The 53,110-nt window shown below is 54.0% G+C and overlaps 1 protein-coding gene across 4 annotated transcripts; it reads left to right on the top strand.

Annotated features, from left to right (window-relative positions):
- The first annotated feature begins 12,813 nt into the window (after positions 1–12,813).
- Positions 12,814–50,629, top strand: ACOX3 (acyl-CoA oxidase 3, pristanoyl). Of its 4 annotated transcripts, none has more exons than XM_032855723.1 (18): positions 12,814–12,930; positions 17,894–18,051; positions 18,358–18,591; positions 19,667–19,741; positions 20,136–20,225; positions 22,919–23,062; positions 26,323–26,411; positions 29,051–29,147; positions 30,761–30,943; positions 32,648–32,770; positions 34,286–34,406; positions 36,636–36,758; positions 36,926–37,039; positions 40,485–40,600; positions 44,158–44,332; positions 45,832–45,899; positions 47,878–47,964; positions 50,398–50,517. In XM_032855723.1, exons 2-18 carry the CDS (start codon positions 17,908–17,910, stop codon positions 50,515–50,517), a joined length of 2,103 nt encoding a protein of 700 aa, XP_032711614.1. In that variant the 5' UTR covers positions 12,814–12,930; positions 17,894–17,907. The 4 variants fall into 4 exon arrangements, with proteins under 4 accessions (XP_032711614.1, XP_032711623.1, XP_032711632.1 ...); XM_032855732.1 differs by lacking the exon at positions 12,814–12,930 and adding an exon at positions 17,593–17,755; XM_032855741.1 differs by lacking the exon at positions 12,814–12,930 and having other exon boundaries at positions 17,908–18,051; positions 50,398–50,629.
- Positions 50,630–53,110: the final 2,481 nt, after the last annotated feature.

Raw genomic sequence — 53,110 nt, 5'->3', positions numbered from 1 at the left:
AAGAGTCGGCCGAGGTCCGGGCAGCGCGGGCCTGTGGTCCGCGTGCGTCGGGTGGCCGCTGTCGCCGGCGTGTCCCCTGGAGGCCCGGGGCGGGTGGAAGGGCGGGCCCTGCCAGGCTGAGTCTGCAGGAACTGTGCCATGCCCAAAACTCCGGGAGCCTTTATTGGTGCCCTGGCCCCACTGCTGGGGCTCCTCTCACCGCCTCCAACAGTCTCTGCGGAGTGCAGGAGAAGCGCGTGATCTCCGGGAGAGCAGAGCGTGTCTCTGGTCTGTGCAGTCAGAGCAGCCTGCACGAGTGCGGGAGCCCCAGACACACCTGTTGACGCCGTCGCTGGGTCTTGGGCCGCGTGGCTCTTGTTTATGCTGTCTGCAGGGTCCGCCTTAGAAAAGGAAGAGCCAGTTACTTTGCTAGCAAAACTAGTTTATTCAGGAATCGCAGAGAAATCGCGAGCTATGGTGAGCCATAGACAGGTCTGAAGAGACGGAGGAAAGGTCAGCTTCTCTTAGGTTTTAGGAGAAAACTGGGGATGGAGAAGACCTGGAGTTCGAGGTTGGGCAGTTTCTCCTTGCGGCAAGCGTGCTTCATGCCCTGTTGCTGGGGTGGGGAGGGACCTTCCTTCTTTGTCTTAAATGGAGATGGAATTCCGTGTGAAAAATGTCCTCTCTTGTCCCAAATAATTCTTTCTGCTGGTGATGCCAGCTGTAGTGAGTGGTACTTATGTGAGTGCTCCCTCTTTAAGGATTCCCAACTCTTATTTATTTATTTATTTATTTGAGAGAGAGAGAGAGAGAGAGAGGGGATGAGCAGGAGGGGCAGAGGGAAAGAATCTCAAGCAGACTCCAGGTGGAGTATGGAGCCCCATACAGGGCTCAGTCTCACATCCCTGACATGACCTGAGCTGAAATCAAGAATTGGATAAAACAGACAGAACCACTCAGGCACTCCCCCCAACATACACTTTAAATGAGGCTGTTTCTCTTCCTCTTTCCTGAGGGCTGCTATGACGAATCCCCACACAGTGAGGGGCTTGGAACAACAGAAATTCATTCTCTTATGGTTCTGGAGGCCCCAAGAGGGAACACTTCTTGCCTCTTTGGTTTCTGATGGTTGCCGGCAATTGTTAGCATCACTGGACTGTAGCCACATAACTTGCCTCCATGGTTACACACTTTCTCCGAGTCTTCTACAAAGCCCCTATTTCCAAATAAGGCCACAGGTATAGTGGGTTGGGACTTGGACCTGTTTTTTTTTAAGGGGGGGATAGAATTCAACCCCCAACTCCGTCCAAAGGGGACTGGTTAGAGCAACCAAAAGACAAGTAATGACAAACTCGCCAGTTGCTAATATGTGGGGGTGTACCTGAGCCAAGTGTGGAGAATGCAGAGCTGAATGCAGGCACTTGAGCAAACTTCAGGCCAATGGCAGAGGCAAACATCTAAGACATGGTTTTGAAACATGAAAAGTGCAACACTCAACACAGGGTTGCGGGTCCAGAGGCCTCGGGGTTCAGAGGTTACAAAAAGAGGGAAGTTTCTCAGGCTCAGTGTTCTATGTGTCCAGACCCTCTGGGGGGTGCGGAGGCTTTAGCTTGTCCTGACATTGGCTGATGGGTCCCTGCTGCCCTGCTGTGTGTCACAGGAGCCCAGGAGAGAGAGAGGATGCAGCAGAAACCTGGAGACCTAGGGCTCTGGGGTGAGAGGTCATGAAGCCAGAAGACAGTGTTTAGAGGGGGTGGAAAATTCCAGTTGGCAGTGAGCGGGAATCCTTGTGTAAGAGTTTATCGGCTCCTTGCTGGAACAAGAACAGATTTCACCCACCTCTTGGCTCGTACCTCCAAAGTCTGGATTACTCATCACCAAGGCCCTAGCCTTAGTTTTTGGCACAGAGGAGCTACCTAGTTAATTACTGAGTGTAAAGATCTGCGAGCAAAGGGAGCGTGGAGTGGGCGAGGAAGGAAGGATGGGGATAGAGACAAATGGCCAGAGCCAGGCAGGAAACTTGAGTAATGACAATGTGTTCAAATCATTGCACTTACCAGTGACGGCCAATAGAGCAAAGGGCTAAAGATGAGCAAGGCCAAATGGGGTGGAGTGGAGAGATGTCAAAATGATCAAGAATGGGTGGATGGGGACTGCTGCAGAGGACTGCCAGTTCATTGTCAGTGATGTCACCGCAAGAGCTCTTGGCCTCCCCTGCTGTTTGTAACCTGCTCCACTGCCTCTCCTGGAAGTCTTACCAGGAAGTATCTCACAAAACCTGCAGAAAACCAAGCTCCCCTTCTTTTCCCCCTAAATTGCTCCCCCCTCTGCCGGTCTCAGAGGCATCTCTATCCACCCAGATCCCAGCAGGACAACCCAAACTTGAGTGTGACCCCTTCCTCTCTTCCTACCTCACCGCCATCCAAGAAGTTTCAGAGACCACCAGTCCTACCCAGAGATGTCTAAAGCACACTCCTTGTCAGAGTTGGGTCAAGCAGTGTCCTAAGGCCAGAGGGGAAACTGAGTGTGGGGTGCTGGGGGGCTGGCAGAGACCAGAAGGTGGGTTGTGTAGGAAAGCTGGGGACAGAGCTGGGAACAGTAGTCCTGAACCCAGTCATCTGTGCAGGGATACGGTGGAGAGATGAAGCAATAAGACCGAAGCTGGCTATGAGCCAGCCCCGAGCAGCCTGAAGGGTTGCACTGACCTGCAAAGCAGAGGACTGGGTAGAGAGAGAGAGCGGGGAGCCTCTTCTTCGTGTGTGCCCACCACCCCATGAGATACAGAACCAACAGTACAAAGTCATCCCCCATCCCTGCACCAGCTGCCTGCCACAGACCTTCCCACCTGTCCCCTGCACCAGTTTCTCCCTTCACCTGTTTCTCCATCTTTACTTCTAGCCTGCCCGCCAGTGCCTGCTCCCCACCTCTGCACTGGACTGCAGTGATTTCCAAGTGGAAAGATGTTTATCTGATATCAATAAAACATGTGAACCCAAATCATTTTCTAGTAGTCATTATTTTGGAAGAAACTGATCTAAAGGTGTGAATTATTACTCTATAATTCATTCATTTTATAAAAGATTTTCAAAAGTATATCCATTTGAAAAACAGTGGCGTGTACTTCTATTAGACCACTAATTTTTATAAAGATTTATTTATTTGAGAGATAGAGAGAGAGAGAATGAGCAAGAGGGGAGAGGCAGAGAAAAATCTCAAACAGATTCCACACTGAGCATGGAGCTAGACATGGGGCTCGATCTCATGACCCTGAAATCACAACCTGAGCCAAAACCAAGAGTCAGTTGCTCAACTGACTGTGCCACCCAGGCGCCCCTTATTAGACCATTATTATCCATTTGATTTTCAGGCCCTCCTGGGTGCTCCTGTGGACTCAGGGACCCCTTGTAATGATGCAGACCTGTGGCTGGAAACAGTGCCTGGTGGAGAATTAATTCTGTTGGCTTAGCATGGTAGATTCAGAGTCCCAGCCGGTCATCCAGACTTTCCCTTCTGCTTCTGCAACAGGAAGAACCCCCTGATACTGAGTCTGGGAACACAGGGGAAGGTCCTACAGGACCAGCCAAGAGGTCCCTTGGCTTCGCACAGGACAGAAATCAAAGGCAAGCCAGAGAAAGTGAAAACAGTTTACTGAATAGCGTAAGTGACAGAGACGAGCGGATGAAGTGTCTGGGAGACTCAGAAAGGAAATGAGAATGAGCCTCTTCCTCACTTCGGGTTAGGGGTTTATATTGGAAAAGGGTTCAGGGTACTGTCCCCCCCAGGAATCCAGGGTAGCGTCAGTCAAAGGAGAGTGTTGGGTGAATGACAAATGTAATTCTGGGGGCGCCTGCGTGGCTCAGTGGGTTAAAGCCTCTGCCTTCAGCTCAGGTCATGATCCCTGGGTCCTGGGATCGAGCCCCGCATCAGGCTCTCTGCTTGGCAGATAGCCTGCTTCCCCCTCTCTCTCTCTGCCTGCTTCTCTGCCTACTTGTGATCTCTGTCTGTCAAATGAATAAATAAAATCTTTTTTAAAAATGTAATTCTGTACATAACCAAAGATGGGAATACTGAAGCCAGCATCGGCGGAGGCTTGCTTGGAGATAATGTCCTGGAACAAGTTTGGGACCCAGCTCTTCTTAGATGTTATCAGGTGTTGGGGACCTAGGACAAAACTCAGAGAATGATTCACTTTCTTGCTTCCCCCCATGAAGTGGGAACGTAGCTTTGTTGGCTCATTCAGAAGCAAAATGCGGAACATGAGTAAGCGGGACCCAGGACCCAGCAGAGGAACTGCGGAGAGGGAACCTTTCTGAAATGGAGTCCCGTCAGTTCCCCTACCTCAGTGCTCCCTATGCTGAGTCCGTTTTCAATGAGAATCACAAGTGCAACAACGTGCAGCCGTGGAACAAAGGAGAAGGTATTTCAGAGTGGAATGGGAACAGAGAGAGACTTCCCAAATATCAGCTGAGCGTTGCCACACAGTTCTACCACAGGTGTTGGGGGAGCAAAAGGCAAGCCGGGGGCAAACCCCAAGCTAACACCCCCAAAGCCCCCCCGGGTGGGAGATGTGTGACATTCCTCAAGCACTTCTGGCTGCTGGAGAACAAAGGAAGGGGAAAAACCCAAACAGTTGACTGATACAGATCACAGTCCCACCGGACACACATCTCCCTGAGTTTGGAATTGTCTCAATGATTTATAAGAAAAAAAGCAATCTTATCCATAGCAGGCCTCCAGAAACCATGGAATCAATTTCCTGGGACCCTAATATCACCCTCCTTCCATAGGATAAGAAATCTTATATAATCACCCACTGCACACAACCCCAGTGCAGCTCTTTCTGCACATGGGTCCTGTCCCCAAGCTTTAATAAAAACACCTTTTTTTCCATCAAAAACATCTTAAGAATTCTTTCTTGACCATTTTCTCCAAACCCCAACTGGCCCAAATTATTTGCCCCACAATGTGGGGCTTCGAGTCCTTTCATCGGGACTCTGAGCCATGGTGCAAATTTGGTGAGTGCTTCCTCTCTTCTTCCTTTGCTCTCATTCCAGAGGCTTTTCAGAGAGTATGGTCTTATTGGAACACTTTCATGCCCATTGGTTAGGCTCCAATCCTCTAGCTAGAGGCTGGTCTACAGGGTTGCCTTTTGCTGGAAGTTGGTACCCTGGCCAGGATGGTAATAAGACCTAGAAACTCGGTGCCCCCTTTTCATTCCTGTCCTTACACAAAGCTGTCTGTCTTGGGCACAGGAGAGCACCTAAGTCCCAATCTTGACTCCCATGTGAGGTCTCCTCCTCCTTGGTCTAACACGATCCCTTTCACATCTCTGGTCTACTTGCTTCTGACCGTGGGACCTCCACAGGGAGCCAGCTGAAACCAGTACCCAGTGAAATTAAAATCCAGCCCAGGACTGAGAAGCTGACATGTAAGTTGACTATATGTGTTGGAATGTTACTTAGACCATGATGGATTTCTGTCTTTACTGTCTTCTGTCAATGTCCTCTACTAACTACTTAAATTACAAAATTGGATAATTTCCCCCTTGGAAAACCTTTCTAGGGTTCTCCAATGGTTAACAACTGCAGGTTCTTCAAGGCAAGGTAAAATAGGGCATGGCCTTCAACACAAGGCATGGAGTCTTGGTCCATGCCCTGGCACCCACTTTGCAGTCTAGAAAACGATGAGGAAGCAGGAGGTTGCTTGCCTTCCTCCTACATGGCCTTTGAGGGCAGGCGGTGATCATAGCCATTCCATCTGAGGGATGCTTCTGGTCACTTTGACACCAGGAATATCTGACATATCTTTTGTGGGATGCCACCTGGGAGTTGGGGGAGGATTTCTTGGCTAATGGACCTTCTCTCTTCTTCAGTTCCCTGGACTCTCCATTGGAATGCTTTTTAATGCACTGGAATGATTTCAGGTTGCAAAATTTAAGAAAGGACTGATCTCCTGTAACACTGCATGGCCTCAGTAGGATCTGTCCCCTAGATCTCTCCTGCAGGAAGGGAACAGGGCAGATGGATGGAGGTACCCTAGATCCAGGGCTTCAGGGTCCTAACTCGGGACCCCGACCTAAGCGCCTCCTGCAGAACATGTTTGCTCACTTAACCAGGCCAGTAAACTCTCTCCTGAAAGATTAAGTGATAATTATTAAAATGGGCTTCCTCCTGACAGAACCTGGGATGGAGGAAACAGGACCTCCCTAAGGAAGGGGAAGCTCACCCTCTCACTCTGCGTCCTCCTAACAGATGTGGGGGTTTTCCATTCATCCAACTCCTGGGTTAATGTCTAGACTAACTGGAGCCACATAGAATGAGTTTGCAAGTTTTCCTTCCATTTCTATTTTTTTAAAACAGCTTCAGTAGAGTACATATTAATTCTTCTTTAAATGATTGGTAGAATTCCCCTGGGAAGCCATCTGGCCCTGGACTCTTGTTTCTTGGAGAGGTTTTCGATTAGTGTTCCAATTTCCTCGCGGTTTTTGGTCTGTTCAAATTGCCTGCCTCTTCCTGTTTCAGTCTTGGGAATTTATAAGTTTCCAGGGATATATCCATTTCTTCCAGATTGCCTAATATGTTGACATATAGTTGCTGGTGATATGTTCTCACAATTGTCTCTATTTCCTCGGTATTGGTTGCGATCTCTGCCCTTTCATTCACAATTGTTTTAATTTGGGTCCTTTCTCTTTTCTTTTGGGTCAGTATGGCCAGAGGTTTATCGATCTTATTAATTCTTTCAAAGAACCAGCTTCTACTTTTGTTGATCTGTTCTATTATTCTTCCGGTTTTTGTTTCATTGATTCCGGCTCTGATCTTTATTATTTCTCTTCTCCTGCTTGGTTTAGGCTTTATTTGCTGTTCTTTCTCCAGGTCCTTCAAGTGTAAGGCTAGCTTGTGTATTGGGGACTTTTCTAATTTTTTGAGAGAGACTTGTATGGCTATGTATTTCTAAGAACCGCCTTTGCAGTATCCCAAAAGTTTTGAACCAATGTGTTTTCACACTCATTAGTTTGCATGAATTGTTTAACTTCTTTAATTTCCTGGCTGACCCATTCTTTCTTTAGCAGGATGTTCTTTAACCTCCAAGTGTTTGAGTTCCTTCCAAATTTCTTCCTGTGATTGAGTTCCAGTTTCAAAGCATTGTGGTCTGAAAATATGTAGGGAATAATCTCAGTCTTTTGGTATCAGTTGAGACCTGATTTGTGACCCAGTATGTGGTCTATTCTAGAGAAAGTTCCATGTGAGCCCAAGAAGAATGAATATTGGGTTACCACCTTACACCAGCTAGACTGGCTAAAATTAACAAGACAGGACACAACAGATGTTGGTGAGATGTGGAGAGACAGGAACCCTCCTACACTGCTGGTGGGAATGCAAGCTGGTACAGCCACTCTGGAAAGCAGTATGGAGGTTCCTCAATACATTAGAAATAGAGCTACCCTAGGACCCGGCAATTGCACTACTGGTTATTTATCCCAAAGATACAAATGTAGGGAGAAGAAGGGGTATATACACCCCAGTGTTCATAGAAGCAATATCCACAATAGCTGAACTGTGGAAGGAACCAAGATGTCCTTCAATGGGTGAATGGATAAAGAAGATGTGGTTCATATATACAATGGAATATTACTCAGCCATTAGGAAGAATGAATACCTACCATTTTCATCGACATGGATGGAACTGGAGGGGATTATGCTGAATGAAATAAGCTAAGCAGAGAAAGACAGTTACAATATGGTGTCACTCATTTGTGGAACATAAGGAATAGTGCAGAGGACCACATGGGAAGGAAGGGAAAACAGAAAGCGAAGAAATCAGAGAAGGAGACAAGTCATGAGAGACTCTGGACTCTGGGAAACAAACTGAGGGTTGTAGAAAGGACAGGGGTGAAGGGACGGGGTAAATGGATGAAAAGCATTAAGGAGAACATGTGATGAGCACTGGGTGTTTTATGCAACTGATGAATCATTGAACACCACATCAAAAACAACTGATGTACTGGGGCACCTGGGCAGCTCAGTGGGTTAAGCCTCTGCCTTTGGCTCAGGTCATGATCTCAGGGTCCTGGATTCGAGTCCCACATTGGGCTCTCTGCTCAGCGCGGAGCCTGCTTCCCCCTCTCTCTCTGCCTGCTTCTCTGCCTACTTGTGATCCCTCTCTCTCTGTCAAATAATAATAAAAAAAATCTTGAAAAAAAACTGATGTACTGTATGTTGGCTAATTGGACTCAATATAAAAATAACTGAAGGGGCGCCTGGGTGGCTCTGTCTGAGCTCAGAATGAGGAAACCTCTTCCTCTGCCTCAGGCAGCACCTCACCTTTCCTGCTCCCCCACAACCCAGTGTTCCTCCTGTTGTGACACAACCTTGAGTGTGGCGTACATACCTGTTTCCTAACCATCTGGTGCTTCTGGCACCATTGGCCTCTCCTCCTGACCTCACTGTCCAGAAGGGAAAAGTAACCACTTGGACCTAACACTGTCCACTTCAGATTTCCCCTCTGTTGCACCAGGTACCACTTGACAATGGGGAAGAAATTTATGGACTTTTCAGTGGATCTGGGTCAAACAGAATATAAACTAACTTGTATGTGAACTAACTTGTAGTTTGTTGGTTTTTTTGTTTTTGTTTTTTTTTTTTTGAAGATTTTATTTATTTGACAGAGAGAGAGATCACAAGTAGAGAGAGAGAGAGAGAGAGAGAGAGAGGAGGAGGAGGCAGGCTCCCTGCCTAGCAGAGAGCCTAATGTGGGACTTGATCCCAGAACCCTGAGATCAGGACCTGAGCTGAAGGCAGAAGCTTAACCCACTGAGCCACCCAGGCAGCCCCTAGTTTGTTGGTTTAATTAAGATAGACATTTCTTTAGAGTTATCAGCATTAAATAAGAAACTTCATCAAGATTTGCTGACAGTCCAATAAGCTCGTGGTATCTCTGCAGCAATTTGTTAGAAAAAGATGACTTAAAGGGGCACCTGGGTGGCTCAGTGGGTTAAGCCTCTGCCTTCAGCTCAGGTCATGATCCCAGGGTCCTGGGATCGAGCCCCGCAATGGGCTTTCTGCTCAGTGGGGAGCCTGCTTCCTCCTCCTCTCTCTCTCTGCCTGCCTCTCTGCCTACCTGTGAACTCTGTCTGTTAAATAAATAAATAAAAATCTTTTAAAAAATGACTTAAAATGATGGTTAATTTCATCTGTCTCAAGATGTTCACGGGTCATTGTTAAGATAGCTCTCAATGTCTTTGGTAACCTGAAACTTTAAAGTGTTGCTTGGATGGTAAATGAGATTGAAATTGTTGCATATCTACATCTCTTCTACATAGGATGGAGTGCTAAAGCATTGATTACTGAGTGTAGGTTTGTGCTTTTGACTGCTTATTGCAGAAAAACTAAGGATATTTGGGTCCAGTGGTAAATATGCTTTGTGCTTTCTTTAAAGATTGCACTATGAAAAAAAACATGTTTTAAATTATAAATTATAAAATATATTTATGTTTATACATTTCAGATCTAAATAATTATGGCATAACAGAGAGTTCACAATTGATTTCACTTAGTTTTCGTGGGAGACTAAGGCTTCTAAGAGTAAAAATTCAGCTAAATGTAATGAAGACTGATTTTTAAAGAAGGACATAGGTCAAAATAGGAGTAAATAAAAATGTTGGAGAAGGCTTATGAAGGAAAATCTTTGGAATTTTATGTGCTGTCAGGACTAAGACTGAAATGAATGGATTTTTAAAAAAAATTTTTAAAGATTTTATTTATTTATTTGACAGAGAGAGATCACAAGTAGGCAGAGAGGCAGGCAGAGAGAGGGGGAAGCAGGCTCCCTGCTGAGCAGAGAGCCTGATGTGGGGCTCAATCCTAGGACCCTGAGAGGCTTAACCCACTGAGCCACCCAGGAGCCCCTGAAATGAATGGATTTTAAAAGCACACTGGTATAAGACTGAAATTCTGCTTTTCTCTCTCTTTAAAAAGACCTCTTTTTTTTTCTGTCTGCCCAGAAAACCAAGTTTTCTATATTTTGTCTTTATCTGGTCTTTAATTATTCAATTAAAATGCTTCAACATTAAAGGAGCTGAATTTTGCTAACAACCATATAACCCAGCATACTTGCCTTTGAAGTCTCTCGTTGCCACCTCGGTTAAATAATTAAATTTAAGTTTTATAATGATCTGTAATCCTATTTAGTCATGTGCTTTGTAACTTTCTGAGGGTTTTAACAAACTTGCCCCATTCCCTGCCATAACAGTTGATCCTTTCTGCTCAAGGAGACTCCCATATGTTATCAACTCCAGATACAGCTGCCTCAGCCTTTCCTAACTCCTATTCATTCCTCAACTGAGCAATCTCAAACCATAGGTAGGGACACATCTCCCATCTCCACCCCCATCCAGCAGGATGCTGCTCCAGAAGATGACACCGACCCCCCAGCAATCTTAAAGATTTAAGGGTCAAATTTGTTCAGGGGCAAAAATGATGAGGGAAACAAAGGTGAGAGAAATGTAGCTTAAATTAAATATTACAGCTTTTAGCCCACGGACTCTTGAAACCTATAGAGCTTGGCCTTTCCCAAGGAACTCAGGGCTGCCTTAGTGCCCTAATGTTTATGTTTTATTAAAGACTAAAAGTAACCTGACCTTAGCAATGGCTATCCCCTCAAGGTCCTGAAAGCCTTGCTCCCCAATTCCTTATGCTATCCCTAACACACACTAATTAAAAAAGTATATAATGAGCCACTTCTCACGACCCCAGTGCAGCTCTTTCTACCCACAGGTCCTGTCCCATGCTTTAATAAAAACACCTTTTTGCACCAAAGACCCTTCAAAAATTCTTTCTTAGCTGTTTGCTCACAAATCCAAAACTTCCAGATTTCATCAAGAGGCATCTTAAACTTCATGCATCCCAAAAACTAAACTTGTCTTCCTGTGACCACAGTGTCAATCTCTCAGATCCCTTTAAATGGAAACCTTCTGACTTGGTCTTCCTTGATCTTCTTGTGGTAAATTGTCAGATCCAGTTGCTTCTGATGTGATCTGATGCAATGTGGGGTCTGGAAGTGAGTGGTCCAGAAAGAATTCTTGAGATGTTTTGGGTTTAAAAAAAAAGTGGCTTTATCAAAGCACAGGAACAGGACCCACAGGCAAACGAGGTGCCCTGGGGGAGTGAGGGATAATTGTTTATACAGCTTTGGGTTAGGAGGGGCAGACATAAAGCAAGTTTCCAACAGGATTTTCACATTTTTTAAAAAAATATTTTATTTTTTCAATGTTCCAAGATTGATTGTTTATGCACCACACCCAGTGCCCCATTCATTACGTGCCCTCCATAATACCCACCACCAGGCTCACCCAAACTTCCCACCCCCTTGCTCCCGCTCCCCCGCAAAACCCTCAGTTTGTTTCTCAGAGTCCACAGTCTCTCATGGTCTATCTCCCTCTCTGATTTCCCCCAACTCACTTCTCTTCTCCATCTCCCCATGTCCTCCGTGTTATTCCTTATGCTCCACAAGTAAGTGAAACCATATGATAATTGACTCTCTCTGCTTGACTTATTTCACTCAGCATAATCTCCTCCAGTCCCGTCCATGTTGCTACGAAAGTTGCGTATTCATCCTTTCTGATGGAGGCATAATATTCTATTGTATGTATGGACCGTATCTTCTCTTTCCATTCCTCTGTTGAAGGGCATCTTGGTTCTTTCCACAGTTTTGCGATTGTGGCCATTGCTGCTATGAACATTGGGGTACACACCGCTCTTCTTTTCACTACATTTGTATCTTTGGGGTAAATACCCAGTAGCGCAATTGCAGGGTCATAGGGTAGCTCTGTTTTTAATCTCTTAAGGAATCTCCAGTGTTTTCCAAAGTGGCTGCACAAACATGCAAGTTGGTGCAAGATTTTCACATGTTAAAGAAGAATGTCAGGGGCACCTAGGTGGCACATTTGGTAAGCATCTGCCTTTGGCTCAAGTCATGACCCCAGGGTCTTGGGATAGAGGTTTCCCCCTCCCCTTGCTCAGCGGGGAGCCTACTTCTCCCTCTGCCTGCGCACCCCCTGCTTGTGTTCTCTCCTTCTCTGACAAATAAATAAAATCTTAAAAAATAAGTAAATAAAAATGGAAGACGACGACGACGACGACGACTGCGGGGTCCTGGAGGCCGGGCTCTGGTCTAGCTAAGGCTGTTTATCCCTCATACGGTGGGTCCACCGGAGAGAGGTGGACCCTGCCTGCCTGGAGTGTCTGCAACTGGCGGCGGGAGGCCGCGGACGTTAATCTCCGTCTCCTCTGATGTCCGCGCGATTCGGGGGAAGGGGCCGGCTCAGTCTGGAGCCTCCACACAGCCCGAGACAGAGCTGAGGAGCAGGGGTTTAGGTTTGCGGGTCTGGAGCCCCCACACAGCCCGAGACAGGGCTGGGGAGCTGTGTTTAGGTTTGCAACTGCCCTTGGAAATAGCAGCGCGGCAGCGGGCAGCTGGTCCAGTCCGGGCTGGACTGCGGGGTCGAAGACTGCCGGGGGAGAGGGCCAGGGAGCAGCCGCCCCCGAGCCTGGGAGGGACTGGGTAGTAGCACCGCTCGCAAATATCGCTGAGCACGCGGTGCAGCCGCTCCGACCCACGGTTCTGATGCCCTGGCTCCGGAGGGGGCCCAGGAATCAGCATACCCAGCAAACACCCCAAGACCCGCACACAGAGTGCATAAGGAGACCCACCCGCCCACAAGGTGGGCTCTCCCCAAGCTCGCCTCGCGTCTCTCAGGCAACGGGCCGGCGGCGCGCTGTGATGACGTCGGGGGGCGGACGGTGGCCGGGAGGCGTGCGGCGCTGTCAGCCTGCCTATCCCGGCGGCTCTCGCCTTCGGACGTCTGCCACGCCCCAGAGGACATTCGTCGGGCGCCTGCTGTGTGCGCTGGACGGTGTGGGGACCCAGCGACCAGGAGGGACGGCGAAATTCAAGGTCGGGGCCGTGGGGCCGGGGGTCCAGGCGGCGCGCGCGGCGCAGGGGCGGAGGGCCTAGCGGGAGGGGAGGGCGTGGGGGGGATGGCTTGTGCAAAGGCCCGGTGGCACACGGGTTCCCCGCCAGAGCTTCTGGGGGCGAGACTGCTGGCGCCTGGACCGGGCAGATCAACTGGAGAGACAGTCTCAGGAGGTCAGACATAGTCCCCCAAGGTCGCCACAGAGCTGTCACCTAAAGGGAGAATGATCAGTCTGCATTTTAGTCATCTCTCTGCTGCTGAGAGGAAAACTAACTAAAGGCGGCTGTCGCTATTGTAATGATGTCTTGCGGCGAGACTGCTCCAGGGCCCCCGGGAACTGCAGCAGACTAGACACTAGACACTAGACTAGCATGACCGTGGAGTCATCCTAACACACAGAGGGGTGAAGTGACCGGCTAAGTGCTCCCAAGTCAGAAGTGCTAATGTTGGTGTCTCACGCCAGGCATTCTGGCTTCAGACTCCTTGGTCACCACGGCGAGACCATCATGCAGCTATGTGGGTGACCTCAGGTGGCATGGAGTCCTAGGGGTCTCCCTGGCTGCTTAGGATCTTGGGATTTGAGGTTGGGTGTGCTAACAGCTGTGGATCTCGGGCAACTTCTTCCATCTAACAAGCTTCCATTCACTCACCTGCTGAAAACACTTGGGGTTGTGAGCACCACTGAGATCATGTAGCTGCTTAACATTCACCTACAGTCAGGGATTGCTCAATGATTGGACAGTCTTGTCATCGGTTTAATAGTTGCGGAGGGAAGAAAGGATTCAGTAGGTGTTAGCTGCAGTTGGGGGCTTGGTAACCAACCAGTTCTGGGGGCAGAGAAGGGAATTCCAGCATGGCACTCAGGCTTATTGCTCCAGTAATCCAGGGCTGCGGAGCCCTGGGTTGGACCATTCAGAGCTCGAGGGCTTCCAGATTGTGTGTGTGTGTGTGTGTGTGTGTGTGTGGCGGCGGGGTGGGCGGGGGGTGTTTCCCAGGAAACTGCTGACTGACCCTGCAGGTCTGCAGGGTCCTGTCTGGGAGCCCTTGACGCATCGGGGACAATGTCAGCAGGTGATGAAGAGTGAGTGTGGCCGAGACTGAGAGTCTGCAAGGAGCTCGAGGGGAGCAGGAAGGGACACCCGGTGTGGTGTCCTGGACCTCAGGGAGGGAGCATGATGGGTGACCGGGATGCATCGAGGGCACGGAAGTCCAGAAAGATAAGAGTTTCCCATGGACTTCATAGCTGGAATTTTTGGAGCACTTGAATTCTGCCAGGAGTGTGGCTTACCTTTAGAAAAGTCTTGTTTGGGTTGAGACATAACACATTATACAATCCATCCCCAGCTGTCCAGTGTGGTGCGACCACCACTGCTTTTTATTTCCAGAATGCCTTCATTACTCCAGAAGAAATCTTGGCCCCATGAGGAGTCATTCCCCAGCTACTGGAAGCCGCCAGTCTGCTTTCTCTGTGTATTTGCCCACACTGAACGTTTTGTTAAAGCAGGCTCATGCAATATGTGATCTTTGGTGTGTGACTTCTGTCACTTTACCGAACACTGTCAAGGTTCATCCAGTGATATTTTATCGTATGGATAAACTACACTTTGTTTATGCATTCGTCAGTTGTTGGACATAAGGGTTGTTTCCGCTTTGGGGGAGTTATAAATAAATAATGCCATGACGAACATTCGTGCACAAAGTTTTGTGTGGCTATTTCTTTCCATTTTTCTCGGGTGTGTACCTGTGAGTGGAGTTGCCGGGTCATGTGGTGGCTGTGTAGCTGAGCTTTTGAAGAACCATCAGACTTTCCCAAAATGGTTGTGCCCTTCTGCGTTGGCACCAGCAAGGAACGAGGGTATGAGGGTTCCACTGTCTGCACGTTCTCTCTCTGCACTTTCTCATCAATGTACGTTACTGGCTGTCAGTTTTATCCTGGACATCATAAGGGAGGTGAGGTGGTGTCCCATCATGGTTTCAGTTTGCCCTCCCGGATGGCTAATGACACTGAGCATCTCTTCACGTGCTCCTTGGCCATCTGCCTATCCTTGGAGAAACCTCTATTTGAGGCCTTTAAATTGGGCTATTTGGCTTTGCTATTAAGATTCTTCATATAGTCTGGGAGCAAGTTCCTTATCAATACATGATTTGCAAAACCTTCCTTTCTCTGGGTTGCCTTTTCACTCAGTCATGGGTGCTCTTTGCAGCAAAAGTTTTTGATTTTGATGAAGTTTAATCAATCTACTTTTATTGCTTGTGCTTGTGATGCCATGTCCAGGAAGGTGTGATCTCACCAAAGGTAGTGAAGGTTTACTCCTACCTTACCTTCTTTGAGGTTTTAGTGTTAGATCCTACATCGAGGTCTGTGTCCCTTCTGAGTTAAGTGCTCTGTGTGTGTGTGTGTGTGTGTGTGTGTGTAAGGAGTAGGCCCTTATTCCTTTGCACGTGGACATTGGGGACCCCCAACACCAGTTGAGAAAACTGCTCCTTCCTCAGGACGTTGTCCGGGCACTCTGGCCAAAGGCAGCTGACCCTACATATTAGGGTTTGCTGCTGGACTCTCAGCTCTCCCATCAGTTTGCATACATCTGTCTTCACGTGGTGCCCTATTGGTCCCTTTGTGTCAGGTTTGGACATCAGGCAGAATGGATTCTCCAACTTTGTTCTTTTCAAGGAGGTTTTGATGATTCTGGGTTCCTTACATTTCCAGTATATTTTAGGATCAGCTCTTTAATTCCTGCTGGGGGAAAAAAAGCCAGCTGGGATTTTGATGGGGACCACATTGGCTCTGTAGATGAGTTGGCGAATGTCAGTATTTTAACAGTGTTGAGTCCTTCTGACTCGTGAACAAGGGGTGTCTCTCCATTTATTGAGGCCTTAGGTTTCTTTAAAAAATGCTTTGTAGTTTTCAGAGTATAAGTTTTGCATTTCTTTCAGTGAATCTGTTTCTCCGTATTTTATTATTTTTGATGCTGCCATAAATTGAATTTTTTCTTCATTTCGTTTTTGAGTTCTTTGTGGTGAGTGTATAGAAATTGAGTTGAGTTTTGCGTATTGATTTTGTACCCTGTAAATTGGCTGAGCTAACTGATTTTAGTCGTTTTTTTAGTGGGTTCCTTGGGATTTTCTGTATACATGATCGTATCATCTGTAGACAAGAGATGGGTTTCTAATCCGGATGCCTTTGATTTCATTTTCCTGCACGACAGCACTGGCTGCAGCATCCAGTAGTGTGTTGATGGGAAGAGGCAAAGTGGACACCTTTGTCTTGTTGCTGGTATTCGGAGAAGGGCACTCAGTCTTATTGACATGTGGTAAGAGCTGTGGGCATTTTATAGACACCCTTTTTCAGGTGGAGGGCATACCCTCCTGATTGTTCAGAATTTGTGCCATGAAAGGCCATAGGATTTTGTCAAACGCTTTTTTTCTGCATCCTTTGACACGATCATACATTTTTGTCCTTATCATGTTGGCATGGCATATTACATTGACTTTCTTTCTTTTCTATTCTTTTGGGGGTTTTTTTTGTTGTTTAGAGAGAAAGAGAGAAATGGGGAGGGGCAGAGGGAGAGATAGAGGACTGCCCAGTGAGATTCTGCACTCAGCCGGGTCCTGACGCGGGGCTCAGTCTCACAACCCAAGATCCTGAGCTGAAATCAAGAGTCTGACACTCAACTGACCGCACCAGCCACATGCCCTCTGATTGACTTTGTCCTGTTGAGCTGCGTGTAGTTTCCTGGCGGCATAGGTCCTTGTCCTGGTGTGCAATCTTTCTCCGGTGGGGCTGGATTCAGTCTGTAGGACTTACCGAGGAGCTGTGCCCCTGTGTTCGTAAGGGACATTGGTCTGTCGCCCTCCTTTCCTGAGATGTCTTTGGTTTGGGGTTCCAGGTGCCACTGGCTTTATGGGGTACCTTATGGCAGTGTTCCCTGTGCTTTGTGGATAACTGGTATGTTTCTTTAACTGTTTGGTGGAATTCTTAGTGGAAGCCCCGTGGCTCGTCTTTGTGGGCAATTTGTTGGTTCTCCTCCAGTGTCCATGTCCTCTGTACATCTGCTCAGATTTCCTGCCCCCTTGCACTCGCCTGTGGGGGAGTGCGTCCCCTCTGTGCCTTTCCCCTCTCGTGCAGACACACACAAGTTCTTTTGTCCAGTGCTCGTCCAAGCCCCCATTGCTTCTCAGCAGTACTGAGCAGCCATACTCGGAGCCCTGTGTCCGAGACTGTTTCCACACTCAGCAGAAACAGACCCAGGTTCCCGGAGGTGTTAAAGATTTGGCTGGGCAGGCAGAGGATGGTCCGTGCTTGGGACCCAACTCTGCTGCTCTTCCTCTAGGTCTGGGTTCACCAGCCCTTCCTGTCCTGGGCCTTGATGAGCCAGGGCACTGTGGAAAAGGAGCCAGTCCTCTCAGAAAATTCCAGAATGAGTCTTTGGTCAAGAGGGCTGGGTTGCAGGGTACCTGCTTTGTTGGTGGGAAGCCAGATGTCTGTTTGGGAAGAGAGTTCAGGACAAAAGTCTGTGTTCAAAGGCTCTCCAGCAGATAGCCCACATCCAGTCCAGATGGGCGGGAAGGGGACCTTTGGTCCTGTCCTATGTGGCCAGAGTAGACCAGTCAGCAGTGGGCAGACTCTAGAGGGAGGGTTCCTGGGTCATGAGGTGTGGCTGGGCCTTGAGGGACGGATCTGGTGGCCCTGAGAGGGTGAGGTGTCCTTGGGCCAGGCTGTAGCCCACGGAGCCTCTGGTCTCAGCTGCCCGGGGTTGCCTACTGCGACTGCTTCCTCACCCTGTCTTCGGGGAAGGTAGACGTGAGGTTTGTATGGTCATTCTCTCTTGCTGGCCCTTTGGGAGTCCGTTTGCTCCTCTCCTCCTTGCTGCATGGCATGCCCGCACTGTGGCTCCGGTGGGTGACCTGGCCAGCTCACCGGCTCAGGTTGTCTGTCTCCTGCAGGCTGATACCCGAAGATGGCGCCCGCATCAGAAGGTGGCGCTGAAGCCTTGCTGCCAGATCTCCCCAAGGGGCCCCTGCAGGCCTACCGCTCCCGCGCCTCCTTCTGCTGGAAGGAGCTGGCGCTGTTCCTGGAAGGCGAGGACGTGCTGCGTCTGAAGGTAAGGCAAGCTGTCAGAGGGCCGACCCGAGCCCTGCGGCTGTGCTGGGTGTCTGCTTCATGGGCGCAGGCCGTCTGGTCCCTCTGGGCGAGCCTCACTGCCACCCAGGAAGGACCACAGCCTGGTTCACCTTCTGAGGCCTTGGGTCCCTGTGCTCATGATCAGAACAACTTCCATCTGTCCCTGGGGTTCTGGGCTAGACCATGTCCCGGGGGGCTGGTGGCCTTGAGAAGAGCCATAGTCAGAGCGTGGTAAGGGCCGGCCTTTGCCTCTAAGTGGGGCACTCCCCGTCTCCTGCATTTCCAGAAGACCATCTTCTCGACTTTGGAGAATGACCCACTCTTTGCTCATTCCCATGGGGAAGAACTGTGCCTGGAGAAGTGCCGGGAGCTGAGCTTCCTCCGTTGCCAGCGCCTCCTGGAACTCAGCTTCCTCTCCATGCAAGACATGGTGGCGAGCCCCTTGTTGGTCCAGACGCTCGTCGCCTGTCTGGGCATGTATGACTGGTCCCTGGGCATCAAGTTCTTGCTGCACATGCTGGTGAGTGGGTGGTGAGGAGAGCAGAGGATTGCACCTTCCCTGCCTCACACGGAGCGGAGGAAACCCCACCCCCGCACTGCACTGCCCCAGACCCAGATGAGGTTGAGGCACGGAGAGAGAAGGTCCTCATTCATGTGAATGACACATGGCCCGTGGGACGTGGACAGCACCCGTGGGCTGTGCTGCTGGCCAGCATTTGCTGCCTTGTAGATGGCGATGCGAGCATTTGGGGAAGTGTTTCTTTTAAGAGAGTTCTAAATAATAATATAGGAAACAAAAATGGAGATGAGAACATGTGGGCACGATGATTTAGGAAGTCCTGCTGTTCTCAGCCGTCTGTGCAAATTGGCGAGAATTTGCATAGTCCTTGGCGAGAATGCCGTGCTACCTAAAGCTTCATAAGAAGAGGAGATTTGGGGGACACCTGGGTGGCTTAGTGGATTAAAACCTCTGCTTTCAGCTCAGGTCATGATCCCAGGGTCCTGGGATCAAGCCCCGAATCAGGCTCTCCACTCAGCAGGGAGCCTGCTTCTCCCTCTCTCTCTGCCTGCCTGTCTGCCTACTTGTGATCTCTCTCTCTCTCTCTCTCTCTCTGTCAAATAAATAAATAAATAATCTTAAAAAAAAAAAAGAAGAGGAGGTTTGGGGCTTTTTTTGCTTTATGCCAACATCCCCCCCAAAGAAAACCCCCACAAAAAGCAAAACAGGCAGGGAAGGGGAGGCAGGTCAGAGGAGATCCTGGGGCTCCCACTGCCAGAGCACGGTAGAGGTGACGATGTGTCCCCAGCCTTAGACATACGGCCCCCTGTGGGGCTCTGAAGGGAAGCTGGGCTCTCCCGCCTGTCCTGTACCCTCGTCCGTCCCCTCCCCCTCCGCTCCTGTCTCCCTGTCAGTCCATCCCTCGGGATTTCCCTTGGGCGTCTTAGGTGCTCCTGCTTAACTTAAACGTGAACTGCTTGGGCCAGGGACTCAGGTCTAACCTCGGCCGTGGGCATTACAGTGCTTGCCTCCCCCAATGCCCCAGAGCAGGACATCTTAACTTGCATCTGTTTGCGTGACCATTTTGTACTTCCAGACTTTTGGATCAGCGATTTACAACTCTGGTTCTAAAAGACATTTAAAATACCTTCCAAAGATCTTCAACATGGAGGTGAGTTGAGAGCCCCAGTGAGGCATGAGCCCGTATTCTTCTCCCTGTGCACCCCCAAGCACAGGAAGTGGGTCCCCAGAGGCCGCATATTCCCTGGCACCCGGTGGGTTTAGCATGGGGCTCTCAAAATGAAGCGTTCTGTTTTCTTCCGCTCCCGGGAGCAGTTCCTGGATCTGCATTGCCCGGGCGAGTAGCCCACTGTCCCCGCAGGCTGGGGCCATGGTGTTCCGCATGTCCCCGTGACCCCATAAGACCCCAGCTGGTTGGGTTGGGGGTGGGGACTTGGGGCTTTGGACTCTAGTTTAGTCCTTCCAGAAGGATGGTGGTGGGACCCCTCCAGGAGCGCGCAGAAAGAACCTTTCTTGCCTTAACCCGTTTCCTGCTTTGATATTAGATTTTCGGCTGCTTTGCAGTGACTGAGCTCAGTCACGGCAGTAATGCCAAGGCCGTCCGAACAACAGCTCACTATGACCCCACAACCGAGGTAGGTATCATATTCCCGTCAGTCTCACAGCCTCAAGCCTGTGTAACATGGGGTCCCTACACTCCGAGATCTGTCTTTGTGCATGTGTGCTTCTCACGTGCACCCTGAGATCGTCCCCCTGCCAAGTGGCAGCTTGGGACATGGGGGGCTCATCTCTTTGTTCCCCAGGCAGCCTCGGTGTTGGGTTTGCAAATCTTCAAGCTGCCCACGCTTTCTAAAATGAACAGTGCAAACAAGGTTCTTCGTGACCCTCGTCCCTTTCTAGCTGCCCCGTCCCAGGCTCCACTGGCCAGGGGCCTGCCCTATCCACTCCTGCCCCCACATCTGGCTCCTTGGGCCGTGTGGCCAGTGAGCACCGTCAGCTGCTACCTGGTGCCTTCCTCCGGTGCATCCGTTGTTCTCAGCATTGGGCCCTCACAGGCTGTGTCCTTGCTGTCGGGGAGCAGATGCTCTAGGCTCTAGTCGGGGGAGACAGATGTCAGCTAATGGAGTCATGATTTATCAGGTGGTCAGCACTACGGACGGAAGGGAGGGCAGGAAGAGGATGGGGTGCATGGGTCAGGCATCTTCCTCTCTCCGTGACCTCCATACCCTGCTACTCCCATCGCTGGGGTCAGTCTCCTCCGCTTCTCTGAGGACCGTGCCCTCTGCCGCCCTTCCCACACCTGGTCCCGTGTTTCAGGAACCCTCCGCCTTCCCCGAGTTGGGAATGCAGTTTGGAAGAGTCTGTATAAAGGAAAGTAAAGCCCTGTGCTCGTGTATTTGTTCTTCACTCATTCATTCTTCAGCAACGTGGGCCAGGTGCACGCTGCACAGAGCCACAGATCTGAGGGGAGCCCCTGGCAGGCAGAGCAGGGCTGAGGGAGAGGTGGTCCTGGCCTGGCGTGGATGGCCCTCCATGGCAGAGTCGGGCAGAGAGAGAGCTGCTCGGCCACGGCCCCCTTTGCCTTTCCAGCCATCAGATACCTTTCTCTGAACCCGGGTTCTCCTTGGCCTGGCCTGGTCCCTTCACTCTGCACTCTGGCGCTGTGGGCTCTTCTTGCTAAGTGGGGAGGCGGGGTGAAGCCCAGGGGTCTGCGGGGCGGGCTGGTTCTGACCCACTGCCTGTTGGCATCCGCACCTAAGTGACCAGCAGAGCATGATGTCAGAGCAGGGGAGATCGGGAGCCCGGGGCCCTTTGTGGGCTGCTGGTCAGGTGCCCACGTCAATGACAGGTGTTTTTTGAGTACCTAGTATGTGCCAGGCCCGGCTTTAAGAGATGGGGCACCTAGCAGTGAGCATGACAGATCAGTCCCTGCTCTGGGGGTTCACCAATGCTGGAGGGGAGACAGGGACAGCAGCAAGGAGAGCTGTGAGTGCCCGGGGACTGTGGAGACTCCAAAGGGATGGGGTAGTGTGCTGTGCGCAGGGAGGACATCTGCAGAGGTGACGGGCTGGGACTGAGGGAAGACTGTGGGCAGACGTGGGTGGACAGAGTGGCGGTGCCGTGGCCCTGAGGGAGCCCCCATCCCTCCCGCGGAGGACAGGTGGCGGGTGGAGGTGTCCCTGCCGTCCCGAGCAGTGGCCAGCTGAGGGACAGTGATGGATGGTGGCACTATGGAGAGGGGAGCTGTAGGCAGGACTGGCAGGCCTACCCCTGTCCCCACTTTTCTTGAGTGGGGTCTCGGCATCTGGAAGGGGGTCACCAGTGCCCTCGGAGTTGATAACCCCGTATACACGGCTGGGCCAAGCAAGGACTTTCCCTGTGCGCTTGTGTCAGCTGCCCACCCACAGGGAGAGGGAGACCTGCCCACCGTGGCCAGTCCAACGCTGGCTCTGCCCAGCTAGCCCAGGGCTCCCAGCCTGCCTCTGAGCCCTGGGCTAGCTCCCATCCTGCCCCCAGCCCATCTCACTCCCAGCCTGGCCCCCCACATGGCCTGTCTCCTGTCTCACTGAGTGTCCGGCAAGCCTCCCAGCTCCTGCCTTGATCTGTGGGCTCATTCACTCTGATGTTTCAAGGGTCTGCCTTGTGCTCCTGGACACATGGCCCTCGTGGAGCTCATGGGTAGGGGACACCGTGGAAGGGGAAATGATAGTGCCCATTAGGGGTGAGGAAGGAGCACAGCAGAGGAGGGCCTCCGTTTCAAGGCTGTGGCTAGGGAAGGCGCCCTGAGGGAGTGAGGCATGGTGCTAAGCACCGCTGGGGCACTGGCCGGCTGCCAGAATAGTGGGCATATAAGTTATTGTCTGACGCGACTCCTCATTTTCCACAGACGTGTCTTCATTAAATTATGGGACCCAGAGATACGCTGTGTTTAAAAACAGAGCTCCCTTGGGGTACCTGGGTTGCTCAGTCAGCTAAGTGTCTTCCTTTGGCTCAAGTCATCATCTCAGGGTCCTGGGATCGAGCCCCACATCAGGCTCCCTGCTCAGCTGGGAGTCTGCTTCTCCCTCTGCCTGCTGCTCCTCCTGCTTGTGCTCTCTCTCTCCCCCCGCCCAACAAAAAAATAAACAAAATCTTAAAAAAAAAAAAAAAAGGTAAAACAGGGCTCCCTGCTCCAGAAAGGAGCTAAAATGTTCAGTTGCTTCTACTCTTAGGACTTTTGAACAGAGAATGTTGAGTCCGTTGGAAAGGGAAAGAAGTTCTGCGTGTGCTTCAGTTGTTCATTATAACTTTGGTTACAACTTTATGATTATTACTTTTTTTGGTGCAGGAATTCATCATACACACCCCCGACTTTGAAGCTGCCAAATTCTGGGTTGGCAACATGGGCAAGACGGCGACACACGCCGTGGTGTTCGCTCAGCTGTACACGCCAGGGGGCCAGTGCCACGGCCTGCATTCCTTCGTGGTGCAGGTGAGTGGATTCTGGTGGGGCGGCTCTGGCCACAGACGCGCAACAAGTCTGAAGGCACCTTCGTTGCTGTTGGGTGCCGGGGTGCTCCTGGCTTCCAGTGAGCACAGCCCAAGGGGATGGAGAACCCCCCCCCCCGCGTGCATGGGACAGCCCATCCGCCCCCAAGAGGGCATTATCCAGCCCCCAGTGTCAAGGGTGCTGGGGTCCTTCCACCTGGTCTAGACCCGAGATCACCATGGGAGAGTCTTTCCATCCCTCTGGTGGCCACATTCCTGTGTTTTCAGCTGCTCGTCACAAACCTGGGCTTCCCAGCCCCACCATCCTGTGGTTCTGACCCAATGGGTGTGAGGTGGGCTCCAGTGCTTCTGGGAAGTCCGACTTGGGGGCCTTGATGTAGCCTGTTCCCGAGTCACAAGTGGGAAGCTACGGCCAGGGGCTGCCCGGGACCAATGGCCCACGCTTGCTCCCGAACCCCCTCCCCAGCCCCTGGCAACTGCTGATCTCTCTGCCTCTGTGGGTTTGCCTGCGGGACGTTGCATGTGGATGGGCACTACAGCATGAGCTTTCCTGTCTGGCTACCTGTACGTAGTACGGTTCTGAAGTCCCCCCATACCGTCGCAGTGCCGGGATTGCCGCACCTCTGAAGGCTGAGCCATCGTCGTGTGGACTGGGCCACAGTGTGTGTATCCACTTGCCTCCTGAGGCACGTTCGGGTGGTTTTCACCTTTTGGCTGTCGTGAACAGTGCTGTGTGCGCTCACGAGTGGGTGTCCGTTTGAACCCCTGCTTCTCTACTTCGGGGTAGAGACACCCGGGAGGGGACTTGCTGAGTCCTACGGCGATGCTGTGCTTAACTCCCTGAGGCGTCTCCATACTGCTTTCCACAGTCCCCACCAATCCGTACTCCTGTCCGCGCCGCCGTGTGAGGCTCCCAGCTCTTCAGACTCTCCAGAGGCGTGTTTTCCTTTGTGTTAAATAAGTGTGCTGCTGGGCACGGGTTCGTGTTTGCTGGGCTCTTGATTGCATTTTCGTAATGACCATGATATTGGGCTTCTCTTTGTGTGTCAGCTGGCCGCTCGTGTATTCTCTTTGGACAAATGTCCGTTCAAGTCCTTCGCCCTGTGGAGCTGGCTCCAGCAGTGAGGTGGCCACCATCCCTCTGGAGGCTGGGACAGCCACTGAGCCTGGTCAGGGAGCGGGCTGGGCTTCACCAGGTTGGTCCTAGCCTGGTTAGCAGGGCAGAAATGAGGGACGCCATCAGTCACCCATTGCAACCTGGCCCGTTGCCACCAGGTCCTTGCTTGTCTTCCCACGCTGCTTGCTACAGGCTGTGGCTCACGATCCTCCCATCACGTGACCGGGCCGTCGTCCCTCAGTGCCTCTCCATCTGGCTCTGAATTGGGTGGTTTGTCTTCTTATTGTTGAGTCCCGTGGGCTGGAGACTCAACCCTCATCTGATAGACGATTTTCTCTCATTCCACCCATTGTCTTTCTATTTTCTTGTTTGTGTCCTTTGAGGCACCAAAGGTTTTAAATTCAGTGAAGTCTCGTTGCTCCCTGTCCCCCTTGTTGTTTGTATCCCTATTCTCAACTCACATTTGAGCCATTGAAGCCCAGGTGTCTCTTCTCATGACCTCAGGCTGTCACACGCTGCTTCGGTGAGTACAGGTGTGTCCCTGAAGGGATCTTCTGATGGAGACTGGGCTAATGTTCACTCTGTTGAGGGTTTCCGGCCCTTTAGGCAAGAGAACAGGGGTGTTTCACTCTCCGGCGGGACTGTGTCGCCCCTCCATCCAGCAGGGCGTTTCCATGTGCCTAGTGTGCACCAAGCGAGGGCTCGTGGGTGGCGAGCATCCCCGTCCCTATCAAGGAGGGGAGCATGAAAGGAGGACTCACCAAGCCAGTCAGAGATGCGGTGCCTGCTGCGGGCCATGGCCGGTCTGGTGAGGGGCTGAGGTTTCTCACGGGTTCGGTCTCACGTCAGTCAGGTTGGCGGAGCTCAGAAATTATACGCAGACACGGCTGCTCCTGTTTGCAGCTGGCATGACGTTGACTTGCCCTGCTCGTTGGTCTGCTCCCTTTCCTCGACTGGGAGGTTGGTTGGGATTGGGGGCAACTGCATGGTCATGCATTTCCATGGGAATCTGGACTTGCACCCGCTCTATTTTTGTCTGCGATTCCTTGAAAAGTACCCACCTGTTTTCTTCCACGTTCACCTCCTTTCCAACTTCTTTTCATTTCAAAATGTTATGAAAAGTTAGCATCCTAATCTTCACCGGGATTTAGTGAAAGCTGAGAAAGGGGGAAAGAGCATTTACGTTTGGATATCAGCCCTTGTTCTCGCCTGAGATATCCCTCTCGTGACATTCAGTGGGATCCGATGGTCGCTCCCCCGGAATAAATGAAAGCAAGCCATTCTGCAAATAGCTAAACTCGGAAGAGTGTGAACTCACGGTTTCCTTGAAGCAGAGTTTCTTGCCCTGTGCTGTGGACCTCTGGGCTGTGTGAGCCTCTCGCGGGGCCAAGCTGTGTAAGGTGGGTGTGCTCCACCCGCTATGTGCCCAGGATGCCCTCCAGGACGGACAGCCAGAGGGCCTAAGATAGGACACGCGGCCCCGGCAGCGAGGGGCAGTGCGGGCTCCCACCTGGTTGGGAGTCACTAGCATACTGGTGGTCTCGGGTGCAGCCCCAGGTCCCTGGCTTAGGGCCCCCATGGTGTGGTGAGGAACCACCTGCTAGCCACACCTGCATTTCTGGGAAGGTAGATCCATGGAACCTAGCTTTGGCGGCAGAGATCTACAGGACCGATCTCAGGCTGTATCTCCTCTGGCTCGCATGCTGGCCGCCCAGCACTGCTGCGGTGACAAAAGACCACAGAGCCGGAGGCCAGACATCTGACCTCAGTGTGGGCAGCTCCCCACCCCCAGGCTCCAGGGGACAGTCCACTCATGCCTCATCCTGCTACTGGTGGCTGCCGAGTCACTGGGCCTGTGGCCGTATCGTCTGTCTCTTCCAGGACACGTCATTGGATTTGGGGCCTGCCTGGGTCATCTGGGCGGACCTCATCTCCAGATCCTTTGCTTAATTACAGTTGTGAAAGCCCTAGCCCCAAATAAGGTCACGTTTTTGAAGGACATGGTTTCTGCCCACGGATACAGCAAGGGAGCCTGGGGCTCAGTCACTGGGGGTTTTTAACACGTTCGTTTTCATTTCTGTGAGGTCCTAATGGTTGCCCTTGGTTGTTTTCTGTGTGTTGTGCAGATTCGGGACCCCAAGACTCTTCTTCCCATGCCGGGGGTGATGGTTGGCGACATGGGGAAGAAGCTGGGGCTGAACGGTGTGGACAACGGGTGAGTGTGCGCCCTGACCTCTATGGTCACTGTATTCCCTGTGGGGTCGCTGCCCGAGGCTTCTCGCTGAGGACATCGATCCCCGCTGATGTCGGCCTATGAGCCAGGTCCCTCAGTGCTGTCCCCGGCTCTCCTAGACTCTTGTGGGGGAGAGGACACACAGTGGGATGCACACCTCACCTGCCCCTTGAGAGCTGTGCCACACACATGCCACGTCACACATCCCATGTCACACAGACCTGTGTTACACACAACCTGTCACACACCCCGTGTCTCACACACACACACATCCTGACACACACACCCGTGTAACACACCCTACATCACACATACGGTACCATGTCACACACACTTATGTGACACACACCCTGTGTCACACGTACCCTCTGTCTCACATACATTGTTTCACACATGCCATGTCATACAAACACATCATGTCACATACTGTCTCCCACATCCATGTCACACATACACACCGTGTCACATGCGTCTTGTCACACACACCCTGTGTCGTGCCCACGCCCCCTGGCTGGGCCGCCACCTGTTTCTGGAACAGCTTTTGTGGTCTGCACCTCAAAAGAGGTGCATGCAGTTTTGCTTTTAGTTAGACTCGAGTGATTCTTTTCATGAGTATCAACACGCCTGGCCTTGTTCTATCTCCTTGTAGCAGGAACAGATGAACATTTTCCATTCCTTAGAAAGGGTGCTTAGAGTTTCCAGAGTCGGGCCTGCAGAAGCATTCCTCAGCCTCCAAGCGATAAGTTGGAACAGTCCAGGGTGCCGGCACCCAGTCTCTTCTTGAACAGGGGACATCTGTGAGCTCTGCCTGGGGGACCCCACTGTGGCCAGGCCAAGCGCCCCACGGAGGCCCAGGAGCAGTGGCCGCTCGTCAGCAGGGTCTCGATGCTCTGTAGGCCTGCGGAAGAGCCGGTCCATAGCTGACCTTCATTTCATACCTGGGCGGGCGGCCTGCAGGGGTCGGCCTCTTGCCTGGATGCTGGTGGGGGCCTGGCAGCCAGCCGAGCTTTCCTCCCCTGAAGATTCTCTCGGGGCTTTCCAGGGAGTTTGGGAGGTGCTGCGCCAGCCCGCCCTGTGCCCTGCCCCAGGTCTGTGCTCCTCCCTGGGGGTCCTGGACAGGTGCACCGCACCTCTCCTCCAAGGTTGGCCTGGCCCCAGGATGTGGTGGGGAGATCAGTGGTACCCAGGGGACAGTGTCTTGCTTGCTGTCCACATACTGCATGGCCCTCAGTAGGCATCTTCCAGGAGTCACACCCGACAGCCATTATTAAAGGATATAAAGGGTAAGACCCACAGAAACTGCCAAGGAGGAGGTGGCCTGGTGAGAGTGTGGACAGTGGGCCGTGGCTTCCCTGTGGTGGCGCAAGGATCCACCCATACCTGCTGCAGGCAGGGTGAGAGGATAATCATGATGGACCTCTGGAGGAGCTGGTGGTGCCCTGAGGGCTGCCAGCACAGGGGTCACAGGAGAGCTGGGCTTGTTTAAGGGTCACAGCAGGTGCCATGTGGCTGGAGGCTGGGGAGTGGGGGGTGGCTGGCAGGGGCGAAGGGACTTGTGCAGTTGTCGCCGTTCTGATCAGTGGTCTGGAAGGGCCTGTGCTGCTGTGCGCACCACGGGCTGAACAGGTGGGTCTACAGAGAGCCTGGGGGTGACTGTCACTGTGAACCTGACCAGAGCGGTGGAGGCTGAGTGAACATGGACGGTGAGGACGGGTAGGTCAGGACCCTGCTTGGGCAGAGCTCACACCCGGCTTTGATGGGTGCTCAGCCCTGTCTTGGGAGTAACCGCCGTTTGAGCAGGAGCTGGCGTGAGCCAAGAGGGGCTGCTCCCCTCTTGGGCTTGGTGACACCGTGCTTTCAGCCGTGGCCTCCCATGGGCCAGAAGCACATTCGGATGACCCTGGAAGTGATCTTGGCCATCAGACAAGTCATGTGGGAACTGTCAGTATTTCTAAGATGGTTTGGAGCTGTGGTTCAGTTTATGTGGCATCCGTTTCTCTGTGTGGTAGTCTTGTCCTGCAGACGACCGTGAAATGGGTTTTCCCAGCCCAACACCCCTAACAAACTCCTTTGATTACTAACACACAGGGGTATATGACGGTGTGTGAGTGAGCCTCTCATCTTAGTTTTTCAAAAGAAACGAGTTTATGTGCCTTCGAGCCCCGATGTGATAACACAGTTCTTTTGTTGGACATGCGAGTTTTCAGACCTTAGTTTGCTGTTTTTCACATTGTCTTGTGGATCCTGGTATGAGACTGAAGGCTGAGAACCAGATTCTGGTCTTTAAATAAATCAGTTCCCCCCTTTTCTGTTGACTCCCCAGCTTCGTCCCAGCAGCCTGAGGCCCCTGGCCCCGTGGTTACTGGTACATGGTCATTTGCTTCCACACAGGACCCTGCCACAAACATGCCACATTGTTTTCCCAAACCTACTTTTTAGATAGAAAAACGTTTTGAAATTTCCTGTCTCTCGTGTTTCCTCCCTTTTTTTCTGGGGTGGGGGGGATTGTGGCCCTTTTAACTTTCCTTTGCTTTTATTTGACTGGGTTTCTGGAGGGAGAGGAGAGGAGCCCCAGGGCCAGAGCCCCGTTTAACCAGAGGTCCTACTGTCTTTCCACACAGATTTGCCATGTTCCACAAAGTTCGAATTCCTCGCCAAGACCTCCTGAACCGGACTGGAGACGTCACCCCCGAGGGTACCTACGTCACCCCCTTTAAGGTATAGGGATCCACACAGGACTCTGCCTGGGCTTGCACAGAGACCCGCCACCCGTGCTAGGTTGGCCGGGGGAGAACCCCTGTTGGTTCAGGCTCCAGTGCCACCAACAAGGAAGGTGGCACTTGGGTCGGATGCACCCCCAAGGGTCCTGGGCATGACAGATAGTGACCGACAACTACCCATGGATGTCCACTCCTCTGCCCAACCCCCAGCTCTCCAGGGTTAGTTAGGGAGGATGTCCCCTGCTGTTGCTGTTTCCCTGAAGGGCTTAAGCACATAGGTCGCATGGTGGACCATTCCAAATGGGGGTGACCATGTTCTCTTGAGTCTGGGGCTCACCACATCCCCAAATTCTTTGAAGGGTAGACCCGCGATGGCCACAGCCCACATTGGAACAGGCGGTCACCTCCCAGTTCTGAGCTCGCAGTCAGGGTGGCCACACCCCCAGCAACACGTGAGCCTCAGAGGCCTGGGTCTGACGATATGCACTGTCCAACCAGAGCCGGAACTGCAGGGTGGGAAGCAAGCATGATGGGGACACTAGGGGTGAGGAGAGAAGTTGGCAATATGGAACCAAGTCTCTTCCCAATGGGATGTAGCATCGGCTGTTCATTAGAAGCTGGTAGGAAGACGAGGGCGCAGAAGGCACACGCTGGAGGGGACGAGCATAGCGGGGGTTGGGCTGGAGGCTGGAGAGCCCGAGTGAGGAGTGCCCAGGGGACAGGAAAGGCCGAGGTGAAGTGAGAGGAGGGGAAGGCAGCAGCAGAGATGGGGAGCGTCTCACGAAGGGAGGAAATACCCGATGGGGTCCGTGGAGCACGCTGCAGAGAAATGGAAACATTTCACAGAGAAACTTCTGAGACCTTCCAGAGAGGGGTTGCGGCTCAGACTCTCCTGGGGCGGGGGGCTCCCTGAGCCTTCCGATTTCCCCACTGATGCTGCCACAAACCCTTGTGCCCTTGTGGGGATGTCCCACCTGTTCTCTGCATTTGCCGGCATTTGCCAGGGCATGTAACTTGGGAAGAAAACCCCAGATAATAAAAGAAATGAAGGCAGGAGAGGCAGCAAGAGGTGAGGGAGGTCGGGATGGCTGGGTGAGTTCAGGCTGGTGGCGCCCAGGCCACCGCTGCTGCAGAAAATCATGCCCGGGGCTCTGAGGCCGGCAGCCAGAGTCACCCAGGTGCATGCGAGGCCGCCGTCCATCGTAAAAGAACACAGACCTTGACCATCACCGCCCTCAGCAAGGTTGTCCTCCCTGGGAGGGAGGCATTCCAGAGGAATGGGGGTCACGGGAATAGGACGTTGGCACCAGCGGCAGCCCCTCAGACTGGGGCCCGGAGTGGACTCGTGCAGCTCGGTCCCCTCCATCCAGAGCCCATGCCTCTGTAGCAGAGCCTGCCCCCCGGGGGCTCCTGCCATCGCCGTCCATGACCCAGGGCCCGTAGCGCAGCAGCCCTGGCCTGGAGTTCTGGGTTGGGGGTGCACCGGGGCCGGTCCAGGCAGGCAAGCTCTGTGGCCACTGCGGGAGTGACCTGGCTTCACGGCCCCGTGAGTCTGTCCCTGAGGCCTCCAGGCCACCCGGCGGGCCCTCACCACGTGCCTTCCTCCCGCAGGATGACAAACAGCGCTTCGGGGCGTCCCTGGGCACCTTGTCCTTCGGCCGGGTTGCCATCGTGGGCATGTCCATCGTGAACTTAAAGCTGGCTGTCTCCATCGCGCTCCGTTTCTCAGCCACCCGCTGTCAGTTTGGGCCCACGGACGGGGAGGAAGTCCCGGTGCTCGAGTATCAGATGCAGGTACGGGTTTGGCACATCTGGGGCTGCACTCCCAGGTCACTCGCAACATTCCCGGGACGGGACCCTCGTGGGAATAATCAGCCACAGCAGCTGGGCCTCCAGGCTATTCATAGTGATGTTACTCAGGGGAGCAGGAGGGGCCCTTGTCCTACCCGTTGTCAGGGGACAGGCCCCCTGGGATAGCCAAGGGGGGACCTGGTCGGGAACACCAAAAAGCGGCTTGGCTCCTGGCAGAGGGAGATAAATTGTATCCCGGGGGTGCTCGGGGTGCTGGTGGGTTACCAGCGTTTCACCCCACGCCCGGCCCTCACACTGCCTGAGCTCTGAGACACCCTGACACTTTCTTCCACATATGCTGGGCCTTCTCACTCCTTTACATGCTTGGCCTTCAAATTTCTTCACACATCTGGGCCTTCACAGTAACTCCTATCCTCAGCCTCATGACTTCCTCACGTGCCTTCCTCACACACCCGGGCTCTACCCCTTCCTCGTACACCTAGGCTCCAGGACGCCCAGCCTTCACCCCTCCTCACATGTTTGGCTTTCCCCCAGTGGGCTGGGGTTGCCATTCCCTTGAGGGGGTTCCTGTCTGAGTTCAGCAGCAAGTCTGACCTAGTCTTGGGCCAAGTTCTGTGTAAGCACAGGTGCATTCGATTGAGAGCTGGAGGGAATCGTAATAGAGTCCCAGCTTCTTCTAACATTTCTTACCATGGCTGTGAGCCTGTTTTAATAATAAATAAAAAAGGAGAAGTAGAATATCGGGGTCATGACTGGGCACACGTCATCCCCTCCAGCACGGGTCCCATGGCCTCTGTGAGCTCAGTGCCCCTGACTGCCTGGATGTTGAGGGTGGTCAGCGGTCGAAGAGCCTGCTTGAGCCACAGGCTTGGGCTCCTGACCCCGCTCCCCACTACTGTCTGTGTGCCCTCGGGCAGGGTACTTAACCTCTCTGTGTCCTGAGTTCTGGCTCTCTTATTAATAAATTAGAGCTGCTCACACCTCCTTCTGGGCTGCTTGTGAGGATTAAATATGTTAGTCCGTGGGAAGCAGCTGGCGGGGTGTCTGGGTCTCGGCACTCAGTAAGGAATAGACGGTGGCCAAGTCGATGGTGGTGGTGACAGCTTCCCAGGTCCTTTCCTGCTTTTTCCTCTATCCCCCTTCCATCCATGCAACGGTGTGCGTGCAACAGATCCCCCTCCCTGCCTTGGGGGAACTTCTAGCTCCCTATGAGCCTCAGTTTCCCCATCTGGCTGGAGAGGGATTGCTTGATCCTTGGTAGGTCCACAAAGCTTGAACTATCAGCACAGGGGGCTGGTTTCCTTAGCTGCAGGTGGGCTGAGAGTCCCTGCTCCACTCCAGTCACCGTGTGCTGAAACGGGGAGCACGGCGCCCAGGGTTCACACCTGTGGGCAACACTGTGGGCAGGTAGGGAGGGACCGGCTGGGTTGGAAGCACATCAGCCAGTGTGGGGGGTGGCCTTCCCGGTAAGCGTGGCTGCAGCTGCAGGGTCCTGTTCCCGACCTGTTGCCCCTGGTCTCTCCTCTCGGCCTCATCACCATTGCCCATCAGGAAGGGTGCAGGAAGGGGGCTCCCTGCAAGGATGTGTGATATGTTAACACGGGGTTGGTTCTCTGCAGGGGTGTGGGAGGGGGGCTCCCTGCGAGGACGTGTGACGTGTTAACACGAGTGTCTTGTTGATTGTAGCAATGGCGCTTGCTTCCCTATCTGGCTGCCATCTACGCCTTGGACCACTTCTCGAAATCGCTCTTCCTGGACCTGGCAGAGCTGCAGCAAGGCCTCTCGGGGACCGACCACAGCGCCAGGCAGGTGAGCTCCCGTGCTCTTTTCTCCGTGGGCTTTACTGTTCCTAACGCTCACCAAGGCCAAACAGCACAGCCCTCAGCCTATCTTTCAAAACAACATCTGTCCATCCATGGCGGCCCTCTGGGGTTCTGAGATGCCCCCCGAGTTGTGGCCGCCCGCCTGGGCCTCCCAGAATCCTCGCCGTGATCTGGACAATTGGGGCACTATCCGTGTTACCGGGTCGGCAAGGATGTGCCGACCTGACTCCACTCCGGGCCTGCGGGTCCCGCTGTCCTTCTCCTTTGGGGAACGCGATGACTTTACTGAATTCTCGTTACCGGCCCCTCAGTGGGTTCTGAACCTGCCGTAAACAACCCTGTCAAGGCCTGAATCCAGCTGACGGGATTCGAACTGACCACCAAGGATTTGTGCCGCAAGTGAGCGTCCACGGGGCTCAGCCTCGACATAGTCATCCTTGGCAGATCTCTGTGTAAACAGTTTGCGGCTGCCTTTCCGTGGCCCCTCAGTTGCCTCCTGGGCGTGAGCAAAATGAGAATCACGAGGAACGCGTTTGAAAACAGACTTGAAATCCTGCAGATCGGTGTTACGTACAATACCCTAAAAAGCCTGGATTGGATTAGTACGTTTTGGAATATTCAGCATAAACACCCAGGAAGTCAGGGGGTGCCAGGGGGTGTGGAGACAGCCAGTAGGCTGCGCTGCTTGGCAACGCACGGGTCCTCGGGAATCAGAGATTAAATATGTTTTTCCCCAGCATGAGTCACCGGGACCTTTGCCAGCTGACACTGGACTCGTTCTCCTGTTAGTAACGTTATAAAGCGTAAGCATGCTTTATTCTCTCTGAAACTCTGCGGTTTCACGGAGGCGCGCCAGGACCTAAAAGTGGCCCTTATTTCATGTTGGAAATACTGGTAGAAGGGATCGTCTTCTTTAGCAGGCGTGTGTTTGTCTCGTTCTCTAAATTCTTTCTGTTAAACGTTCGGTGGAAGCAGAAGGATATCTGTAAGACACATAAGGCCCAGAGATGCTGGCCAGGGACAGCCTTACAGAGTCGACTACAAATCGCCATCCCCTGCACGGTCTCCTGCGAGCCAGTCCCCGCCTGCCCCCATCCTCGGGGGGGCCCTGTCTCCACCTCCTGTTTGGTTTCTTGCTTTTCTTTCTGCCATCAGATTCTGTCTGGTTTCAGGTTCAGAAGCGTCCCCTACACTGAGTTGAAATGTTTATGTTTCGTGCTCTACGCCTGCGATCATCCTCACGCCCCTGGAGTTTATTTGCCGCACAGAGCTCTGGTCCATCTGTTTCCACGGCTGTGAAACCATCTGTACCCCAGTGTGTCCACTCTGAGATGAGCCCCCCCTTTTGAAGCTAAAATTGGGTTTCTTTCTCCTGCAGCTGTCGGGTGTTTTAGATTGGACTACAGGGGACACAAGCCTTTGACGCTAGGACTGAAGTGACCTCTGACCTCCAGTGTTGGAGCCTTTTTTCACCTGTTCTTGTTGGATTTCCTCTCCCAAGGCAGAGCTCGGACGTGAGATCCACGCCTTGGCGTCGGCGGGCAAGCCGCTGGCCTCATGGACCGCCCAGCGGGGAATTCAGGAATGCCGGGAGGCGTGTGGAGGACATGGCTATCTGGCCGGTAGGTTTTGAAGTGTGTGATGGTTTTCTGTCCACAGCCCTGCTTTTGGCTACCACCTGCCAGCCAAGGTCGGCAATCGCTGGTTTTTGCGAATAAAGTTTTATCAGAATGTAACCCCACCTATTCGTTCGTGAGTTTTCTGTGGCCACGTTCGCATTACACGCAGGGTCGAGTCGTCTTTATCGAGCCTAAAATGTTCACTGGCTGGCCTTTCCCAAAGCAGCTTTGCCACCCCCCTGTCCTAGACAAAGGCCTCCACTCACTGCTGCCTCCTGTTCTCGGTCTCCTTCTGGGGGTAACGGGCGGTGGGGAGGCTGTGTGATGGAGCCTGCCAGCCCCCCAGTGGAACGTAGATAATCTGAATCTGTTCGTTTTTGTTGTCACTCTTTGCTTGATGACTTGGCAGTAATCCGGCACCAAGCTTTGTCCCGACGAAAAATTCTTCAACTTAGAAAAAGACAGTTTTCTTTGGCAGTGGGCCCTTGTTTGGGCAGCTGGTGTGAGGTTAAGAGAGTGAGCAGCCGAGGGCCTGCGACCAAGTCCTTCTCTGCCAACCGCTGGCTGCACAGCCCGGCCAGCTAGCCAGCCTCACTGGGCCTCAGTTTCCATGCCTGTAGCCTGGGGACGATTGTGGTGCATAACAATGAAGGTTCCCGCCACGGTCACATGCCTGAGCGCGCGTTAAGTGCTCCGTGCGGTGGTGGATGTGTGGCACATGGCCAGTGACTTCTATTGGCGGTTATCGTTGAAGCTTTCAGTATTATTGTAGTTGCCGCTGTTATTTGCAAACGTCCTGTGTGCGAGTGTTCAATAATTGGTAAAATCTACTTAATCCAAGCAGACCAACACATGCGTTCCAAACAACGAAGTTGGCAGAAACCTTGTTTTCGGTTAATGACCCCACAAGCATTTTAGGCTCTTGCCAACTTTGATCATCTCAGCGATGGTCTGTGGACAATTACGTGTTTTCAGCGAGGACCTGCCCCAGGTGCTTGTCATGTCAGGGCCAGGAGTGGTCCCTTGGCTCCCGCCACGTGGTGCCTCCCCATTACCCACGGACCAGCGGGTGACCATGCCTGCGTCCGAGTCGCTTACATGTCTCGTCCTCTGTGCAACGTTCCGTGCTTTCTGTTTGTTGTCACAGCTCAAAGAGATGCAATAAATAGTTCGCTTTATTGGGCTTTGAATAGAATAACGAATGGAGTCGGGCAGCCCCGCAGATGACATAAACAACCGAGTCAGGTGTCGTGAGTACAAACGCTGGGCTGAAACCAGCAAGGCTGGGCTCAGTGGGGTAGATGTGATGGGCTGGTCTGGGTTTAATATCAATTGTGACCTATTCCTTAGTGGTCATGCCTGGTTGTTTCAGTAGACTGGTCTGTGGCAGGGGGCAGTGGGTCGGGGGGAAAATAATCAGCATGTCCCAGGTGACCACAAGCCCCAGGGCTGCTGCAGAATGTCTCACACCCTCTCTGGCTATGCTCTCAGCAGTGTGAGCATGGGACTCCCACTCCTCTAACTCCCAGCTCATCCTGTCCCACCCAGCCTCCCATGTGGAGAACATCCTTCATCAGAGGAAGGAGACCCAGATAAGAGGGTCTAGAAGGCATACCTTATAAAAAATGTGAAGGAATCAGGGCTCTTCACTGGCAGGAGAGACGACAGAAGAAAACAGAGTTCTCTTGAGATATTTGAAAATTTTTTTAAGATTATTTGTTTTGAGAGAGCACGCAAAAGCAGGAGGGGCAGAGGGAGAAGGAGAGACAATCCCAAGTGGACGCAGTTCTGAGCGTGGAGCCCGAGGTGGGGCTTGATCTCACAGCCTGAGATTGTGTCCTGAGCCAAAATCCAGGGTCCAACACTCGACCAATGGCACTACCCAGGTGCCTGAGATATTTGAAATTTCTTGTGTGAAAAGATGAACTCGCCACAGGGTAGGCAAGTGCCCTGCAGCACGCGTCAGTGACCCCCATGCCTGGGATCTGGCGTTTGACCGCACGAAGCTTGGTGTCCACAGGGGAGAGGGACAAGCAGGTGACACGGGGCGTTTCTTAGTGTTCCTGCTTGCCGGCACCATGGGGTCAGCTGCTGGGAGGACCAGCTGGGGGAGGCGTGGGTGGGGCTGGGCATCCTGGGAGTGCTGTGTCCCGGTGCTGGGGCTCCCGGGGAGTGGCGTGGGTCCTGCCCCCACATGCACTGGAAGTGACAAGGTGCGCGGCTTCCTTGTAGTGAACCGTCTGGGTGACCTCCGGAATGACAACGACCCTAACTGCACGTACGAAGGGGATAACAACGTCCTGCTGCAGCAAACCAGCAGCTACCTGCTCAGCCTGCTGGCTCGCCACGTCCAAGGTGAGGCCCCTGCACTCATGGGAGAGTGGTCGGCCCGCACACGCTGGCCCCATGAGGCGGTCCCTGTGTCTGCAGGAGGACATGCATTCTGAAGCACGACTGACTGGCGTCGGGGGCACCCAATGCGGTGGGGTGGGTGGTCACTCCAGGGCCTGATGTGCTCACAGGTGGTGCTCGCATCGAGAGCCCTCTGAGGACGGTGGACTTTCTGGAAGCCTACCCTGATATCCTTGGCCGGAGGTTCACATGCCCGAGCGTTGACGGCTGCTTGGACTCTGCAGGTGAGCGTACCGTCTCCCCGTTTGCCTCCCGCCGTGATCCCCCTGCCTGCCGTGCAGCAAGGTGGGCCGTGGTGGGCCCTGCATTCATCCAGACCCCCCTTCCTGGGTGTGGTGCTGAGTTAGGCGCTGACTCTCCCCAAGGATGGAGACGGAAGGGCTCTGGGTCCTGTCCCTGCCTCACTGGGCAGTTGGTCTCCGGCTTGCCGGCTGCCCCTGAAACTGAGCTGTCTTCACAAGAACCCGGGGTCCTCCCACTCAGGGCCTTTGCACATGCCCAGCCTCACTGGCCTCACTTCTGTGGCCCCATTCACCCTTCTCAGCCCTGAGCAGGCTCAGCTCAGTGGCAGTCAGCACGGGGCTCTGTGCTCATCGTGCTTGGCCATGATCGTTGAGCGCCCCTGTAATCCAGGGCATGGGAAACCCTTGACTCAGAGCAAGAGAGCCACTCACTTACTTGAGTCTGTGTGTTCATTGTTTTGATTCACTCTTGAATGTTATTTTGGAGAAAAGGCCACTCCGGCCGCTCTGGGAACAGAGGGACACAGGAGAAGAGGGTGCCCCGGATGGGGCAGCAGCAGTGGAGGACGCGGCTAGTGCTGCCAGGACCTGGGTGGGGCAGCTTGGGGGGATAGGGCTCGCTCAGGCGCCGGTCCCATCCTGGGGTCCCCTCCCTCTGCTCTTGCCCCAAGCCTGCACCCCCGCCTCCCCCGAGCATCTGCAGCCACAGCTGGAACATCATTCATCTCACTGCCATCTGACCTGTGAGCTCCGAGGGCATGTACTTCACGTGGGTTTCCATATCCCCTGGAGACTGCCCCTGTGGCACGTGTCCCAGTGGGCCGGGCAGGAGCCACCCTTTTACAGAGCCCCCCAGGGACCTGGCGGTGTGGGCCCCACCGGGAGAGTGAGGGGGTGCCCCTTCCCCACCCCAGCCTGCTGACTGCACCCGGGAAGAGCCGCATCCACTCTGTCAGGCTCTCCTGGGGACATGGGAACTCACATCGTGGGGTGCTTCGCATCCATGCTCAGGATCCACTGGCCGCCATGGTACACGCAACAACCCGCGCCCTCTTCTCCATCACGGAAGGCACCACAAGGATGTCCCTTGTTCCTCTGAGTGCCTTTGGCATGGGAGGGGGCAGCTGGTCTGGATCAGGAGACCACAGAGCCAGCGTCCCCTGGGGCCTGGGGCTGAGAGCCCGTGGCCTCCCAGTGTCACCTGCTCTGGGTGCCAAGCATACCCGCCTCACTCCGGCCGGCTGCAGACCCTGCTCCCATCTTCCTGAGAGGAGACCAGGCCAGGTGGCGCCAGCGGTAGGAGCAAGACTAGAACTCAGGCTGGGCTGACATCCCAGCTGCTTCCTCCGTCATCATCCTCTTCCTCCAGGAAGCTTCTGCCCACAAGTGCTTTCTTTCTTGTTGGTCACCACAGTCTGTCACAGTTTTCCCGATGACAGCCCCCTGACAGGTCCTCACCAGCCTTTGTCAAGTGCCTATGGGATGTGGGACCCATCTGAAGGTCTATTTCAGATGGTTTCAGAGCACCCCAGCCAACCGTTGCTGCCCAAAACACTAGAAAATGAGTTCATGCTTCTCATAACATCAACCTAACCAGCATTTTTTCCCCTAAAACCATTACCCGCTGTAACCCAAAGAACAAACAAGCCATCTGGCAGCTCCTGGCTGCGCGGCGCGCTCTGCTCTGTCGCCTCCCTCGCGGACACTATGCACGTGGACCCCATCTGTGCAGCGGCCGCAGGACACAGGCCAGGCTGCGTCATCTGTTTTTCCTGTGACTGTCCTGGTTTTTGGAAGATCCAACAAAGTGAAAACATCTTCTGGAGGGAAAAAAAATGGAATAAGAACTCAAGCAGTGCAAGTGACACTGAATGCCGACATCACTGTCCACGCGGACGAGGGAGCTGGTGGCACAGGGCTGGCCCCTCGTCTCTGGGGCCTGTGGTCCTCCCAGCCCATGTGTCAGCCCTGGCCTCCACCCGTGGGATCTGCCATAAGGACAATGTGAAATCTTCACGAGCCTCGAACTCTGTGGGACCAGAGACGGCAGCTCAGTACCGCACATAGCCTGTCGGGAAGGTCCGAGGGTTTTCATTCAGGGGACGAGTCATTTATCTGGGGAGGGAGCGGGGTCATGGTCCCTGTCCTCGGCTGCCTCTGGGTTTCCTCCAATTCTCACGCAGGCGTGCGTGCCGAGGACGAGCCTCACAGATGTTCCTGTGTGTTTGAGATCTGCACTGTCACTTGGCAACATGAGGCCCGTTTGTTTTCCTCAAGTTGGCTGATTTGCAAAAGCAGTCAACGATTGTGGTTCACCATGTGTGGTGCTGACAGCCGTGTGCGTGTACAGGGTAGTGGGCTCGAGTCGCATCCTGTTCCCTGGGGAACTAGGCTCTGGAGTTGGCGTGACCTAGGGCTAGATAGTGAACCTTTCTGAGCCTCGGTTTCCCCTGTAGTCCATGGAGGTGGGGATGTGGTCAGCCCCATGTGGAGCCTAGTAGGGCCTGGGCTGTGGTTCACTCTTGCCAGGTCCTGGCTGCCAGGTGCCAGAGGCTGGCTGCCAGGTGCCGGGGGGCCACCACTCTGCGCACCCCTGCAGGCACAACACACACAGGGATTGCTTAGCTGTTTCCCTGGCAGTCAGCTCCGTGGCGGGTCTTGCACCTTTGGAGGAGGTCATGTGGGGACATCCAGCCACACAGGAGTGTGAGGGTGTGGGAACATAGACAGCAGGCAACACCCAGACCTGGGCCGTGCCAGCCAGGGAACTGGGGCCAGTCGTTCCCGCCTTGCTTTTTGGGCACACCAAGGTTGGAGAGCTCTGCTTTAGAGGGGGAGATCAGCCAGGAAATGGGCCCCAGGTGGAGGCAGCCTGGGAGAGGAGAGGGGCAGGGCGGAAGGCCAGGGAGGTGGTCGGAGGGGGCTGGCCAGCCTTGAGGGGCTCCCTGAAGCAACTGGGTGTCAGGATGAAGAGGTGGGAGGATGCTGTGAGTTCAGGTGTCATTTGTGGAGTCTAGTGCCCTGCAGACACGGATGGGGCCCAGGATCCCCAGGACTGGGAGGTGGGGCAGGAGCAGCAGGTCTAGGGACCACGGGAATGCTATGGCAGTGACCCCTGGGGCATGTGGGAATCCGTAGTGACACTGAGGGGACGCACCGTGTCCCGGCAGACGGAACACGTGAGCACCAGCCAGAACTAGCAACCCTCCCAAACAAGGCGCTCTCCCCAAAGCTGGCTCTGCGGCCCCCTGGCCTCTGGGTGCCGCAATAGTGCAGAATGTGGGGTGCCTTCTGGGTGCCTCCATGTCTGTGTCTCACAGGCTCTTCCCCAAGATGGCCGTGCTTGCGAGCTGCCCATCCTGGGGAAGTGCTCACAGGTCGCGGGTGCTTCATTGTTACTTTCATTTTTCTGTTTCTTGTTTTGAAGTCCCCCTTGCAGCGTACGAGTGGTTGGTTTGTTACCTGCTCCGTGAGAGTCATCAGAAATTAACTCAGGAGAAAAGATCAGGAAGCAATGACTTTGAAGCAAGAAACAACAGTCAAGTATGTCTGTTTTGAAAATTGCTTTTCTAATTCGCTTGGAATTCCTGTGCTGCCATGGCCTCGGTGAGCCGCCTGTCGCAGTGGTGGCAGCCAAGCCCTCTGGCCCCTGTGACTTCAGGAACGTGAGGTCACCCTGTGCCTTGGTGAACTGCAGGGACCTTAATGAATGGTGGATGTTGTGTTCAGAGTGTCTGGTGGCATCTGGACGCCGCCAGAGCCATCACGGTGGGACTGGGGATACTGGGCCATGGGACCCCAGCCCTGGTCCCTCCCAGCCGACCAGTGGCTGCTTGGTGACTCACCCTTGGTTCTCTCAGGACATTACCACCCTTCTCAGAGAGCCTGGGTGGGAATGGCCCCAGGATGGCTTTGGTTCTCAGGCTTGGATAGGGCTGAACCCACCGTGGAAATGCAACCCACTCTGAGATGCCTCCTGGCATCTGGATCTGGGCTGTTGTGACCCATACATCCTGTCTATCTGGAGTGATGGGTGTTGCTTGGGAGAGCACGGATAAAGGAAACATAAGTTTCTAGAACTGGTGTTGTTCCTTCTCCTCGGCCTGGTTTTGTGAGGCTCTTCTCGTGCCCTCTGAGAACTCAGCATCCACGTCTGCCCGTCTCCCCTGAATGAACTCCAGCCCTCCTGTTATGCTGTGATGGGTGGCCTCAGCACTGGGGTAGATGTGGCCAGGAGCGAAGCCAGTGGCGTCTCTTGGGACCTGCTGGACACACCTTCCCCAGGTGTGGAGGTGAGGGCACAGGATGGCATCTTGACCGGAAAGGCCTGGATGGAGAACTCAAACCCAGGCCTTACAGGAATTCAGCAGGAGGCCCCGGTCAGTAAACTTGATTTCAGTGCCACGGTGACCAAAGTACGGGGTATGGTAATGATCTTCCAGAATGGCTGGGGCCACTGTAGCCTTAGTCTCTTGGACACTGATGGGAGTGGATTACCTTGTCCCATGTCACCCCCTTCCCTGCCTGTCAGGGAGTAGAAACGGAGGGCCTCCTTGGAGTCACAAGCCAAGGCCCCAAAGAGATAGAGGGCACAAGAGGCTCCCATTCCCACTGCGTCCAAATTCTGGAGAGCTGCCTGGAGGTGGCTGTGGGTCTTGGTGCCATCCTTCTGCACCCCTGCCAGCTGGCCTGTGCCCAGAACCCTGATGACGGACCTTAGGCAGGACCTCAGCTGTTTTAGAAATAATTCCCCTTTAGACCTCTGTGAAAACCCTCTGTAGCAGCATTCAATATGCCGCACGACAGAAAAGGACGGGAGAGGCCAGCTGAGCTGGGATCTGGATCTTGGAGCCTGCTAAGAGCCAGCCCTGGGTCAGCTCTCATGGCCTGGGCTGGAAGCTCATGTGCGCCTTGGGAGAACACAACCTCTTCCCGTACGGTGCCCTGAGCAGCAACCCCGGGCACAAGAGGAAATACTCAGAGAATGTGTGGGTAGCCTCGGTGTGGGACGTGCCTTCTTGAGATGGGAAATCAGAAGCCGTAAAAGATAAAATTGGTCAGATATGACTGTGTAAACACTCGTCATTTCTGTAAACAAAGTCAGGCGATGGGCTGCAGACTGGGGAAGCATGTGCAGCAGGACGAGCAGGGCGCCCCAGCGGAGAAGGGTCCCCGGCCAGGGAACCAGCCACCGGCACAGGGGTTGCTGAGCACATCCCAGGGTCATGTGGGGGAAGGATGGTGTCTGGCGGGTCGTGGGGGCGTGAGCTGCTGTGTCCTCTGGAGCAGTCAGTGGCTGCTTGCGTGGAAACATGGAGGAGCTGACTCTCACCTGGTGAAGGCGGGGCATTTATCCCCCGTCCCCTCCCCCTACCCCTGGAACAGCTGCCCCTTGCTCTGTGCCTCCTGCAAGCGGGCCACACACAGTAAGTTCTTTAAGAAGAAGAGAGATGTGTTTATTGCCTCTTTTGGCCAAGTAGTACCCTCCCATGTTCAGAGGAAGAATGTGTAATAAGGTGGACGGTGGGGCCCCGAACCCCCAGAGCCCCGTGCTCCCTGTCCAGAGCTGTCAACCTTGGAAGGCAGATGTGCCGTGTTCTCCTCCCCTCACCGCACCCCTGTGTCCTGACGTGGGTCATTTCCTGCTATCTTCTCTGATAGATCGGGCCATCAGGGCCAAGAGAGATGCCCAGGGTCACCCAGCTCAGCTATGCTGGGGCTGGCCTGGAACCCAGCACCATCCCCGGGGCCTGGTCCTCTTCCCTGAACTGAGGTCTGAACATGGACACTGAGGAGTTCGTTTTCTGCCTGGAGTGTCAATGATTTGCTGACGTGCAGATATCCTCAGGAATTAGAGCACAGCAGGACCCAATAGCTGCATCTGATGGTTTAGGGCTTCATGGGGGTGGGGGCTTATGGGAGAGGAAGGGGCTGGGAGTAGGGGCTGGCCCTCGGGGCTCTCCGCATGTGACTGCCCTGCCCTCGAGCGCTTGTAATCCACAAGCAGCAGTCCCAGGTTCGCTGCAGCTGCGGACAACTGTCCCCAGGCCATGTTAGATCCCCCAAGGGGACAGGTTAACAGCTGGGCGCTGGAGGGTCAGCGGACTTCGCAGGAGCCTAAGGACAGGTCTGTGGCCTCACTGCCCGTCCCTGCCTGGCAGAGCCTCGGCTCCGTCCAGATGCTCCGTCCAGACCCATCCATGGGTCCTGTATGCTGTCCGCTGCTCAGCGGTACCCCACCTCTGCCCACAAAGACGTCCACCCTACCCCTGACTTCTGACAACCAGAGACGCCAGCCAGGGGCAGGTGTAGACGTGGCTCCCCGGATGCCCCACAGGACAGCTCCGCGTGTTTATCAGCGCAGGTCAGGCCCCACGCGCGCTCTTCTCATTAGAACAAATCCGGTAAAATGACACGGTAGAGACGGGAGAAGAAAACCTAATGAAGCTGCTGATACTCAACGGGATCTGGGGGAGCAGGTGAGAAAGGAAACACTGGGACCAGAGGACCTGCCGTGGCCTCCTGCTCCCACAAACAGCGGGCATCAGAACTGGAAATGCAGGCTGGCTGGGAACGGTACGCGTCAGAGCCGCAGGGAGCCGCCCTGGCGTCGGGTGGATACATGAGTGGGACAGAAGACGGGTTTCCTCCATGGCCCGGGGAGGAGTGCAGCCATGCCTGGAGTGGCCGGGGGCTCACGGAGCGCCCTCACTGTGTGTGCAGTGCAGGAGAGGACTGTCGTGTGCCCTCACACCTCCTGTGGCAGGGCCTGGCATGGTTGTCCCTGGGTGTGTTGGGTGGGGCCAAGCTGAGAGCAGTCATCAGGCTTGCCCAGGTCATGGAGCGCACAGACGCCGGCCTTGGCCTTCTCTCGGTGCTGGCCTTCTCCTGATGTTTGCGCACAGGCGATTCTCATGCCCTGCCCCCTTCGTGCATGGCTTCCCTTGTTGTCACTGTCCCACCCGGGGCCTTGGCTGGAGCGCCCACCTTGGTCTGTGTTCCTGATGGTTTCTGCCCCTGCCTCCTGCCCCAGGCTGGAACTGCGGCCCTGGCTGTTGGCTCACAGGGGCTGGCGGCTCCATGTTGTGTTCTGTTCTAAGGTGTACTACTGCCGTCCCCTGGCCCTCGCATTCCTGGAGCTCACTGTGGTGCGGCGGTTCCACGAGTACACACACCAACCCCACGTGCCGCCTGGGCTGCGGGCCGTGCTGGGCCGCCTCAGTGCCCTCTACGCCCTGTGGTCCCTGAGCCAGCACACAGCCCTGCTCTACCAAGGTGAGGCCCCTGCGGTGGGCACCTGCCTCCCCAGCCAGTCCCACCTGATCCCGCCCTGGATCCCAGCCGCATCTTCTTCAGGAGGCCTGGCTTTCCTTCTGAGTCTTTACCTCCACTGCTTTCCCTGAGCATTCCTCATGGGCTGGAGGAGCCGCCGGGGGCAGATGAGGATTCCCAGATTCCACGGGAGGGAAAGTGGTGTCAGGACAGGACAACATTTGCCTTTCGTTCAGGGTCCCCTTGAAGTCTATTTCCTGTTCAGAGAATATTTCCAGGAGGCCCACGTTAGCCAGGCAGGGAGCTGGTCTATGGCAAGCTGAAGCCCATGCCTCCCAGCCCATGGGGCCCAGAGAGACACGAACCCAAGCTGCTGGGAGGCACCCTCAGGAATGTCCAGCCTGAGGACCCAGGAGGGCTTCCTGAAGGAGGTGGTTTGGGGGCTGATTCCCAGCAGATGGGTGAAAAATGTGATAAGCTTGAATCTGTTTCCATTATTGTCCTTCTAAGGAGGATCTTTAGACTGTTTTCCCTTATCTCCCCCAAAACACATTAATGATATAGACAGGCTGTGTATCTGTTCACATCCTGTGTGTGTATCTCAGCTTTCTGAAAAGTGAGACCATTTGTCCTACTCCCCTTGCCAAGAACCAGTTTCCCCGCTTAGGGATGGTGTTGCCCTGTGGAGGTGGTGAGAGCAAATGGCTAGATTTACAAGGGGAAGAGCAGGCTTTGAACCTAGGGAGTGGCAGTGTGCAAGACAGGGGACTGGGCACTAAAAAGTGACAATTCTGAGGGATGGACAGTTTCCTTCACAAAAATCCAACAAAAGATTCTGTAGAAAATGTGCGCTCAAATGCACAGGCCATAGCCTTGGGCCCCACGAGATGCCACGGCAAGCCTACTGTGGTCGTGTGATGGTGGAGGTGATGGTGGTGATGGTGGTGATGGTGGTGGTGATGGTGATGGTGGTAATGATGATGGTGATGGTGGTGATGGTGGTGATAGTGGTAATGATGATGGTGATGGTGGTGATGGTGATGATGGTGGTGATGATGATGGTGATGATGATGATGATGGTGATGGTGGTGATGATGATGGTCATGATGGTGGTGGTGATGGTGGTGATGGTGGAGGTAATGGTGATGGTGATGATGATGGCGATGATGATGATAATGGCGATGATGGTGATGATGGTGGTGTTGATAATGGTGGTGGTGATGATGATGGTGGAGGTAGGGGTGATGGTGATGACCGTGGTGGAGGTGATAATGGTGGTGATGGTGGTGATGGTGGTGATGGTGGTGGTGGGGGTAGTGGTGGTTGAGGATATCTCCTGGCCTGGCTGTGACCTCCTGGCACATGCACAGTGATGGGAAAGGGCACGGGAACCTGGCCCTGGCCAGCATGTTCCTGCAGTGGGGAGAGGTCATACAAAGCACCTGGGGGCTAAGGTGGACATAGGGTACCAGACCCCATTGTAACCAGTGCTGTGCTTACAGGTGGCTACTTCTCTGGTGAGCGAGCTGGTAAAATGATCCAGAATGCCATCCTGGACCTGTGCTCAAAGGTGAGCAGCAATCACTCTTGTGTCATCACGATTCCCCCACATTATGTGTAACTGCTGCAGGGTGACATACACCTTTGCTTTGCACACACGTGTGTCTATGCAATGCTGAGCAAGAACAGGAAGATGACAGAAAAATACGCCGATGTCAGGGGTCTTAGGCAAAGAGTCACTTTTAGGGATCATCTTAGAGTCCACACTCTGTAATACAATTTTCACAGCTGCCCTTGTAATTCTCTCAAGCTTCCCAAGGGATTCAGCCTCCAGCTTAAACTCATCTCATGGTATTTTTCTTGTGTGTGGGATTCTTTCATCTTTGTCCCCAGAAAGGTCATGTGGGCCAAACCCTGACTCTGTGCCCTCATGGTGCTCTATCCAGGGAGCCTTTCTACAGGGGCAGACATGGCCAGAGCTGTGCCATCCCATTGGTCACTGCAGCCCGCACAGCTGTTGGCCATGGACATGTGCCCGTGTGACTGAGGGTGTTTGTCTTTGATTTTCACCCACTTACACTTAAAAGGCCACCCATGCTGGTGCTGCCAGACTGGGTGACCATCTTTAGCAGAGTCATCTCTCCTCTTGATGGTGGGAAATCATTTTATCAGATGTCTCAAATGACCAGCGACCTGCCACTTCTTTCTCCCTCTCAGAGCTCAGAGTCAATGCGGTTCCAGGCAGCCCCCTGATTGGTTCTATACCTCTCCCCAGACTCAGCTCGCCAGTGGCCATCCCTCGGTCTCCTGACGTTCTGGGTTGGCGTGCGTCCGTGACCGCGCCACACCTATGTGTGGCCACGCGTACTTCCTGTCCAGTCAAACCCATGACTGGAGGGTTTCCTAGGTGTGTTCCCCTTGCTCTCAAACAGCTGCATCCCTGGGGACCTGTGCCTGGTGGCTGGGGCCCGGGCGGGCAGGTGCTTGCACACACAGTCATGCAGCTGAAGCATCCTGTCCATCCGCCACCAGGGAGGCCCAGGTCCTTGCTGCCACTCCAGGGGGTCTGGCTCAGACAGGTGGAAGGGGCGGGGTGCCCGTCCCGCAGTTTACTCGTGCATCGTCTGTGGGTGTGTTGGTGCCACCACGGCAGAGGTGGCCACTGAGCCAGACTATTTCCTGCCGTCACCTGGCAGGTGTGCTAGCCCCTGTCTGAACAAGGGCCTTGCTCTGCGGACAGTTACATCTGAGGTGGGCGCGCTCGTTCATCAGGGGCCAAGGGGCAGAGGGCGTGTGGCTGTGGAGCAAGGGGCCAGGTACGCTCACGAGCAGCACCCAAACCACAAGCTGTGCTCCCCCCTCTCTTGGGTGGACTGGCTTAGTCCTGGCTGGCCAGTTGCTTTCCCTCTGCGTCGCCAAAACTGTCCCACTCCAGGACTCCAGTTGGTGCACCCGGGGGCCGCGTCACAATTATTTTAAGAAAAAATCCTTCTGCATTTCAAGAACGTTCTTGGGAGTCTTCTTACATAAATTCCACATGTCCTATTGAAGAACCACTTGCATGAGGGAATGGGGACATCCTCAAGCCACCTTGCACCCAACAGCCCTCGTAGCACGGCTTTCCCAGGTGCCTGTAAACACCAGCCCCGGCACATTTTTTCTGGACGTGCTCTCCTCTGCTGGAATGGCAGCTGCCCGGATCAGGCGGATTCAGACACGAATCTGAGGACGCTTGCCCTGTTAGTGAGCTGCTGAGCCGCTTTTACGAGCAGCTCCCTCCTTCTTGAGAAACAGTTAACTCACTGGAAGTTGTGAGTGATTAGCAACATGGAGAAAATATTCAGACACGCACCGAGGGAGTCTGTGATGCAGGCCAGCAGGAAGATAATGCATTAGTAACCGAGCCTCACATGTGCCTGCTGGGGTTACCGTTGCTAGTGGGTCATTGCTAGCGGGTCGTAGCAACAAACGGCCAACGCTCTGTTTCTCGACAGTCACCATGGAAACTCCCGGGGGTTGCCAAGAGAATGAACTTTGTTTTCCCACAGCTGAAAGACGATGCGGTTGCCCTGGTGGACGTGATCGCCCCTCCCGACTTTGTCCTGGACTCACCGATTGGCAGAGCTGACGGCGAGGTGAGTCCCCCCAGGGCCGGGGGCTGCTGGCAGTTACTGCTGGGTGGAGATGATGGCATGGGCCAGGGATGTTGATGCTCTCAGGCAGCAGCAGAGGGAGCGGCCAGGAGCGGGGGGTGGTTTGGGGAGGGTTAGCTGCACCCCAGCCTACCTTTCTCCCAGATATGGGCTGGCAACCCCGCCCTCACAGGCCCAGGGTGCTGGGGTCGGCATAGGCCCATGCCGAGTGCTGGGCCCTCTAGCCGTCCCCCTGCTCTCACAACCCCCAGGGGCCCTTCCCAGCGCTGGGTCTTCCTGACCTCTCACAGTGCTGACTCCTGACCCTTTCCATCCACTGACCACTCACCCCTGGTACTTTTGCTTCCAGCAGTCCCCTCTTGGCTCCCCAATCTCCGTTGCCCTGCCATGCTCCATCCAGAATGACTGCTTCAAGTGATCTTGTCAGACTGCCCCCTGCTGAGCCTCCCACCAACATCCCTCATGCCCACACCCCTAGCCTAGGCGGCCTGACCTCCAAGGTCATTTTATGCTGTGCTCCTCCTGCCCGCTGGACTCCAGCCTCACTGTCCCCCTCTATTCTTTGATGACAGCAGGCTTTCCCACCACAGGGCCTTTGCACCTGGTGTTCGCTCTGCCTGGAGCACTTCCATCCATTGCATCTAAGCAGAAGGCTGCCTCTCAGCTCTTCTATGAGGAGGGTGCCCCCACTTTGTCCTGCCATCTCACCCTACAGTGCTCGTTCCGCCCCCGTCCCTACGTGCAGTGTCCTCAGCTCCTCCCAGCAGTGCACCCCGTACAGGCTGATCAAGGCCATGTTCTTTGTGCGAAACACCTGCTTTCCACTCAGGCTCTGTTTCATTGGAGACTGAATGTGAGGGGGCAGGAGCCCTCCATGCATGCTCAGGGGAACAGACTTCTCCCAGGCAGGGGATAGGCACCCCGACCATGGCCAGGCTCAGGCCACACTTGGGCTTGGGATGGTGTACTGGGCCCTAGGGTGGGCAGGACAGAAGAAGTCCCCAGGCTGGCATGAGGACAGTATCATCCTTGGAGGCCTGCTGTCCTCTGGCCCCTCCCACACGGTGTCTGTTACACACATGCTTTGTCACGGGGAAACCCAACAACCAGGGAAGCCAGGTGGCCTGCCCACAGCTGCCCAGCCAGGAAGCAGCAGAGCCAGGATGTGGGTAGACACCTACCACCTGGAGAGAAGACAGGAGACTGGTCCTCAGTCCCCAGTGTGGTCAGGGCCCCAATGAGTACCCGCAGGAGGACATGCCAGTAGGGCTGCGGGAGGGGGGCTGGGCTGCCCATGGGGGCATGACCAGGCTGCAGGTTGGCAGGCAATGAGGAGGACCTGGACACAGTGTCATGCGAGGCCCCGAGCCCCCGGGAGTGTTAGCGGGTACAGAAGGAACCAGGGCAGCTGACTCACTGGGCCCCGTGTGTGCCCTGTAGAGACAGCCCCACTCCAGGTAGGACAGTGGCTGGTGCGCAGGGGCCGTCCCTGTGCTGCGGGCTCCTTCCGGCTCTAGAGTCCACTGTGGACTCCTGGGGCCTTGCCTCGCAAGAAGGAATATATGGCACGCAGTTTGACCAGGCGCTGCTGGGTGAGAAGTGCAATTTAAGGGAACATGCTGCTGCCAGAGGCTAAGACGGCCATTCCTTGAAGCATCAGGCTCCAAATTGTAATATGTAACCTGTGCGGAGAAAGTGGGCCTGAGTGTGCCTGGGGGGGTCCAGGAGTGCACTCAGCAGGTTCAGGGACACTGGCTTCTTCGAAGTAAGGAGAGCCTGGCTGGCTCAGTGGTCAAGCATGTGAGTCTTGATCTCAGGTTGTGAGTTCAAGCCCCATGGCGGGTGTGGAGCCCACTTAAAAAAGAAAAAAAAAAGTGGAGTTTGTCAACACCAGCCAGGGACACAGGAGGCCCCTTCCCTGGCTCCGTGGACTGGAGACCTGCCAGCCTGTATGCCATGTTTGGGCGGATGGAGAACCCCAGCAATGCGCATGGCCTTCCGCCCATATAGACGCTGCTCTGCTTTTCCCATGGGGCAGCCCAGTGGAAAGGGTTTGTGTGAGCTGCTGGAGGAGGTGGTCTGCCAGCCTAGCTGCTGAGGGAGAGGGCACGCTTTGGAGCAGACAGCCAGCGCTCACCTGCGGAGCCCGTGTGGGCCTCCCCCTACAAGAGTCCCCAGAGGAAAGGACGCATCCAAAGCCGTCGTCATAAATTGTTTTAAAGTATTACATGTTTCCAGTTGTTTTCCATGAAGAAAAAAGATTGATGTAAATGAAATCATCTTAAAATTTTCTAAGAAGTGACAAGCGGATTTTCTGTGTTTTCAGCAAAAGCGTGTATGAGGGGCTTTGCAACTCCCTCCTCGGCTCTGTGAGAAACCTTGTTTATTACCCATGTATGTGCTTATTTCTTACAGCTCTATAAAAACCTCTGGACTGCTGTCCTTCTGGAAAGCAAAGTGCTGGAGAGGCCATCGTGGTGGCCGGAGTTTTCCAGCAGGAAGCCCCGCATGGGAAGTTTGAAATCAAAGCTATAGTCGCATCACACACTCAGCTGAATCTAAGTGAGCTGACCCTGCTGGCGAAGATGGTGACCTCAAATCCTAGTTCCAGATGATGCTGGAAACCCCGCTGCTTTCTGAACACACCCGTGCTTGTCCCACACCGGCCTCTCCCCCCACCGCCCGGGGGCGGCTCCCCCAACATGGTGCCGGGAGGACGCCTCCGCCAGATTTGCTGTGTGCAGAGAAAATCCGTGTGATCACCTCTCTTCCTGATGGTCTGTTTTTTTGGTAATGCGGACATCGCACATGCTGTGTTCACATGCCCGAGAGGAGGCCGCGTGCTCGTAATCAGGGCATTTCCGGGCCGATGGTCTTCGCCTCCTGAGATTTCTTACAAAGCTCTGCTTCACTAAGTGCTTAACGATGACAGTCTGATTCTTTGTTAACTGGTTTGACTTTATCATGTAATTAAATCCTATTTTAAGCTTACCTGAATGATGTACTTTGAAGTTTCTAAGGAGAAGAAAATCCATTTTGTGGGGAAATCCAGGTTTCCACCAAGGAAACGTTTCCAAAGAAAATAAATGCATCACACGGGTCTGGTCCGTTTAAGGCCCTGAGCTGCCGGCTGCACATATGTTCTTTCATTCCAGTTCGAGGCTCTGGTCTGGCTGTTTGGCCCTTGGCAGGATACCTGGTGCTGCTTGGCGGCTCCCCACCCTGTGGACCAGCGCACCTGCCTTTCCGTGGAGGCCAGGTTGGAGGGGGACGAACCCCCACATGGTAGCTCCTGGGTCCCCGCTAAGCACGCCTGGCTCGCGGGTTCCTCTCTGTCATCAGCCGCTGCTCTGAACCTCAGAGCAGAGCAGGCAGACATGGCCCGGCGCCCAAGGAGCGCAGTCCGTGCCAGGGAACCCAGGATGGCTTCTTATCTCGGAATAGCTCCAAGCGCCTCTGAGCACGGGAGGGGCGGGGACAGGACCTGTTTTTATTAAAGACTGACTTTCCAGCTTTGGGAACTACCAGAGGGGCTCCTTGACTTCTCCAGCCTCAGTTATCACACCTAGAAAAGGGGACTCCGACCCCACCTCAGCCCTGCAGGGCCGCCAGGTACACAGGAGCGGGTGAGAGGGGCTGCTTTTATGAAGCGCTACTGGACGCAGGGGCTTCGTCGTCACCATCTCCTGGACCCTCAGACACTGGGTGGGGAGAGTCTGACAAGCACACCCATTTTACAGGTGAGAAAACAAACATGGCCAGGAGGTGGTCCGGCCCAGATTGCACACAACCATCCCAACGTTCTCGGCCCAGCACAGAACAGGCCCTCAAAACTACATGGCTGTAGTTTTAACTGGGAAGAACCCTGCCTGAGTGTAATATTCTCACCCCAGCAGGGTGGGCAAGCTTCTACCAGGAGCTGCAAGAGGCTGTCCTCGATGCAGCTCATTGGGCTGTTAGCATCCCTCGGGCAGGTTCTCAGAGGAATTGTTTTCATTGTCACGCCTGTCCTTTGGGAACAACGGACGGCAGCTAGCACACCCTCCGGTCTGCTGGCCTCTGATGTCATTTGTGAAGCCAGCACATGGCCATTGGGCATTATTTCAGGAATGTAGAAAGCATCAAAGAGGAAAATGTCACAGCTCCACTCTTGAGTGATAATGACTGCTTACCTGTCATTTCCTTTGGGGCCAGAGGTCACAGAAGGGGGTTCATGGTTGTCCTGGGTTCATACTGGTTTTGCCCCATGCCGCTCTGAGGCCGGAAAGATGACGATCTTGTCCCCACTGGTCAGAGCCCAGTGGACAGCTCATCCCGTCTTCTGGTGGCGTGCTGGAGCACCCCATTCCTGAAGCCCTCTGTGTGCTTGTGTACTCCTGTGTGTGTGCAATTTTCTGTGTGTGGGATTTTCCTAACAGAGCCTGGGGCCATCCTCTAGACCCTTTTCCCTGCTGAAGGGCACTTCTCAGGCACTTCTTGTGTCGAGCAGCATGGACACAGAAGCTTAACAAGCCTCCTGAGGGACGTGGAGAGTTAGAGTTTCTGCTTGGAGTAGCTCTGTGCACGGGTCAGCTCCTGGAAGCCGGGGCACCCAGACCAGTGCCTTGGGGGCAGGGCTTGTGATACTACCACCAAGTCAGAGGTGAAACAGCCTGATGGACAAGCACAGGATGAGAGCCGGGCAGAGCCAGATGGTGCCCTTGACAAAACAGCATGAACGACAGAATCTGCCTCACTCTGCCCTTGTCAGCGTTGTCACAGGCTAGCAAGGAAAGCACAGAATGCAGGCCTGGCCCACAGACGGCCGCTGCTCGAGAGGTCTCCACATTATCACACTCTTCCCAGGAAGACACCTGCCTTTTCTGCTCTGTTACCCTTCCCAGTAGTGTCCAGTCTGGGGCTCCCTGGGCAGATATGCTCTTCCCTACGGAGGCTGAACATGTCTTCCCAACTATTTATGGGCTATCTCTACATGCTCAGGATGATTGCCACTTCTCGCTTTTTGCCTAATGGAGACTTGAGATGTCACAATATTTTTGTTGATTTTAAAAATACTCTTTACATATTAAGAACAATAAACCTGGAACATATGTATTACCTATCACTTTTCTTTGTTTATCCTTCACCT

This window comes from Lontra canadensis, unplaced genomic scaffold, assembly GCF_010015895.1.
Source record: "Lontra canadensis isolate GAN:19392208 unplaced genomic scaffold, GSC_riverotter_1.0 scaffold1, whole genome shotgun sequence".
Classification (NCBI taxonomy): domain Eukaryota; kingdom Metazoa; phylum Chordata; class Mammalia; order Carnivora; family Mustelidae; genus Lontra; species Lontra canadensis.
Note: the sequence above shows the minus strand (reverse complement) of the source record. Positions and strands in the feature narration are given on the sequence as shown.

Excerpts from the sequence above, each read along its gene's own strand:
- ACOX3 (XM_032855741.1), top strand. The coding sequence starts at position 17,908 with ATGGCGCCCGCATCAGAAGGTGGCGCTGAAGCCTTGCTGCCAGATCTC. Across the intron at positions 30,944-32,647 it reads TGCTCGAGTATCAGATGCAG|CAATGGCGCTTGCTTCCCTA; the intron begins GTACGGGTTTGG and ends TGTTGATTGTAG. Across the intron at positions 34,407-36,635 it reads AGGACATGGCTATCTGGCCG|TGAACCGTCTGGGTGACCTC; the intron begins GTAGGTTTTGAA and ends GCTTCCTTGTAG.